This window comes from Colias eurytheme, chromosome 10 (genome assembly GCF_061535395.1).
Source record: "Colias eurytheme isolate Ceu_HAF_F1 chromosome 10, ilColEury1 Martin Lab GWU primary, whole genome shotgun sequence".
Taxonomy (NCBI): Eukaryota; Metazoa; Arthropoda; class Insecta; order Lepidoptera; family Pieridae; genus Colias; species Colias eurytheme.
In genome coordinates, this window is record NC_142989.1 from 3954347 (window position 1) to 4026435 (window position 72089).

A 72089-nucleotide genomic window follows, 5' to 3' on the forward strand; every position below is an offset into this window, starting at 1 on the left:
TTTGTTCCTATCCTGTCCTTCGGATTATGACAATGATTGAATAGTCTGATACTGTGCGTGTGTGTGTGTATTTCTATTGCGTATAAATGGACTAATAATACTTATCAAAGCGCTTGTTAAAACTGTTTCAGGAGAAAAGAAGCCATTAAAATGTCATATTATGTGAGTGTGTATGTCACAGAAGGTAATCTATAACTCTATAATCTATATACAGGGTGTAATCGTTAAGTGTGCACAGGCGATTATTCCTTAACTATTGCAGATATCAAAAAACTTTAAACTGATATCGAAAGCCCTTTACCTAATGAGTAAAATGACAATAATAATTTTTCTAAAATAAAACGGGAAATATCCAAAAAAATTACATCAAACACGCCCATACAAACTGAAGGAATAGTCGTATGCATATTTATCTATATGCATAATTGCATAGGCTATTTACCTGTTTTATTCTTTAATGACTTAAATATTGCGCGAAATATAATGTAGTAATCAATTCAGCTCTTATTTCTTAAATGCCCAAAAGGCGATCCACAACTTAAAGAGGTGATCCGGTTAAATCACTCAGAGAAAAAAATGCGGTCATAAATTATAATAAGACACTGGAAAGCCGGGTGCGTTTGACACTCCCTCACGTGGGACGCGAATAAATCAAAGGAAAAACGCTAAGGTAATGATTTATTTCAACTCTTTTTGCCTTTGCTTGGGTCCGTTTTCTATATTCTTTGATTCTGTTTACACTGACCATTTAATACATAATAAATATTATTTATTGAGATACCTTTGAGATATGGTACGGAGATATTTCCAGTCGATTTGAGCTGGCAGAATTTTACGTAATATATTACGATTCATATAGTTCAGCTAAAAAGTGAAAATTAAAGCTCTTTATAATTAAAGTACTTTAAGATAACATGATGAAAAGTGTGACCATATTTCATCAGATAAGAAGTTCGTTCACAAAACGATTCCCAAAGGGATAGTTTTCTAAAAGAACAAAATATAGATTTGGAACACGTCCAAATAATATTATTTTTCCAAATCGTGGAATACCTACTGGTTGGCTTGGTAACTGATGTGAAACCTTCGAAATCTCAACTTTTAACTGAACTCATAAAATAGATAGAATTTCATAAATCTCCTTTATAATAACCACTTGATATCATAATAATTACGAGTAAGTATATAAAAAACTTACAATTTTATTTTTTGTAGCAATAGACTGTAATATTATGAACTATCTGCGCTTCGCGGTTTCACCCGCGTGGCGCTGCTCCTGTTAGTCGATAACGATATATACCTTTAGCCTTCCTCGATAAATAGGCTATCCAGCACCGAAATAATTTTTCAAATCCGACCAGTAGTTCCTGAGATTAGCGTGTTTAAACAAACAAACAAACTCTTCACCTTTATAGTATTAGTGTAGATTAAATGTTGGACCAAATTCCACTACAGATTTCTACAAGACATCCCTTTTGATCTTACTCATATTATAAATAAATAACAATAGTATATTTGAATCAAATTATATGTATAGTTTGCAATACATAACTTTAACACGAGAAAAGATGACTAACAAAATGAAACAGTTTTGTACCTGTCACAAGGGTTGTATCGGTGTTAGGTAGGATTATTATATTAACCGTACTAAAATTCTATATAATATACTAAGTTAGAAGGGTTTCTGTTTTGATAGTTAACATTCAAAGTATGACCACAATTACGGTTCAAACATCTATTTTGAACTAGTGAATGCAACATCGCTCGCTTAATACCCGGATATTGTATTTTTTAGATATCTGTATAATTAGGCGTATAAGTGCTTAAGTTAAAAATAAATAGAAGGATAATAATAGTTATGGAATCGATCAAGGTTTTTCAAAATTATCAACATCAAGTGCTTATTATAAATATAAAAAAAAATCCTCTTGTACGGTCAGGATTTTTTTTAAATATTCATAATTTTATTAATTAAAATTATCTAAATTTCAATATATGTATTCTCAGGTACATTTACTGTGATGAGCAATGTCTCTATTCCATGTTTGGAAATAGCACAGAAATAGCCTGTGTTATAGGAGACATTCATCCTTCCTTTGTTACAAGTAACATAAAGAAGTATATTTATAACGACCACATCAATTTTATTAATACTTTCATTGATAAATTATTTTGCAGGGCGACATATTATTTATGTTTGAGTGACATTCTCACACAAAATGGAAAAAGTAACGAGCTTTCTATTATTACAAACATATTAGAAGATGTTTGATCAAAATATAAAATATAACAAGACGGATTTGATGGATAAGTTTAAATTATACGAAATTGGCAACATCCTCTCCGGGTAACAGGAAATTTGTATTAATTATGAAATGATAACTTTGTTCATGATCTTCCGGAATTTAAATTATTTTGATTTGTTTTGAAAATTATTTGTTTCTTTGTTTCGATTTGTACTACTCATTATTGTTTTCCAGAAAAATGAGTTTTCATTTTATCTATTTGGTCAAGCTTTTACGTTATTTACATTATAAATATTTTATTATATTATGTAACAACGTTTCTCTTAGTACCTTTCAGCGATTGTCATTAAACCTGTGGATCAATTCTAAATAAATATAAAATTCGCAGATGTCTCTACACAAAATATTATAAATTCCAATCTTGCACTTTAACCGAACGGCAGACGTGCAGATGAGCGAGAAATTTTGCAGCGATTTGCATTGGTTGCAAAACTTAGTTATGGTAATCTGACTATAAGTTACCAGCTCTAAGCTTTCAATTTTATTGGAAGAAGATAGCATACTTTTCCCTTAACTATCCGAGGAAAATTTAGTTAGTGCAGATATATAAATTAAGGATCTCGCTCTGAAAATTCAAATTTAGATAATATCGTCGCGAGCAGAGGCTATAATATTAAATTTAATTTCACACCGAGCAATTTGCTGTTAAAAGCGTCGTCGGCTCGTGAAGAGGAAAATAAAAGACGTAAGTACTAAAAGCATTCTGTTGCAGATTTGTATCGGAGTTCCTACATCATTCTTGCTCCGGAAATAAACTTGTCAGAGAACAGTTCGACGATTGAGAAAGCTAACATTAAATTTATTGTAACAATGTATCGCCCCTGTTGATAACATTTTCCGTTTACCCGTCTACGTTAAACCGTGTATTTTATGATGAGACGCTTGAAATATGCTCGGATAGATCCATGAGTTGGACATATTTGCATGGCAATATGTGAATAAAATAAATGTGTGCATATTATTATCACATGGAAAATTTTGCTGCATATGCTGTAATGAAAAATTTATAACCCCAATATTTCATAAAGCGGTGACAGCAGCCACTAGACGGCAGATGTGACTTGCATTCACATACACAAAATATAATCTAGCGTAGAATCATTTAGTTAACTTGAGATTCTTTTCATTTAGTCCTTAAGAATAAATATTAAATATACTTGGTTTAATTTACTTATAAAGTAAACTTGATATACACGACTAATGTAGTTAGGTAGGTAGGTCCCCTGTTCCGACGCTTAAATATTAAATCAGTGGTTTAACAAATAGCATTAAAACTTCACCGTCTAGAAAAAACCTAGCCTTAGCTTATTTAGCGAATAGAAAAAAGTCAACACCTTTGTGCATTGGACTAAAAAATCTAGGCCATGCACTTAGTATATTAGAGTGCATTTGTGCTTACTTACTTATTTTGGTACAGAGCTGAACAACAAAAACTACGATATTTAATTGGAGAAAAAGTTTATGTGTATAAAAACCACGAGCTATTTTTCCAACTTTTCAAATAGTAGGAAACTATCACTGGGTAAACCTTTATGCAACGCGGCGTGTCGAAAAATCAAAGACCAATTTATGTTTCCCATGTCACACTGTATGCCGTTTATAAAACCATCAAAGAGCACCAACAAATCTGTCCACAAATGCTTTAAACTCATGTTTTATAGTTTTTTTTTTCTAGTAAAACTTTTTAACCAACTGCGTTCAGGATTTATTCATTACAAATTGAACAATTTTGCAAAGCAAATTCCAACAAATATTGATAGAAGGTGAACGTAAACATTTTAACCACAATACACTATAAAGGGTATCACAAAGGTTAACTAAAATGGGTTTCTGACCGTAACGATTATAACATTAAGCCGTTGGATACAGATCCCCTGGCGGCCATGTGTCCTGAACGATTCCATTCGAGGTGAATCCTTCAATATTTATGGCTGTGATAGGCTGTGTTATCTTTGAGAAACTTACATAATTACTGTTAATATAGCAATTAATGTTGTTTATTTCAATGTTGGGTTGATATATCCCAAGAGTATCATTAGTATGTTATATTTATAACTAAATCATATTATAAGATATGACATCTCAGAATTTCCCGTAGGATTACGTGGAGGTGCGATGTACACTTTGTTAGTTATATTTAAGTCTCACATAGCAAGGCAGCTTTTCTCCTAGCACAATTCAAAATCCAGGATGCAACTGAGGAATTAGACATGGGAACTCCCAATAACAGAGAGCCCGTTCAGGGAAATCCGGATACTACAGTCAAGTTTTGCGATAGCTCCGCAAAAGAAGTAGTCTGATACATATAATTATATTATGTGCCCACCTATCTATCTGAATTATTTAAATATCCATGTAAGTATATTAAATATCTATTAATATTGTTTATTTTATAATATTTATTATATGCATATATGTACACAATATGTAGAATGTAGTTGTATTTATGAATTTTTATTTTTATTTTTATTGATAGGACCAGTTATAGATGTAATTTTTTATAAGTATTTATATAAATGTAGGACATACGCGGGCAGACTGAAAATCAGCGCTATTCGGGTGTTAGCCCACAGCATGGCTGAGTCTGTTCCGATTGCCTAATATGTGTTTACTTTTTAAGTTAAGATAGTCTTAGTTTTTGTTGGCAATAAAGCTTTTTTTCTTTCTTTCTTTCTTTCTTTCTTGATGGAATATTAATTTACTACTCGTCAATAGATTATTTTTCACCTTGTTTATGAAACTACTCAATATATTGAACGAGTTTATGAACCGATCTTTTAGCACGATTGAATAAAGGAGAAACATACAAAAGTCCTTCTAATATTAAGCTGATCGTAGATATTTTTATGAGAGGCAAGCTCGAGTTAGGGTAATTTATACGATGGGTGGAAACGAAGCTAAACTAATTTTGGCAGAAAGAAATATGGAAATTACTTATGAGATTAAATAGAAGGAAGAAGTAAAATATGGAATGCTAATGTCTGCGTTATCTGTGTAAAGGTTAGAATTTCTTCGGTAGTCGATTTTTTTCTTTAGAAAAAATGATGAGACTAAACACGAAAAATATACAACTGATCTTTGATTTGTGTAATTAAAAGTTAAAATTACAAACACAATGGAATCAAGCTTGTAGACAACAGTTCGCGAAAAGTTTCCGTAAATCCTGTTTAGTTCAATTATCATAGCCATCTCGGTAAGCTTGAAGGGAAAGCAGGCCGCATGCGTGAAGCACTCGACTGTACAGAGAATTCAGTGCCGAGGAAGATACCGTAGAGAAGGCACGTCGTTGTGCCAAAATAATGCTCTTTTACGCGATCGGGACATTAACTGTGCAGGCGTTACGGCACCTTAAGTGAGCGAGTGAACTTTTTGTGCGTCTAACTAGCTACCGATGTGTTTTATCGAACCAATTTGTAAAGTGACCGTATTTTAAGCGTGGAGGTTGAAACGAAAATTTGACATTTTTAACATCGTACTCATTTAAAGATGCTTACAGCTTTAGTTGATAATGAAAGTAGCAGCGTTTCCGGACGTTTCTTATTAGAAACTTTTTAAAAAATTCAAAAAATAAAAGATTTTTTTGATACTGAATATATTTTTTTTAAAGTTAAGCACAGACAGACATGAGTCTCATGCATATTTCATGTGTTCTACTTGACAAAATAAACAAGTCCCTTCGTATAACGAGATGGCAGCGAATTAATTATCTCGGTTTTTGTTGAATTTGTTTTCATTGAATGAAGCAGGAAGTTATTTCACCTCCGCCATTATGAATGACAGACATACATACATTTTAACACACGTTCGAGTTATTTGATTAATAATACGTAGATTAAATTAAGGCTTGCTTTTCAAATATGAAAGCTCGTTATATTTTCAAGCTTTTCGAATCTTCTTTGCATCAAATGCGGTCTAATTTTGTTTGTATTAGATTGAGAAAGATAATTAATTTATATTTCTTAAAAATAATAATAAAATTAATAAGAGCAAACTCTTGTCATACTCTTAAATTATTCTGTATAATATTAAGTTCACCAAGTTTCTGTTCATCTTCAAACTATGAAAAATAAATAATGTTTAAGTATTAATAAATATAATTCAGAAATATAATAATTAATATAATTTGAATATAATATTATCTATTACCAATTTCAAGGACTCTACTTATTCTCGTAGGAGGTCTGTGTCCGGACTGTTGTTGGAACAAATTTGGGTGATAACATCGTGATGATGATTAATTATTAATCAATTTACTACACTTATCAGAATACTACACATAGATACATTGACTATTGAATATCCAGACAACAATTATAAAATACAATATTAAAACTTGCGTTCACAGCATAGGGCGTTACTCTGAAAATAAAAATTAAGAGGTTTATTTTATAACGTATCTTCTCTAGAAATAAAAATAAGTTTAATATCGTATAGGGATTGCATTTAAGTTTTTTCAATCAATGTTTTAAAAATATTATAAATGCGAAAGTTGTGCACCAGTCTTGTATCACGATTTTCGACCGCACTAAACTTCGAAAGTAATTAACCGATCTTGATTAAATTTCGTAAACTTTAGTTTCATAAAGGATTTTATCTTGATTAAAAATTATACCTATCGCAAAAAATCTCATGTGGTATAAAGTTTTCCTAACTATAAAATAGTAACTAGTTGTGCCCCGCAATTTTACCCACATTCCGATCCTATTGGTAACGTGATGATATATAGCTTAATTCTTTCCTCGATAAATGGACTATCTAACATTGAAATTATTTTTTAAATCGGATCCGTAGTCTCTGATATTAGCGCATTCAATCAAACATACAAACAAATTCTTATATTGTCAGGATATTCATTAGTAAATAGTAAATACTGATACTACATTTTCTTTGGAATATCCTTGGCATTTACATAACAAACAAACAGCTTTATAATATGAGTAGGTATAGATATAAAGCTACGTCAAACTATATAACAATAACACATGAGAGTTAGGAACCGAAATAGTTAGTCTCGTTTTGCAAAAGGTCACAAAGCTTACACTTTGAGCGGCTGTCTAGTTATTCGCTGTGGCCTTGCACTTATGACGTCATTCACAATGTATTTATGTCTGCCGATATTGCACCGAAATATTGCATCACTCTTTATTGAATACTTGTTGACGCCTACATGTTGATACCGCCACTGGTTATATGAGATTTTTACGGGAACCTATTCACTATTGTTTTATAAAAGTTCCAATTGGGTAGGGTATAGGCACCCAAAAGTATCCTAAGATAATAGGTACCTACTTTTTACAACATTATAATAATTATGTTTGGCAACGAAAGCTCTATCAAAATCGTGGTCTAACAGTTGCGGAGAAAATTATACCATTTATTTATTCCGTTTTGAAAGTTCATCTTCAATTATGATATGATTATATAGGTAATATGATAGTATTACTATATTATATTTAAGCGATGGTTTGCAGATTATTATTTATTGCAATATTGTATTTTATATGTAGAGCTGAATTGTAATTTACATAACGAAAGCTAACAGTAAGTGCTTAAATATTTTTCCGGCCTTTTTTTAGTCATAAATAATACAAAGAACAAAAAGTTTTCCCCATTACTAAAACTTAAAAGTTTATCGTATTTGCATACTTTGTATCTACTTAATATGGAAATTTAAAACTTCGCACATGGTTTATTAATTTTGAATAAACCCCTCAGCGATTATCTATACATATAATAAAATCGTAGGAAAGTCAAAACTGTACATTGAATATTTTTTTAAAAGAATACATAATCCATGATCTATAATCGATATAGAAGCCAAAAACATAGTTTTTAGAATTTTTGTCTGTTTGTCTGTTTGTCTGTTTGTCTGTTTGTCTGTATGTTTGTCCAGGCTAATCTCGAAAAGTACTGCATAGATTGACTTCAAATTTTGCATGAATATTACTAACAGGTCGGGTGAGGCTTTTTTAAACATATTATCATGCTATCACCTCCGGGGGAGGAGCTGTGAACCTTTTTTTTTCTTACGTATTCCGTGTATTACGACAGCGTACAATCTAAAGACTCATGTTTAAATGTTGGTTTCGGGTAAGCCATGCTATTATCTAGCTTTACACAATAAAAACTATGTCATTTACGTAATTTGGGCAGAGAATCAGTTTAATGAATTTATTAGTATACAAATTTGAAACAGCGCCATCTATGAGATTTCGTAAAAATCAAATCAATTTACATGTTAACACTACTGAACACAATGTTAAAAATTAGTAATTTAAATATAATTATGTTATTTATTTATTTAACTCTTTAACCCATATCTTCCCTTCCCTATAAGGTGCGCTTATAATTCGTGTGAATATACTACATTTTTAAAAGTGAGGGTAGATGTTTATTATTTTAAGTCAAACTAGACACCATTTCAGTTAATCTAATATTGATTGTGTTCATTGGTTACATTTTTAAAAATCTTCGTGTTTTAAAAATTCGATAACGAGGCGGGACTCGAACCAGCATTCTTTAGTGGTCGAATTTTATCTATTCTTTATATTACAAAAAGGTTAGTTCGTTGATAATTATTATTCCTTCATCATTTACATGTTGTAAGTAAAAATATACTTTGACTGTTAATACTTTTGTTCAGTATTTACCTGTATGATTATTGCTTGGTAATTAATATATTTTCATGTCGTATACCTAATTAAAAACATAAGTTTGATGTGAAACTAGCTGGATTTATTTTTACACACTCACAGTCTTATATTTTGTGTTAATGTTAAAATAGTATTTATAGTGTAAATCATAATATTTTTTCACAATTAAAAATATTTCCTTTTTTTGATGGTGTTGGCATCGAATTAAACCGCGCTGTCGTTTCGTTCACAAAAAGTGAAGTTATGAGGACCGAATATGTAGCCGCCTCAACTTACGGAAACGAGAGTAACCTGCGTTGTCTGTTAGTTATTGTATAGTCGAATTTAACGTTACATGGAAATTGGCATCTAATTATATGAATAATACTTATATTAAATCTGTAGAGGTCAATTCTGTACATGAAATATATTTCCTAAATAACTATCACGAGGTGATTAGGCATCGACACTGACGCCAAAAATTTTTGTCCGTCTGTCTGTCTGTATAACCGTTATAGAAACAAAAACTACTCGACGGATTTAAACGAAACTTGGTACAATTATTAGTATGAAAGAAATGTTCTCCATATTATATAAAAAATATCTCCCGACATCATAATTAATGTCTATCTTTTATGGTTGAGCTTAGGAGTTCAAAGCTTTCTGATTATATTTGTCTACTAGCTGTGCCCGCGACTTCGTCCGCGTGGAATAGTGACTATGGGACCTATGACCATGGGCTCAGGGTGGGGCAACAATAATTGTTTTTATTTTCATGCTTCCACTCCCACGCCCACTCCCAGGCCCACGCCAACGCCCACGCCCACTCCCCTTCACAATTGGTACCTACCAGATCAAAGCCAGGGTAAGCGCCCCACCCAGCCCCACCGTGGCTACGCCCATGCTGAATTACTACTTAACATACAATTATTGAGTAAATACGTACTACCATAAATAATTAAAAGAATTGTTATTAAAATTTCTTACTAAACTGAGCTAAAAAACTTACGTACCAACTTATTAAAGAAAATCAAGAAATGAAATGCCTAACCTATACCAAATAGTTACTACATAATATTGTAATTAAAAATTATGATTAGTATATAATATCGAAAATCAAAAAAGAAATGCCTAACTAATTCTACGTAAAATTTCTTTTAAATTATGTCATATTATTTTTTAGGAACCAGGGGGGGAGAGGAGCAAATTCTATTTCCTTCCTTTCTTAAATGGATGTTTTTAATAATGTATGGTGTAGCCACTGATCAGCTTAATCGATACTCAATTTTTATCAAATCCAGCAACAAATCCAAATTAGATGTTTCCTGTCTCACGCACGTAACTAAAGGCTGAAGAGAGAGAGAGGGAGCATGTAACTTAACCGTTTAGACGAAGAAAAGTGTATAGAAAAAGGAATAAATAATTTCATAAACTTCCCAACGATCTTTAAAAATAAATTATTATATCATTTTTTTCATTCCCACTTTTACCCCTATGTAGGTATAATAAGTGGATGAACCGATTTCGATACAATTTATCTAAGAACCAGCGTCGGAAAATATGCTGCCTAACAAAAAAAAGCCGCATCTAATTCGGTTTACCTGTTAGCCAGCTACGGTGCCATAGACAGACACACACACACACACAGAAATACATAGCAGTCAAACACATAACACCCGTCTTTTTGCGTCGGGGGTTAAAAATATAATACGACATAATTTAAAGGACATTTTGTGTGGAAAATTTACCTATTAGAAGTGACCATAATGTTAATTTGACCCCGCCCCCCCTACTACCTCAGCTTACCCCCAAACCCTTGGGGAATTTTGATATGATCATCTGGACATGTAAAGGAATAACTGTAGCGTATAACAGATAAATTACGTTTTATCGTACACTGTACAATGTACCGCCGAATGCCTTAGCAAAAATGTTCGCCGTGATTACTTATAAATTGTCATAACTTTTTTATTTATGAACTGATTGACATGAAATAAACACTAACTGTTAAATGAAGATTACCACAATACATTAGTGAAAACCGCATCTAAATCGGATAAGCCGTTTCTGAGATTAGCGTGCACAAACATACAGACAAACAGACAAAAAAATTTTAACTACAGTTTTGGGTTCAAGATCGATTTAATAATAACACCTGCTAATTTTTTTCTACATATTTTCATTGTACAGACATCGCTTTTCCACAATTTTATTATATGTATTGATGATGATGATGATTGATGATTATAACACTCTCAGTCCGTTTTAACTTAATTTTTATTTACTCGCATCAGTGCCACCTAAAAAATCTTTATATCGAAATTCGAGCAAAGCTAAGAAAATGAGAAATAAGAGTTCTCAAGGATCGTTAGAGGTAAGAGGCTTACTATTGACCGAAAACAACATATTGTGTTATGCCGAGAACCTGAAACCGCTTCACAACGAGAATTGCGGCTCACAGCTGACCGCGAACGGCATGTACTATCCTGTGAGACCGAAACCTTCACTGAGAGGGTATAACGTCTCACAGCTGATCGCAAATGGCATATTTTATCTCGATAATCTGAAACTTTTATTCAATATGAAGACCGATTGACAAATGATAGGGTGCACCATAATATTATTCGATCTCTTGAAGATGAACATGAGCATAAGCAATGTAGAGTAGGGACGCGAATATTACCATTATTTGAGACAAGATTATTTGAGACAAGTACGATTAATAAGTTTGTTTAATGAAAGATTAAGAATTGAAACTATTTGGTCTCTTGAAACGGACGAATAGCGAGAGGCCCGTCTTACTGTAGACAGATTTCGACAGTCTTAATGACTTAAGAGGTAAACATAGAAGATCAATCTACGAATTTGGTGGTGTGGTCCGACAAATATAAAAGTGGGTTTGCTTATAACCTCACAATGGATTACAGATCATCTTCTGTATAGGCGATATTAACGTAGTATGTTCTTTTTGTAATGCTTTAAAGAGGAGTAAGGAGTCGGCTTTCGTTTGAAGATACACCAGAACCTTTGAAATCACTACTTTTAGAGGAACATGTGCAATCTAAACAGTTCTTAGACAATATTCGCTCTTATAGTAGTGCGTTTTAAATGATCCTTTGGTGCTCAACAATTATCAGAGGATCCTTTCATGCTTACTTTTAAGATACAAGGTCAAGTTTATCATTTGATAGGATCCCTTTTGCCTGAAGGCCAACCTAAGTTTCTTCAAATATATTTTGTATTCGACTACAACGAATAGTCGAATACAAGAAATCAATATTTCTCGAATTTAAAATATTACAATTTTTCCTACAGTAGGGCGACGAATGTATTTTCGCATAGTAACGGAGGGGAACTCGCGGGGGGTCAAGTGATGCGGGCCACGTACCACAAACATGCTTAGTTTGTTGTACCGAGCGCGAAAGAAAGTCATCGTGTTTTTAGTAAAATTACTATGTAAACTAACGTAATTTAATACTTAGGTACATATTATATAATGATGCGCTCAAACTGTTAATCTACATTTAATTTAGATTATTATTTGAATTACTAAGTAATGTAGAATTTAAATCAAATTCATGTTTTCCTCAGATTTTCGATGTCCTCCGATTTTAAGATTTTCTTATCAGAGTATTAAATTTTAATGTAGTTTATTTTTATAAGAGACAATTAAGAACATTCAAAAATAAAGTGTCACGTATTTTTTTTAAACGACGAATGACGAAAAACGACGTAATCGCGGACGAAGTCGCGGGCAACAGCTAGTGTTTTATAAACGTTGAACAATACTTTAATCTACAATGAATACCTATTACCTATATCAAAACAAATTAATAGAGAATGTTCTTGTCACGACAAATAGATGATTGGGCGTGGATAATATTTGAAAATTTTAGTTTCAATTTTAGTATTGGCTCTACTTTTTTAATTTCTTACAATAAAATAGTCAGCAAGATACGTTACATGAATAAATCCACGGGCCAAACTAGTTACATTAAGTATTCGTTAAAATAAAACGCATTGAGAACCTTTAGGGTGCTATTGGTATGTTCGTATATTACGTCTTTAAGCTATGACTGCTGATCTATAAGTTAAAAAGTAACAACATGTTTTAACAGACATGACCTAAAAACAACCTAGATTTTCAATTCATATCGCATTTTTATGTATGTAAATTAACAGCCACGCAGTTTCAACTGATTGACTTCATTCTTTTTTTGATGATGAAGTCCGTTTGATTCCCTTTTGAAATTAACAATGTTGGGGTTCGTATAACGAATCCTTGCCTAACTGACTATTGCTAATAGTCGCGTATTTTGTTTCTGAAATGGAAAAATTAAATTCTGTAATACCTACCTACCTATAATCTTTTTTGTTTTCAAGATTTTGAATAAAAGACAACTTACGCTTATATATAAAGATCGTTTTATAAGTTTAATAATAAAAGCATTAAGAAAATAAAATGCAGGAATACTTTTTGACAGCCCAAAATTCTCTAAGTAATCGTAAACTAATGTTCCCATACTTCCTTCTTAGTCAATGCCTTTCCGTATGTGCATTTGTTGTAAAAATAAGAATTAAAAAAATATTCAAATTTATTCACATAAACCGTAACAAAAAAACCTGCCCATACCTATTTTACATACAAAATTTCAGCATTTCTCGCGTAAAATCAAACACAATAAAAAACACTTTTTACTACCTTTGGGTCGTAATCCATCACTCAATGTTTCTAAAACAGACAAGGTCTGTGATACGTTTCAGTAATAGAGTTTGTGGTTTTGACTATCAAGTTGCGGTCGATTGATTTCAGAATACGTATTTTCATTATCGTATGTTCATCTAATTATAGGGATATCTCATTTTGTGTCTGATTGAGATATTAATGCAATTTTGCACACTACACCTTTTTAGTAGTTTTTTTAAGGAGCTTGTTATGGAAAGCAGACGTTAGTGAGTTATAATAAAATTAATTTAATTAAACTATGTAAATAACGGTGTAATAATACTTCTATTATTACAATTGCAACTGCTTCAGTTGCTTACAATGTTACTACTATAGCAGAACTTTTCATGACTCTGAATATGAAGAAGATCTTGGTCCTTTCACAAAGAACTAAAAAAGATTAAACAATATCAGATTTTTATTCCGATAGATAATGTATATTGTTGTTAAACAATACATATTAGAAGCAAACAAAGCAATTATAATTAAAATAAATTTGATATCTAATATTTACCTTAAAGGTAAAATAGCAATTGTGCGGACGATTAAATATGTTACACGTGTTCATAATTATAAAATCATAATTCATGTTTATTTCCTTCTTTATATTTTACTAGATTTCCGCCCGCGGCTTCGCCCGCGTTTTCAAAGAAAAACTCGCATAGTTCGCGTTCCCGTGGGATTTCCGCGATAAAACCTATCCTATGTGTCAATTTAAGTTACCCTCTATATGTGTGCTAAATTTCATTGTAATCAGTTCAGTAGTATTTGCGTGAAACAGTAACAAACAAACACACACACTCAAACATCCTCACAAACTTTCGCATTTATTATAAACTAGCTTTCCGCCCGCGGCTTCGCCCACATTTTCTAAGAAAAACCCGCATAATTCCCGTTCCCGTGGGATTTCCGGGATAAAACCTATCCTATGTGTTAATCCAAGTTACCTTCTATATGTGTACTAAATTTCATTGTAATCGGTTCAGTAGTTTTTACGTGAAAGAGTAACAAACATCCATACATACAAACTTTCGCCTTTATAATAGTAGTAGGATATTAGTAGGATTAACAAAAAAGATATAAGTATAAAGTTCATTCTGGACATTGTATAAAACAGAAATAACCTTTTACATTTTAAACATGCTGTCTGTCTGTTTGACCATCTGAATCTTTTGAACCGTAACATTAAATACAAAGCTATTATTCGAGCTGCAATTCAACTGCAATTCGATAGCTGTTTATTCAAGACGTGTTCGCAAGACAAGAGAGTCTTATTTTTTTTTAATATATTATAATATTCGCCTTCACCTCACACTTGGTTGTTGTTTATTTTAAAACAACGTCAAAAAAGGCTCCCAGTTTGACTGCATTTTTGGGCGTTGGTAAACCCATAACTTTCGACTGGGTGAACCGATTTTGAAGATTCTTTTTTTTTAATTTCAAGCTGGCCTGTCCTTTATTCTATCCCATTTAAATTTGGTCTAGTTCTGACCATGTAAAGTGATTTACTTTCATTGATATACTTATATGGCAACCTATTAAATATAAAGTGAGACTAATAATTTACGTCAAAAACAAAACAGAATATAAAATGTCATAAAATGATTATTCTAGTTTATTCTACTAACAATCCATTAAGAATGAAGCAATGAACATGAAACGTTTGACGATGTTAAACAAGTTAAAACAATACAACTACGTACACAGTACCTAATTTCGCGAGCAATCATATATTCTGGTCTTTGTATCTAATTGTTTCAAATGGTTCATACATTCTTCATATGAAAATAAGCTCATGTTCAATAAAAATATATTACTTACCGAAGTTATGGTACCTTTTCCTCGTTAATTAATGTATAGAAAAACTTTAAAAATTCTTTGAAACCGGAAAATCATTTAAAATTGACCCTGCCAACCAATAAAATAAAAAGGAAAAACGCTAAAAATTGCATAAATATTTTAGGAGTTATTTGAACTTTGAAGTTATTGTTTGGTCTAACTGTTATGTGTGCACCAGTCTACCATACAAAAGAGAGATTTTACCGGTTGGGTTAAAAATTGTTTTGAACTAAAAACTAAGCAAAAAACGTTATCGATTTGTTAGAATTCTCATAATGTTTACTAAATGAATATTTTCAGCAAAACTTCAAAAACGAAATTAAAGATATAAGCATAAGAAGAAAAAGTATGGATTTAAGTGCTTTAATCCGAAAAATGTGGAGATAAACAGACAGGAAATGAATATTGTAAGTAGGCAGGCGAAAGAGATTTCCTGCTAAAAGATTCTTCCTTACGCAACGATTATTAATGTCCCGTTTCAATTTGTACGATTCGCGGTATTAAAAATACCTCAGTTTGAAATATACTATGGGCAAAATACGGATAGTCACGTCGCAATATTTTCGGGTTATAATTCGTTACCCAAGGAGAATTTCGTCGATCATTTGTAACAAATTGATATTTTTCATGAGTCCTTCAGTGAAAGAACTGCCATTTATATCGCGGGGCTGCAATTTATGGCCTCCATTTATCATTTTATCGAGTCACCCACGTCATATGTAGCATGGTCGACTACTTAAGTGGAATAAATCCTAATTGAATACGACCAGTCAATTTTGGAGGCTGTTCATCAGATTATGACAGCTGTAGGTACATCGTCTAAACTGTGTGTGAATTTAATTTATTTATACACGCACAATTAAATATAAGCCACTTAGATTACATACAGTTTTCTATTATTTAAACGAACAAAATCATTGTTATGTGCATAATGCATATTATTATATTTAGAGCATAGTGCAAGGAATTAAAATGCTGTCAAATAAATAAATTATTTTAATACTTTCATTTCAAATAAATATAAGTACTAATCATTCTCGTGAAAATAAAATATAATAAATTATTAATATAATATTTCAACTACAAATATTCAATATGACATGGAGGAGAAATAAAATATAAACTATAAAGTTTTATTGAATTCCTCAATTTTTTATACTTTTTCGATTTTTCAATCTAAACTCGTAGATTAAAAGTTAGACGGATCACGGAAGTACATACTTTAACGACATTTGAAGCGGGTATTATATTATAATTTAAGTGTTCTTTAAAAATCAGAAGCTTCCAAAACATTATTTCATCAATATTCAATATGAAAATGCTATCTGTAAATAAGAATACTGAAGATATTTGGAGGAACACCTTCTTAACCGATTTGGCACGCAGATAAATTAAAACATAATATTAAAGACTTAGCACTTATTACTACGCAAACAAAGTATATTTACGTATCGTACATACCTACAATCTACATATTAATATTATGATTCAAATTAATTCATGAAATAAAATGTTGGTAATCTCTGAAAAATAAGCGTTTTATAGTTAAAGTTATGTCTGTTACATCTCAACCGCGAGTTACACTCAATTAAAACTGATCCATTTTTTTGCAATTTGGCAGTGGAAACGTAATAAAAACCATTCCATCTTAACCTTGTTAGTAATTTAACACCAACATCCTATAAGACGACCTCATTATTTATTTTTAAAACCAAATCTTTAAGTAAACCAACCCAGTTATTATGTTACAAGTCAAGAAAGAAATTCCACAATAACTTTCCAGGGTGGAATATAAATATTACGAGTATGTAAAAACGACAAGCTATTTTCATATCTGTACCGCAACGCTCATTTCCAAGTAAACTGTGTCATTTTTCCTGTTTTTCTTCCATTTTGACTCATTCTTTAGATGCTTCAGAACTTTTCATGTCCATTGTTAAAGTGCTAATGTTTGATATTCATTGTTTACGTATAGCGTCGTAATTAGAGTTGAATGAAAAGATTCATGAGCGCAACAAATCTTAAGATTTTGCGCTTCTTTTGTTGTAACAAGAAAATAGGAGGATAATGTCGGTTGCTCGTGGATATGACTATGAGAACATTGAAGTTTAGTGTAGAGTGTAAGTGGGAGTGAAGTGATATGGTGTTGAGTGTCACAGCATGACCACGTGGATGGCGCTGTTCGGGCTTGTATGGCTGCTGCGTGTGCGCGGCTCGCTCTGCGGGTGCTCGGCGTGCAAGCGCGCCAGGCTGGACACGCCTGAAGCCCAAGCCTCGCGCGCGCCCAGCCCAGACGACCGGGCGGCGTTTGACGTCATCGCTCTGCAACACTACACCCGTGACGCCACGGTACAAACAGATTTCGAGGATGAGGAAGTCGAAGATCTCGATAAGATCGAGTTACAAATCACGGAAGAATGTAAGTGTGCTATTTGTTGTAGATACAATATTGTATGACCGCGCCTATAAATAAAAATAAGTTAGTTCCTGATACGTTTGATAGGAAGGAAGTTATATCATGCGGTCATAAATAAAGAATTGAAGGTTCCAAACAATACTACCCACGATAATTGTGATAAGGCATACATGTTATTTATACACACATGGTTTATTTCCTTATGATATGACCCAGAAATGTCATGAAATCAAGTTTTTGAAATTGCGCGTGGTCGTGACGAGTCATAACTCATTGCGTGACAAGTACGTATGTGTCATTCAATTCAATCAATAAATAAATCTATAAAAATGATCTAAAACAATCAAGAAAGTAATTAAGTAAATATTGAAATGAACCCAACAAAAGGTGCTTTATATTAATATAGAGTTAGTGCTCAATATCGATCTAGACACAAAAAATAATAATGAATTGGGTTGCCTAAACCAGATCAGTCTCCTTGATACGGCTGACCTTTAGTATTTCTATTAGCGTATAGGTGATATCGTTATAATAAGTATTAATTGTTTATATAATTCAACATTTAACAATTGAATGCTTTTTATTGCCACCACTTATTATCTAATAAAATGAAACTGAAAACTCACGCTTTATTCTTTATTTATTTATATATAGATTCTAACATCAAATCTGAGCATCAAATATATACTGTGTTGAATTCGTATTGACCGAAAACAAACGAGAATTACCTTTCAATAATTACACATATGTAATTCATGGATGGATTCACCTAACCTATTGAAAATCAGTGAATCAAAAGGGTATTGTAAGTTATCTATATCTCAATCAAAACGTCCGATCTACCTCATATATAAATAGGTTTAATACGGATGTTTATTACTCAATCACGACATACCTAACACGGATTTATATAATTGTCCCTCTTATTGCTCGATAACTTGATATTTATCTTTTTTGAACGTAGTATAGTCACAGGTATTGTTCAGATCAGGCGATTAAAAGTTTTAACACCTAAAAATTATCTAATTACCTACTGGATAATAAAAATAATAAATGAGGTAATTTGTAGAAAGCAAAAATTAGCAAGAAATTTGATTTATTATAATAATTATCAATTTTATAGTGTAATTACTTTTATTAATCATTATGCTCTTTCATGAAGATATAGGATCCTTAATATAAATATTAATAAAATTTAAATTAATTGCTTAATAAAAGAACTCTAAACTATATTTCTTAAAATTATTATTATCTGCTTATAACTCGACTCGTTATGTCTAATTAATTAAGGTTTTTCATCCTCTACAAAATATAGGGCTTCTAAGGCACGTAATTGATCCCGCTAGTCGACTCTTTGATAGCAATTGTGGCCGGCAACTCGAATGTCGTCACCCTATTAAGTCCCAGGGCTGCTCTCAGCTAGTTTTAACTAGTTCGCAATACTACGATTTGTTAGTTAAGTAGTTTTTTGCAGGTAACTATAAATTATAGAGAGATTCATTATGAAAGTGTAATTTATAATAAATATAAAGTTGTAATTTAGAATATAAAGCGTGTTATAAAATTTATTTAATCAAAAGAAAGAAAGTAATATGTAGAGGCAAAACTTTATCTGCAAATGCACGTTTAATTTGACTTTACATTGATACCATTTTAATTTATAATCTTATTCTTATGGCCTATAAAAGAGCAAATCAACACATTCCCATTGAACATTAATACCTATAATCCATGCATAGCTGTTAAAATCTCGTTTCATCATATCTGTCTAGTTTAAAAATATTATTATCACTGTTACTACGGTAGGGATGAGAAATAATTAAAAATGGCGGAAGTAAAAGAAAGCTATAAAAAGTTCGACTACGATTACGCGCAATAACAGGAAAAAAAATTGCAAGAGAAGTTCCTTTATTTTCAGTTCGCGAACTGTAAAGTTAATTCCTTTTTAAACTTTTCTCTGGGAGGGAGTGTAATTATGTTGCGTCTAATCTTATTTCTTATTATGAACTATCTTGGAGACTGTTTTGTTTTGCTCAAATCATTATATTCTTAGGGATTTTAAATTCAACGAAGAAAGGTTTTATTCCTTACAAAATGATTTTATATGTCTACCTTCAACAATAAAATAATAATCGACTCAAAATGATAATTAACACAACTAAGCACAACCAAAAACGACCGTTACGTCCGAGAGCCCAAAGCAAAGTGTGTCAAATCAGCTGTTCAACTCATTTTTATAACCACCCCCTCGGTTTGGGTTGCCAGTTGGGAATTAATTTATAACAATATAATATTACTAGCTGTGCTCCACGGTTTTACCCGCAGTGCTCCCCTCCTGTTGGTCTTAGTGAGACGATATATTATAGCCTATAGCCTTCCTCGATAAATGGACTATCTAACACCGAAAGAATTTTTCAAATCGGACCACTAGTTTCCGAGATTAGCGCGTTCAAACAAAAAACTAACAAACACACAGCTTTATAATATTAGTATAGATCATAATTTATGTCTACTACTTCATCTGTTTCATTTTATATTACGTATTTGGTTTAAAAGGCTTTCAAATTTTCGTTATTAGAATATTTCTATGTATTTACTACTTGCGGTTCGCTCCGGCTTCACCCGTATTACACAATAAGTAAATAGTATTCAAGGATTACTTACCTATACAATGGTAAAAGATTTTTTTTAATCGATCAAATAGTTCCTGAGATTAGCGTGTTCAAACAAACGAACTTTCAGAGCTATAAAGAAGGATATATTTAAAACTATTCAAAACAAGTCCAACATAATATTTTGATGCCATTCTTTAAGAATGTAGGTATAACTGTTATTATAATATTATTTATTCGTACCATTATTCAAAATGTGCAATGTTCGTATCCATTGAAGTTACGTAGTCAAATCAGGTGTAGGTATGTGAATAAATTTCAGAAGCGCTACTCTCTGCAATGTTTATGAAATAAGTTCAGTTTCTAGCAATAAAATGAATGTATTGGTTTCTAAATATTATAAACAATAGTAACTTTATCTGTATAGCTCGTATAAAATCATTTTAATTGTGACATACATATTTAAATGATAAAGGGGCGTTTTTTTACGTATAATTTTTTATACTTTGCTATTCAATTTATATTATTTTCAATTTATTTGTATTGCTTGAATAAAATCTATATTTTATGGGGTGTTTAACATATCCATTCTGCTTCTTAAAAACTATCAGTAAGTTAACTTTTCCTAAATGAAATGCAAATTTGTGTAATGCATGTAAATTGTAAGTGCATACTGAGCGTTTGTCACCGTTTTATTTGACTTTAGATTTAAATTTCTAAAGAATAAGGTCTAATTTTCAAGTAGAAAACGATCACATATTTTACTGTTTTAAAAAATAAACGCCATCCCTTTGTCTTGAATAAAATTTAAATCGCGATTCTTGTTTGTAAAAAAATACTAAAAGCTGTTAGTCTTTGTTTGCTATCTACACTAATATTATAAAGAGGAAAACTTTGTTTGTTTGTTTGTTTGTTATGAATAGGCTCATAAACTACTGGACCGATTTTAAAAATTCTTTCACCATTCGAAAGCTACATTATCCACGAGTAACACAGGCTAGGTTTTATCCCGGAAATCCCACGGGAACGGGAACTATGCGGGTTTTTCTTTGAAAACGCGGGCGAAGCCGCAGGCGGAAAGCTAGTATTTTATAAACAGAATCTGATTAACGCTGCTTCTATGAATTTTCACCGTTCTCAATAATAATTATGGCCATAAAATTTAATACAAATTGTGCTAAAAATGGCTATTTCTCTGTATCCTTAATTAATCTTTTTGGTTTTAAATAGGGATGTAACGATACCGATACCGATGCCGATATATCGGCCGATATATCGGCAAGCCGATATATCGGTATCGCCGATAATAAATCAACCGATACCGATATTTTTTTATTAAATTTTTTCTTTTCTTTTATGTTTTTGCATTGTATTCAATCATATTGTTTTATTTCTGTTTCTGTAATAGTGTTAAGGAAGAGCGGAACCTCCTGACACAAGACAAATTTTATTTGCTTACTAGGAGCGTTCCAATCACAAATTTGTTTATGTAAAGGAAAGAAATAAATAATTTTGATTTTTTTAAATTTTTAACGTGATAACGTTTTTAATATCGTTTAAGTCGGGTGACATGTTCATAAACTTGTGTCACACCAAAACCTCACGAGCGCGATCGCAGGTATAACGAGAGAGAGACGGACCGATCTCCCGTTTCATCTCGAGCGCTGCCACTGCATTATGTTATCACGTAAACATCTCGATCGTAAACCTACTTTACAAACAACCAATTTTTTTAATATCAAATAATTCAAAAACCCGCGCCCAATGAACGATGCGGGAGGCCGCCCGCGCGTGCGCACTTTGTTTTCTGAAAAAACTCTACCAATAGTAAACTTTTATTAGGTACTGATTGTATGTGTATTACTTAAAGTTTAACTGACTTCGTAAAATAATAATACTAAAATAAATGGTTTTGTTGTTTTTTGATGTGGCATTTTTATTTAAAAGAATACGATTAACAGTTGTCTCTGTTAAATGTTGGTAACTTTTTATGCATAATACACTACATATTTATTTTTCTACCAAGCCATCGATATCGGTATCGGTATCGGTATCGCCGATACATTACTACAAATATCGGTATCGGTATCGTATCGGCAAAATCATGTATCGTTACATCCCTAGTTTTAAATATAAAGTTCTATAGTAAAATAATTTTAAAATTTCCAAAAATTGCTTTAATTCAATTGTAATACAATGGTACCTAATCAGAAGAATTCGTAAAATAAGGTTGTAGTAGTTATAGCTTTTCGAACTTTCCATACGTATTGAACATAATATGGGTTCATTGCCTTATATTCCCAAAGTATACAAGGACTTCTTGATGTCAAGTTTTGATAGATAAATTACTTTTGGGAGTGAACTTGTCAAAACGAATTACTTGCTTTTTGACTACAAAGGTTTGGTGTCGTAATGTTTGAGAATGTTTTTAGATTCATAAATTATTATCGGATTTGTGTTATTTATAAGACAATTTAAAAGGTCGAACTCCAGTTAAAACTAATAGTAGGTAAAATATATTAAATTGAGCTAGAAAATAGTTTATGACTCCCGACTAAAAAATACGGATACAAAGTTGAAAATGATGAGAGATGTGTAATTTATTAAATATAAAGCGGAGTGCTTTATTCATACAATTATAGATAGGTAGGTACATACTTTATCATATTGTATGCAATATAAGTACTTATCGCACATTACTTTGAAAAAAAACCAATGATAATAATATAATGTTCCTTATGACTCTACTTCTTCTACTTCTACTTACATATATCTAATATGAACTCGTTAATTGAGTTTTAATACCGTCGCGTAGACTAAATAAAATACTTACAAAAAGGTGAAATATCATACTATAGCCAAGCATAAATCAATTTCTAAATACCTTTCAATACTTCAATAAAGTCTAATAATTGGATGTAATGAAATATTTATTTCATTCCCGATATTTTTTCCTGTTCTGTACTGAATAAAATATACTATTGACACAGGCGTCAAAATAATAACACTTCTCTTCGTCGGCGGTTAATAAAATGCGGAGAATATTTTTCCATTTGCGACTTCCAATTACATTAATTGAATTTTTATTACCACGGCAATGGTCGCGATAACTTACACTTAAGTTTGCACGATTCAAGTGTTGTAAATAAAGATTATTAGGTACGCCATCATATCACTTGGCTTATTTATTATTTAATTTTATCCACGTTGAATGCTGTCATGCAAACGAAACAAAGCAGCCAGTGATAATACGATTTAAAAGTACATTTATAATGATATTTGTGTTTCATTCTACCTACCTATGCATTCTACATAATAATATAGAATAATGTTATCTTAAAGTTGCTTTAATAACGAATTGGTTCTTGGTATTAATTTAGCAGCCAAAATATTTGCTACAGCTTTATGTAGTTTCGATTTTAAACCCTCACACAATGTTCCTGGAACTGTTACGTACGTTATTGGCACCGGCTAGAACATATGGCTGGTCAAAGCACGAAGAGTTTTCAGTAGAATATTGTGTACCAGGAATAGTCTTGTTGCAAGACTTAACCAATATTCTGTAATTGTATTGTTCCCCAAAAACCTTTCAGCATAAAACCTTTGTATTTAAACGGTCGTGACTCTTGTGATTCAAAGTTAGTTTTAATACATTTGGTTCTGTAGACTTCTCTCCGTAATTCCACCGTGTGACTGCGATTCATTCGAATGAACGTTACCTTTTCCGCAATTTGTACCTTTTCACCATGAATTAAGTGGAATCTCATTCCACTTCACTGGAACCGTTTCTATTGGCAAGACAATTTGCACAACCGCCATTCTCGAGAGAAATACTCGACACTAATCCTACATCACGAGAGTGAAATTTATTCGCCAATTACACCACGTGCAAGTATTGACACAGTCCAATTTGTAAACACCTGGAGATAATTAACAAATAGTCCCCTCAAGAATTGGTGGATTTGCTTGTATATTACATGGTAAGTATCAGGGTTGGTAATTTTTTTTCTATAATAATCAGTCAGATGAATTCAGACGTTTGAAAACCGGAATCAAACATACAAAATACATACAATACAGTTGTAACAACAACTTTATCTTATATATAAAAATGAATCGCAAAATGTGTTGGTAAGCGCATAACTTGAGAACGGCTGAACCGATTTCGATAATTCTTTTTTTATTATATTCCTTGAAGTACGAGGATGGTTTTTATGTAGAGAAAACGTAAATATGTACCACGGGCGAAGCCGGGGCGGACCGCTAGTCTATAATATAAAAATGAATCCCAAAATGTGTTGGTAAGCGCATAACTTGAGAACGGCTGAACCGATTTCGTTAATTCTTTTTTTATTATATTGCTTGAAGTACGAGGATGGTTCTTACGTAAAGAAAACGTAAATATATACCACGGGCGAAGCCCTAGAGCAGCAGAGTTGTTTCCAATCAGATTGATCAGTATTATATGTGTCTTGTTGTTATTATACTCGAAAATACGAAGTAATACAGCATTTATAAGGGAAGCTTGATAAGGTACTAGCTCGATAAAATTAATATTCTAATAGTAAACTGTCAAGAGCAAGAAGCAGTAGGTAGAGCTTAATACACTTTAAGAGCTGATATCAATATCCCATCTAATTTTAAATGTACCTTGTTGTATTAAAGCTACTAGGTAATTTACTTTTATTCGATTTACAGGATTTTAAATGTGTGTTAATATTTATAATAATAGATACATATTTTATACGTAATTAAAACCCTTTACAAAAATATTGATTGTTTTTATGTGTCTTATATTAGGTACCGTCTAGTAAGGATAATAATTTCAGCAAAAATATATTTGGAAACTAAATTCGAAATGTGCAACAACATAAATTAAATACGAAAAAAATATTAAGAATTTTTACGTGTTATCATGACCTATTCAAAATGTTGCACAATATTATATTCTAAACTGCAGGTTACCCACTTCCTGCTAGCAACTGAGTCACGATCTTAATCAAACATACTATCGCTCTACTTGTTTTGTAGAAGTTTATTTAATACATAAACAGATGAAAGAAGAAGTATAAATAAGTGTAAATTCAGTGTTTACCTGAAAAAACGCAGATACAGAGCTTAAAATGTTGTTTTTGTTTCAGCAAACGCCGGCAATTGTGAGGGGGGGCGTGAACCACGCAGTCCGGAAAGTCGAGCCGCAGGAAACACACAGGTTCGATAAATTATGTTTTTATATTGATGTTGACAGTTTATTGTTCAAATTTGTGTATAGGTAGTCTTTATTATTTTATATTTCTGAAAGGGTGACCTTTTGTTTTACGTTGAACGTAGATATTTTTTGTTTTGGTCGATTAACGTAGTTAACGTTATGACGGTACAATGAATATTTTTAAAGTAAAGATCGCAATTTGCATGAGTTATTCGAAGAAAGGAGAAGAAAGGATCTTGCCCCCCAATACATATTTTGTTTATATGATAAAATAATAATTTTACTTTTTATAATATATTTTGAGATATGAAAGAATAACAAGTATTCTGAATTAAAATTTACTTACCATAAAAATTCGCATTCCAATTAAATCATAACACGGTTCATCCTATAAAATATTTTAAAACCGCATGACGATGCTCCACATAGAACTGAGTGAAATAATTATTCATTCTCAATATATTTCGATCATATTTCGTTCAACGGCTTTAAAATATAGCAAAGGAATTTATGCATGTACATTCTTAATTAGCATAGCGAAAATAATTTAGACGCGATTAATTTATTTTAATATTATTTAATCCGACGTGCGTAACACTTTACAAGTCACGACATCACGGGTCTAATAATATTATAAAAATATTATACTCCACACAACTGTCATACAAAATTTAATGATTAATTACTATTTAATAAGGGACTAGTTAAAATGTTTAAATTATGTCTTTACTCTTTACGGTCAACAACAATCTTTATGTGACCGTTAAAAAGTCTAATAATCGCGTTAAATTTAACACAAAAAAGTACTGGCATAGCGAATGTTATGAAAATGTCTCTTGTATCACAAACTGACCATCGTAATGCCAATACATCAAAGTTTTTAAATGACTAGGTGATCGCTCGCTCGCAGTAAACTAACACAGCGAATATCGAATTAAAATGAACCAAATAAGCTAACAAAACATGACAAAACTCTATCCATTTTTGTTAACATTTTCCATTCAATTCAGATAGACAAATTATTTTTTAAATATTTTTTTTCTGCCACGGAACTTTTGATATATACCTTCATTTTTAGTTACAAAATTGTTACAAATAGTGCAAGTTGCTCTAGTTATACACTTCTATGAATTATTGAAATGCATATTGTTATTAATAATTAATTATTATAAAACAAAGTCCAGCTATCTGTCTGTCTTATGTACCTATGCTAGATCTTTAAAACAACGCAACGGATTTTGATAGTATATTTTTTAAGTTTTATACAACGCGGGCGAAGTCGCGGGCGAAGTAGCAGACAGGAAGCTAGTATACAATAAATAACTTTGTCACTGTATATAGAAACCACATAGAGAAGACTTGTTTATTTCTGTCACAGTTTTCACCCAACTCAGATGATGTTTGGGAAACAGCAGAGGTGACGTTGGAGCGAGGGATGTCAGGGTTGGGACTTAGTATAGCGGGCGGGGAGAGCGGTGGAGATGTCAGCATCACGCGGATCGCACCAGCGGGGGCTGCCAAGAAGGATGGTCGACTGCATATTGGTGATATCCTTCTGCAGGTATATATTTTTACTAATGTAATACTAATATTAAATATTGATAAATTTGATAATTGAGAGATAAAGCCCATTTCTTATTAAGAGTAATTCGATAAGGATAATATATAGTCTAGTAAGGCGTAGGTAAGACGAAAATGTTGAATTGTTTTATGTAACGAATAAACACAAAAAGTCGACCGATTTCAATATTTATTTCAGCAGTAAAAAAAACAGATAATTGTGATTTAAGATATTATTACGTTTACTACACATTTCACACATCACCTTTTTTCCAAAAAACATAATAAGTATATAGAGACTGCAATAACACTGCTTAAACAATTTTGCTATAAACGAACCCTTCTTAATATAAACACATAATTATGTATTTATTTATAAACATCGAAACCGCGAAACACAATGTTCATCCTACTATTTTTACAATCGATTACACACACTTTGTAGAAAAAGTGAAGGTTTGGAAGAAACAATAATTAATTACCATGGGAATTAGAAAATTGATAATCGGAATAATATGAATTATATGAATAAAATAAAATAAATTAATATTTGAGAACATTCAAAATAATGTTATCTAAAGGCTAGGTCCAATTTTATGAAATTGTCGTCGTCGTCGTCGTCGTCGTCGTGTCAGCCGTGGAACGTCCACTGCTGGACACAGGCCTCCCTCAGGGTTTTCCACCACGCCCGGTCACCGGCGGCCTGCATCCAGCGGCTCCCTGCCACTCGGACCAGGTCGTCTGTCCATCTTGTGGGTGGACGTCCCACGCTCCGTCGTCCAGTACGTGGTCTCCATTCGAGAACCTTTCTGCCCCAACGGCCTATGTGCCTTCTGCGGGCTATGTACCCAGCCCATTGCCACTTCAGCGTGCTAATCCGGCGAGCTATGTCGGTGACACCGGTTCTCATACGGATCTCCTCATTTCTGATTCGATCTCGTAGGGAAACTCCGAGCATAGCCCTTTCCATAGCACGTTGAGCGACGCTGAGTTTGTGCACAAGGCCCAGGGTTAGAGACCACGTTTCTGTACCGTATGTCATCACCGGCAACATACATTGCTCGAAGACTTTGGTCTTCAGGCACTGAGGGATTTTGGACGAAAAGATGTTATGTAACTTCCCGAACGCTGCCCATCCGAGTCGGATTCGACGATTGACCTCTTTCCCGAAGTTAGACCTGCCTAATTGGACGGTTTGTCCGAGGTAGACATATTCGTCAACAACTTCGAGAATAGAGTTTCCAACAGAGACCGGAGTGGGCACAACATGGACATTTGACATGATTTTCGTCTTGTCCATGTTCATGAAATTGTGCCGCAGCACAATTACTGACACAGGACACTACGATACGATCGTCCTCATTCTATCTATTCTGCATTCTACTGTACGTATCAGAGTGAAACAAACATTCGGCATATCTGTATTGAAAACGATTTGTGTATCACAATACTTTATTCCACTGCGTAGTGTAGGTAAATATAATGTATACTTATTAATATTTCCAAATACACAACTACGACGTTGGGGCCTTCAAGAAAACTACTTATTTGTCCTTAAAAGGCCACCAGTAAGACTATAACTAGGTGTGTTTAAGGCAGTGGCGGGCTCACCTGACCCTTTGCTTGTTGTGACATAAAAAACACAATTCATAGCATATAATATTATTTACAAATGAAAGTCATAATAAACAGTCCCAGGAGAATATATCATTGAATTAGTAATTATTAAAGAGAAACAGTATTTTAAGGCTTATTGTTAATGTGGCCTTATTCAAAAATTTTGTATTACAAAAAAAAATGTGTGGCCTTATTATAATTTGAGCGAATCCAAAAATAAACAACCACAAACACACTTAAATAACATAACCTTATTTATGCAGAGCGATAAAAATTTAATATGAACGTAAAATAGTTACAGACTCTAGAATAAGAACGAAAAATAAAATCTTAATATAAGCCAAAATAAAATGACGTAATAAACTGAAAAATATTATCAAGTGAAGAAGATAAACTACCGTAAAGTATGTGATTCATTTTATGGAATTTTATAGACCGTCGTAAAAGGAAATGTGTGAATGTTGGGTAAATAGTCTAACGTAATATTCTAACATTTCTAAGTATTAAAGTTAGTTGAACATGACGTTTCTGTTTCCTTTGAATTGTTAGCATACTTTTCATTAAATATTCTTTACTGTAATTTTTCATTAAACATTATATAACATCCACATAATAGTAAATCTTATATATAAAAATGAATCGCAAAATGTGTTGGTAAGCGCATAACTCGAGAACGGCTGAACCGATTTCGATAATTCTTTTTTTATTATATTCCTTGAAGTACGAGGATGGTTTTTATGTAGAGAAAACGTAAATATGTACCACGGGCGAAGCCGGGGCGGACCGCTAGTTAAATATAAAACTTATAGTAAAGCATAAAATCTCTTTAAAAGAAAAAGAACATAAGCGAACTGTCTTTGGCCATTTTTGTATGTATTTTGTTGCTTTTTTTAAGACGTTTCTGCCAAGCTTCTAAACGACAAATGAATGATATTTAATATAAGTAGGTGTATGTGTATAAACAAATTCAATTGGCTCTATTACATAGATTTTGTTATAATAGCGGCTGTATTTTATTATTGAAAAATATAATAATGGTATTGGTTATTCATAAATAAGCGAATCATACAATAATTATTAATAACACGAATAAAATATTGAAAGTATTTATGTTGAATTGTTGATCATGTCCACGGATAGATGTAACATTAAATAATTTATAAAATTAAATCTCATTTCTGTGTTTAATTCAGATTTAACGGATTGGTATAAATTTTAATAGTTAATGGTTTAAAACTTTTATCAACATAATATTATTTGGACGAATAAAATAATTTATCTTTATATTGTATTATTGTGTTTCATCAATACTATAATAATATACATATAACTAGCTTCGCCCGCGGCTTTGTATGCATGTTCTTTTTTTTTTAACCAGGTTGCTCAGGCATTTGACCGCCATCTCACCTGATGGTAAGCGAAGATGCGGTCTTTCAGGTTAGCATGCCTGATCAGTAAGGTAAAGCCTATTCACTTTGGCCTTGAATAGATCCAAATTATATTTATCAGGAAACACGGATGGCGGTAGGGAGTTCCACATCTTCGCGGTTTTTATTAAAAAACTGTTTTCGAAGCGCTTGGTGCGCACATGGGGAATCTCGACCACGAAAGGGTGGAAACCAGTATTTCGTCGCGAAGTCCTGTATTGGAAAGGAGAAGATGTTCAAAGAAAGTCGCATGGGAATAAAATTTTTCGCCGCTATAAAAAGTAATTTAGAGAGTGCTGTAACCATCAAACTATTTCCAGTCACAAAAATCACTCCATTGCGAAGTAAAAGACAGACAAACAAATAAAAAATCAAACACTGTCGCATTTACGATAATATAGTAGGAACAGAAGGTATAGTGTTGTATGTTTTGTTTTATAATATGTTTCATAATCTATTCATATGTTAGATTATATTAATGAATCATCTGTGCAAAATAAGGAAATCGAAATCTGAAACAATGCCTCATTAAAACCTATATCTGTTCTATTCCTGATTATCTCTATGATGCGTTATACAACTAATATTTCGCTAAGCAGCTTTTCGTTTAACATTAAATTTAAACAGTAACATACTATTTCAATTCAATTAACTATATTTTTTATTCAAATTCATATAAGACATTTACCTTTTTAGAAAAAATCTTAATACAATAACACACAAAAAGTATATTTATTTTTTGTATCGACTTGACTCTATTGTGCCGTTTGGCATCTGAGGTGGAACTTTATCTTGCTTTTGACAATTCTGTGCCTCCAGTGAATAAGGGAGTAAGACGAGTTATTCCCTTTGGTTTTTATTGCACCATTGGATTCAGCTCGTCAAAATACACAACATATCAAAAGGTCATATCTGTGGGAATAGGATAAAATATTAAGATGTATTTCATAATTAGCTTTATTTTTAGTCTGTGTTTTTCTATTATTTACTCTGTGGATATGTTGTCTGTAGATTGATGTTTATCTATGACTTGACTTTGTGTCGGGATACGAAAAGAAATGGAGGATTGATAAAATGTATTTTTGTTCGGTGTCTGGGAAATAAACTGATTGGGCTAATTTGGCGTTTTTATTTACACCATCCCCACATAATTTGGGGGCTCGTCCGGGATGGTGGAATAAAGAAAAACAGCGGAAGATTATGATTGCGGTGATTAAACCAGATTAAGACTTTACGAATTATGAACTAAGAAGACTAAGATTTAAAGAAGCTTAAGATTATACGATTACGACTTGAAGACTATATAAAACTTATTATTTACATTATTCAACATGCCGCCGAAACGACTATTAAAGGATGATGATGATTATGGTGAACCATCGCCGCGTATTTCCTTTACTGATTTAGAAAAATCAATGACGCCATTTTCGGGTGATGATGCTTACGGCGTCGAGGCTTTCATAAGAGAATTTGAAGACGTTTCCTCTCTAATGCAATGGGGCGAATTAGAAAAACTCATATTTTCGAAGCGGCTCCTCACGGGGACCGCCAAGCTATTTTTACGTTCACTAAGTGGGACCACCACGTGGGATACACTTAAGTCTGAGCTCCGCGAGGAATTTGGTAAGAAGTTGAACAGTGCAACTGTTCACAAGAGACTTTCAACACGCCGGATGAAGATGAATGAGACTCATCAGCAATATTTTTTACATATGAAGGAACTTGCAGTACTTGGGAATGTTGAAGATGAAGCCTTGATGGAATATGTCATCGACGGTATTAAAGATAGTGAGTCCAACAAAAATATTTTATATGGCGCTTGTAACATTAAAGAATTCAGAAAGAAGTTAGACATTTATTCAGAAATTAAGAAAAAATCATATTATTCACCTAATAAGATTCAAAGTAATTCAGTATCAAAGTCCATTGGCATGAAAATTCAAAAAACATTAAGAGTAAAGAGATGTTTCAATTGTGGAGATTTAGATCATGAGTCGCCTAATTGTACTAAAGGCATTAAATGTTTTAAATGCAACTTGTTTGGCCATAAATCAACTGAATGTTCTAAAAGTATAAAGAAGAGTTTGGAAATTATGTCAACTAAGTATAATATTGATGTGAGACCTTTTAAGAAGCTGAAAATAAACAATATTGATGTAGAAGCCCTGATTGATACCGGAAGCGATGCTAATTTAATAATTATGTCTTATTTTAGGAAGATTCAAGGTGAAAAATTGTTATCTTATAGTTCAGGAACCACAGAGACTTTAACTGGAATAGCTGAAAAGGAAATTTATACAAAAGGATCTTTCACAGCAAAAATTGAAATTGATGATTGTTATTTTGAAACTTTATTTTATGTTGTTGATGATGGCGCTATCCCTGTCAACATTATATTAGGAAATCCTGTACTGAAAGAAGTAGAAATCAATTTTAAGGCTGGAACTATCACTGCAACAAGAATATTACACCTTACAATGCTAGAGAATGAAAATGAAGATATCACAAATATTGAAAACAAAGAATATAAGAATAAAATACAGAATATTATAAAAGAATATAACCCCAAAAGATGTACTAAAGAATCAAATGTAAAACTTAAAATATTATTAACCGATGATGTACCAGTTTATCAGAATCCACGACGATTGTCACCTTTGGAGCTTAACATTGTTGACAAACAGATTAAAGAATGGCTTGATGAAGGAATAATAAAAACAAGTAAGTCTGATTATGCTAGTCCAATTGTGCTTGCAAAAAAGAAGAATGGAAACTATAGATTGTGCGTTGATTACAGGAAATTGAATAAGAAAATTATAAAAGAAAGATATCCACTACCACTCATTGAAGATCAATTAGACAGATTAACTTATGCTAAAATGTTTACCTCGCTTGATTTAAAAAATGGATTTTTACATGTGAATGTTCATATTAATAGTCAGAAGTATACATCATTTGTGACACCACGAGGTCAATATGAATTTATTAAGATGCCTTTTGGCTTATGCACTGCTCCTTCTGTTTTTCAGAGATTTATTAATGACATTTTTCAGGATCTTATTATGGATGGTATTGTTCTATCATATCTTGACGATCTCATTTTACCATTTCAATCTGCAGAGGAAGGATTTGTTAATTTACAAAAAGTATTTGACAGAGCTGAAGAGTATGGTTTATTATTTAACTGGGATAAATGTTATTTTATGCAAAAAAGTATTAATTACTTGGGTTATATTGTTTCAGAAGGTGAAATTAAACCTTCAGTGGAGAAAATTGCCGCTGTAGAACATTTTCAGACTCCTAACAATATAAAGTCACTTCAAAGTTTCCTCGGACTAACAGGTTATTTTAGAAAATTTATAAAGGATTATTCATTAATAGCAAAACCTCTGACTGATCTACTAAAGAAAGGTACTGTTTTTAATTTTAACTTAGACTGTGAAAAAGCATTTCAGAAATTAAAGTTTATTTTATGTCAATCTCCAGTCTTGAAGATTTATGATCCGAATTTAGAAACAGAACTACACACAGATGCAAGTGCTGAAGGATATGGTGCTGTATTATTGCAAAGGAGTTTAACAGATAATAAGATGCATCCCGTTTACTACATGAGCAAGAAGACATCCGCTACTGAAAAAAAGTATCACAGTTATTATTTAGAAATATTAGCTATTGTTGAAGCTGTTAAAAAGTTCAGAGTATACTTACTAGGTATTAAATTTAAAATTGTTACAGACTGCTCCGCCTTGACTATGACATTGCAGAAAAAGGACTTACCTCCTAGAGTAGCTCGCTGGGCACTCTTACTTGAAGAATATGACTACACGATTGAACATCGGCCTGCAGCAAGGATGAAACATGCAGATGCTCTCAGCCGACAGCCTATAAAGAATATAATTGTACTTACCGATACCGCAGCACGTTTGCGAAGAGCTCAAGACGATGATCTGCAAATAAAACTAATAAAGAAAGTATTAGAAAAGGAATCTTATGATGACTATGTTTTAGAGAATGGAATGTTATGGAAGATTAAGGATGGAAATAAATTAATGGTTGTACCTAAGAAAATGCAAAATGAAATTATAAGAAAACATCATGAAAACGGACATTTTGGTTGTGTTAAAACTGAGGAATTAATAAATAGAAATTATTATATAGAGAATTTAAAGGAAAAGATTAAAACAAACATTGATAATTGCGTGGAATGTATACTTAATGCAAATAAAAGAGGAAAGAAGGAGGGATTTCTACATGTAATAGATAAAGGTGATTTACCATTGTCTACTTACCATATTGATCATCTAGGACCGTTGACATCCACCAATAAAAATTATAAATACATTCTTACCGTTGTAGATGGATTCACAAAGTTTACATGGATTTATCCGACAAAGACGCTATCCACCAATGAAGTAATAGATAAATTAAACATTCAAAAACAGACGTTTGGCTCGCCGCAACGAATCATAAGCGACCGCAACACTTCATTTACATCCAACATGTTTAAAGAATACTGTGAAGAAGAAGGAATTATGCATCATACGATCACAACTGGTCAACCAAGAGGAAATGGTCAAGTTGAGAGAATACATAGAATTATTATTGAAGTTTTAAGCAAATTATCATCAGACGACCCTACGAAATGGTATAAACATATTAGTAAATTGCAAAGATGTTTGAATAACACATATCAGAGAAGTATAAAGATGTCACCTTTCCAACTGTTAACAGGAATCAAAATGAATGATAAAGATGATGATATTTACAATAAAATACAGGAAGAGTTTCAGCAACATTTTTACAACGACCGTGAAGAATTAAGAAGGATGGCGAAAGCAAATATTCAGAATATACAAGATGAAAATATTAAAAATTATAATAAAAAGAGGAAAAAGTCGAATAATTACGAAGTAGGTGATTTAGTAGCGATTAAAAGGACACAATTTGTACAAGGTTATAAACTTTATCCAAAATACCTCGGCCCGTATGAAGTTATTGAGAAGAAGAGAAATGAACGATATAATTTAAGGAAGATAGGTCAGGGTGAAGGACCTCTGAGAACCTCAAGCTCAGCTGATATGATGAAGCCATGGGTAGCGACTGTTGACTCATCTGGGACAGATGATTCTGCAGGATGACCGTGTGGGAATAGGATAAAATATTAAGATGTATTTCATAATTAGCTTTATTTTTAGTCTGTGTTTTTCTATTATTTACTCTGTGGATATGTTGTCTGTAGATTGATGTTTATCTATGACTTGACTTTGTGTCGGGATACGAAAAGAAATGGAGGATTGATAAAATGTATTTTTGTTCGGTGTCTGGGAAATAAACTGATTGGGCTAATTTGGCGTTTTTATTTACACCATCCCCACATATCTCTAGCTGCGTCCTAACCCATTTTTTCGAATGACCCAAACGGTATAAGTAGGGTGTGATTAACGGTATAAGTTACCTTATCCATCATTTTAGGCAATCGCAAAGGAACTATTCGTCTCGAGTCAAAAGTACCCACGAACACAAAGACGTATGTGTAGTTATACTTTTTGAATAAAGACTTAATTCATTTTGTTCCATCAGTCCTAACACTATTTTAGTATAAACGCATTTGTGTCATTTTTCTAACATGAGCATAAAGGAACAACTCTTTTAGTGTCATTGGTTCAAGTGACGACATGAGACAGTTTGGCATTAATGCCGTGTTGCTATTGGTCTATTAATTGAATACTGCACGGAAACAACACACACTATTCCTTATTATTTTTAAATCGTTTTTTTTTTTTTAATAAATCTGCAACAACAAATCTTTATATTTTTTAAAAAAGGTATTTATCAGTTAACTTGGGATACTAATATATTTCTATGGAAATTAACTATTTTTTGCAATAGATATTAAAAATACAGTTAACACATTAAGTGCATTTAATGATATTAGACTCCTTGTTTATATAAATACAGAACGATAATTGAATCATCTAAAAAAAGCCAACAAAAATGTTGAACTTATATTTTCTTCTTATAATTGGGTAAGTTTTTAAAAAATAACTCGTTTTTAATCTTTTTTCAAAAAAATTATCTAACTACAATAATCAAGACAATAATACTATAGTCTATAATAGTCGCATAAAAAAAAGTATTTATAACCAGTCTTGACAATTTATGTATATTGTTTTCTCCGCATATAGCGTTTTAGCCACTGTGCTTTGGTAATTTGCCTTTTTTATAGGAAAAAAATCCGCAATATCGATACTTCTTTGGTCCTGCATTTTCGTAAACATTTTATGGATACTCTGGTACCACATATTTTGAAAAAATTGGGCTATTGTCACGTAGAGTCTCTTCAAAGTGCATGCCACAAGTCGTATTTGCATCCAAGGCACCTTCAAATCTGTGCTTAATTTTTTCATAAAATCTTTGCGGCTCATTGTATTTTCTTTATTTTTTTTTTTCTATCGTGTGATAGGGAAGCGCTTGACCACGATCTCGCCTGATGGTAAGCTGAGATGTGGCCTTATGATGGAGCGCGCTTCCCTAGAAGGAAGCATTAGCATTTATCTACATTATTTTGATATTATATGATATAGAAATTGTTAAAATTTTATATCATGCCGTAAAATATCGCCACTGACCACCTATAACTTTTCCTGTATTAACTGAACATACAGGAATATGGTTTTCGGGCTTCTCTTATCTCTTTATAGTGCTTGTATCCTCAATGTATACCACCATGACATTGTGGCGTTGCCACTCTTATTATCTATATTTTATTATCTGTGGCGTTCCGAAACGGAACGCACTTGATCGAATTTTAAATTGATTCGACGATAGTGAAAATGATTTACTAGGACAATAGTTAATACGCAAAACGCAATACGCAGTTGATACGTATTTAATACCAATACTCAATGATTGTCTCCTGCTAACCTGTACAGACTAGACAATGTTTCACCAGTCACCACAATGGTGACTGGTGAAACATTGTATTATAGCATTAACAACATAGTACTGTATTATTGAAAGATCGATTAAAGGTTTATTTTACAATCTACGACTTTCATTATACATGGGTAACAAAACCCCATAACATATTCGGTTTTACTCCGGACAACATCTTCAGCCACCCAATCCCTTTGCTTGAAGTCCAAATCCAGCGGAGGACAATAATCGTCATTTACTAAAATTGAAGGTTTTTCGTCCTAGTATAAAAGTTGTCTGGATCCCATTTTATACTCAATCTATAGTATAATACTATAGATATCATGTGAAACGTGACTTGGAAAAAAATTATTCAAATAAATCACAAAATAAAAATTTGAAACAATTTTAAAAGTTACGAAAAGCCCAATTATACGTCAAAATGACGCACAACATCCTCTTTACAACCAAATGGCGGAATTTACATGGATGAGCCAACTATGTACTGCTAGGTCTCGACGGCTAATAAGTTGGTTCTGGATTTTGCAGCGATTCGATGGTAAATATAGAAGAGTTCATACGTCAAATTTACGTAGATTGGACTTCTAGGGTTAAATGCATAAATACCTAAATGATGTTTTGTTTTTATTATCTAATAACGATAAAAAAACCCGTTGATTTCATTCGTTTTTCAAGCTACGTGCATAGTTTTTCCACTAAAAAGCCTCAATTGAGTCATAAAGTACACAAATTTCAAGCATAATAAGTCACATCATTTCTATAAAACCAAAACTGGCAATAATATAAGTCGTGTTGTGCAATTATGAACATAGTGCATAAGGGCATAAGTCGTTATATTGCAAAGAGTAAAAAAAAAATTATGTGAATACATTGAGTTATTCCATGAAGTACTCGTTCATAAGGCCACAACTACAAAAAAACACGAAAAAAGTATATTTCTGGGGTGGTTACAATATGTGTTCATATGTAAAAATATAGTCTAACATCATATCTTACACATACAAGCTTAAAATTTTGAATTAATAAAGATTTAGTATTGATATATAGTTTTTTGTCTCTCCTGAAAAGTGCTGTTTTTGAGTTATTCCCTTATTCACTGGAGGCACAGAATTAATCTGTAAACTCTGTTCTAATACAATTACATTTACATCGAAGTTGACATTGTTACCGACTTCCATAGCTGCAACCTCGGCTGCAACACCTCGTTATAAACTCCTTTAGGTTACACTAATTTATAATTTCCGTGTTCCTGTAATAAGATACATAAATATTTTAAGTGTTTAAAGCACTTTGAATTTACTACGAGTAAAGGGATCGCATATTAATGAAAAGAGGCTCCATTATATCCTTATGTTTATTCAGTGAAACTGTAGAAACAAGACTGAAAGCCAAAATTGAAATCGTAAAGAGAAAGCCCAATATTATAGCGAGCCAATTATAATTATTAATGTTTGTTTGGTTTTGATCAAATACAACTGAATGTTGTGTTTTGATTTGAAGCCTATACAATTAAATGAGAGTTCCTAGGTATTCTAACTCCTAATGATATATTTGCCTCGTTATATTAATGTATCCACGTGAAATACGACTAATTGTAACGTCGTTTAAACCAATGTGTGGGTTAGTTTCATGCCGCATTGATTTTTTAAAGGATGGTAAAATATGAATTCCAAAAGCGATGGAAATAAATTTTTAAAGATGTTTTTATTTCAACTTATATTTGATAATATTACCGTTTTATAAATTTTACATAGACACTGTACCAATTAAAAACATATGTTAGAACCAATGACCATTTAAATAGTTATTCAACCAAATATAATGCCAATATTGGTATTATATAATTATATAAATATTTACAGAATATAAGTATTCTGTAAAATTTAAATCAACGGATAAAACAAAATCATTATCGCTGTTTGTCCATCCCTATGTATGCCTATCTATTAGGGTTAGGGTTGGATTTTTTTTTCTATTTTCAATGCTAAAATAGACGTCTAAAATATTACTGTTTAGTTCTATACAAATATAATCTTTCATTTGATAAGATAGCACTTAAGTTCTAAATTAATATAGAGTATGAATCTAAAATATTTAGGTTTATAGATGAAAATTTCCTGAATTTTATATTATTAATACCTATCACTAACTAATGATGGCTACAACTTAAATATAAACTATTAATTTTCAATTTTAACTTCATCTTCTACACTCAAAGTGATATCATAGTATAATCAAGCATATGTGACTGCCAAATGCCAACATAAAACGGAATAATGCACAAAGCCGCATGAGATACAATCTTCTTTATTCTAGTGGTTTTACTTATTCATAGGTTAACGATGTCTCGGTTGAGAATGCGCCGCACTCGGCAGCGGTAGACGCCCTACAAAATGCAGGAAACATTGTGAAACTGGTAAGTATCTGTACGTAAGTGGCTCTCTTTACTCCCGTAATAGGTACGTACTGGAAAAACGAACGGAATGACGCCATTATATGAACTGTCAGATTACTTTGTCAAGCGTGGTGTTTGCGATGTTTGCTGTTTACTGCGTTGCTGTTTTTTATTGAAGAACTTATAATAGCTTTATTAAAATTGTGTTATGTAGAATCTGAATTCTAGATCATCTGATCATCATACAGTATTTTCGCAAATTGTAAAAGAATCTTGTCTTTCTTAGGCAATAATATTATATCATTAACATTACATCATTCTGACAGAATTAAAAAAAAGAAAACGTCTTAAATTTTACATTAATACGATATTTAAATTCCCTTTACACTCAAAGAATGACCTATGAACCTAATTACCGCTGAAAATTATTAAAACAGACGCGTTCAAAAATTATTTATGTGGCAGCGAGTGCGGAGGGCCCGGCGACCAAGGGTGGTGACACTGTGGAGAGGCGTCCGCGGTTTGGGGCTAGGCATCGCTGGCGGGGCGGACGACGCGGCGGGCGGCGGAGGCGTGTTTATATCGCATATAGCGGTTGGAGGCGCCGCGCATCACGATGGCAGGCTCAAACTGGGCGATAAGATACTGGCTGTGAGAGATGAAGACGTAAGTTTAGTGCTGGTTTATTTGGATAGTTTGGTTGTGTAGATAAATGTGTGCTTAGTCTGCTGTTACGACGATTTATGAGTTTTTATTGAATTAAGTTTTGAATGAATTAAATATGAAAACACTGCTATATTGCTAAATGTTGTATCTGGATAAAACAAATAGTAAGTAAGCATAAACATTAATTGTCTATTATCCATAGGGGATAGAGACTTCACTAATCGGCGCAACTCACGCGAAAGCAGTAGCGGCATTACGAAGCACTGGAGACCACGTGACTCTCGTGGTTTTACCCGCGGCTTCTATCCCACCGGTCGCAAGAACCGCTCCGCTCTACTCCAGTAAGCACACCCTATATACCACTTTATAAGAAACTTGAACGCAAATTGAATAAAGCCCTTTAAAGGACTTGTAGACGATCGCGCTAATTACAAAAAGCAAACTGTTTTATTTGCTTTCTGCTTTAAGATACATACAGAGATCGTTAGCTCGTTTTGATTGTTAATTTCCTTGAAATCTCGATTGTTTTGTGTTTCTATGTTTAATTGTATAACAAACGCATACAATTTGGTACAACTTTACTGTTGAATGTATTACAAAATACCATAAAAAGATGCTATTACTGACAGTTTATGTACAATAAAAGAAGGCTAGACAATATGAAAAGTCCATTACGGTATCCTATGTGAAATGTGCAATATAATTTTTATGTAGGTACTTTTAAGCACAACACATATTCACATATAAGACTGATAGGCTGTGATTTTAACGTACCTACTCGGTAGCATTATGTAAATATATAACCACTTTGTCGATTTCCTGTGTAGTTGCGGTAAGTACTCCGGTCGGTGTAATCCGATTCGTTCCAATGATCCACTCCTATATAAATATTTATTCACTCTCATCACTGTCTCGGTATATTGATTAGTACTGCAGATCCATTCCAGTCGAGTCGAGTGAAGTATTTTTTGCTATGAAATAAAAATATATTTAGTTTCCCTTTTTTATTTCCGCTGTATCAGATTTTTCCACCGTAATCTGATAGTGTTCCAAGAAATTAAAACCAAAATATTACCATAGGTATATCCTGTATGCAAATCAGATTCCCATGGCCGTTATGTCGCAAATTTTTTTTTATTTCATGTGCAGTTTTATAGGAATCATATAGATTTTAAATAAAAATTCTAATGTTTTATTGATAGCCCGAACACAAGCCACGTCATGTTCCACGCTCCATGAACTCTCTGAAGAGGATCCTAGTAAAATACCCAGGTTAGTGTTGTTTGAATTGACTATTGTTATAAGAACCAGTAGCGTAAATATTTATTTTATTATTATTTAAAATGTCATCTACATCAACAATTATTGATTTTTTTTAATATTTATAACTTAATTATAAAATTATTACTATACATGCTTCCTCTGTATATATCATAAACATTTCATAATATAAAATTATATAATTTAACTCAAATAATAATGTAAGACGCATATAACATACCACGACTCTATAATTTCGAGACTACAAACATTATCAGTTTATGATACCAGTAATGCTTTCAGATGTGTACGTATGGTGCGATTAGTTCGAACTGGTTCCCGACTAGGAATGGACATCGTAGGAGGTTTGGGCGACGCTGAAGACGGTAGCGAGGGTGACGCGTATGGAGTATTCGTATCTGGTATAGCAGTTGGTGGAGCGGCGTATGGCATGTTACATAGAGGAGATAGGATCTTGAGCGTGGATGGACATGATCTGACTAGAGCTACTCATGAACAGGCGGCTGCTGCGCTAAAAGTAAGTGCATAGATCGATATGTAGGTGTAGGCGTGAATGGAATTGATTGTTTAAAAAGTAAATTAACGCCTAATTGGCTTAGAAATGATTTGATACTGAATATAATGACACTATTTATTTAAACGCACATATAAATAAATTAAGTTGAAATTAAACAAGCAATGAATAAATTAGCCTTTTTCCATGCAATTGTAAGAGTGTGTGTTAAGAGGAGTGTACTTATAGTAATGAGGAAACGAATTAAACACACGAGTATCACAAGTCAACTGAATTTATTACATTAAATCATAGAATTCAATGCAATAACACATGTATAAAGTGCACACGCTACACATATGCAGCGTGTGCAATTTATACATGTGTCCCCACATATTCTTGTAAGTACATACATACAATGATAAAGGTACATTTTTGTTTTGATATAGTATTCTGGAGGCGCAGTCACAGTAGCAGCTCAGTATCAACCCGAGCAGTACGAACGGCTGCGCGCGCGCATCCGTGCGATCAACGCGGCCGCCATGTCGCCACACACACACGCGCACCACACACATGTTCCTGTACAACCCGAATTGCACATTATGTATCCTAGGTGAGATTGTTAATGTTATACTTTATCAACCTTGCCCTCTTGGGGTATTTTCTTAAGTAGTCTGAGACAAGAGTTTTACATGGTTTTACTTTGTGTGGTGGTTGAATTGATAAATTTTCAAGATAAAGCGGCACATTGATATTGATTAGACCTCATTGCATCAACCTTTGCTTTTGCTATCGGCAAAGCCACACTAAATTTAAAATAAAAAGAATTCCTACCCTAAATGTGTAATATACCCAGTTATTTAAACTGCACTTTTTAAACGTACATATACAACATATTGCTTGTAGCTATACTTTTATCCTTCCTTTACCAATTTATATAAAAATAAACAACAAAAATAATGAAAATAAACATCGGAAAATGCGCTAAAGAGAAAAACATTGCATAGGGCTGCTGGAATAACAGGATTAAAACCACAATACGTTCCGATTCTAACTCACACCAAATAAAGCCCACCGCGTGATTTGCATACTGTATAGCGTATTCTATGATACTCTGCGATACAAAAACCATTTAGAGCTTCATAGAAACATTCGAAATAATTGTGTGTGGAAAAGTTTTTGTCGATTTGTAAATACATATTAGTTTTGCTTTTGCTTCAGTGCACACAGTTTGGTTGGATTACAACACAGAGTTAGTAAATATTAACGATTTAAAAAATAAACGCATCTTCAATTATTCCGCGATTCAATCAAGAAATCAAGCAGCAATCAAAAAGTATTAAAAGAATCGAGCAATTTTATCGCTACAAGTCGGGAATTTATTTAAAATTATTATAATACGATGCAGCGGAAGAAATGCTTGAGAAATCCTATCTGCAATCTGTTTATTTAATGCTATCCATTTAAGATAGTAACTAGAAGCGTTAATTAACCAACTTGATTAGACGTGTCAGAGAGGTATACGGTAGTTTCCCGTGGGTTTTTCATAACACGAATGAAATGTTACTCGCAAATTGAGTGGGTATATTTATAACAGCTAAACAAGTTTTGTAGCTGTTTATAATAAAATAGCTACTTATATTTTTAAAGTATCGACTAAAGAGAGAGAGGCTCAAAAGATTCGGCAGCTTGCGGTAGAGCTATATTTGATAGGAAGTTTTTAAATTAGAATTTATTTCGGGTTTAATTATAAAGAGCTTAACTTGGAGAAAAGTAACTGTAACATTTTTAGTATGTCGTAAATTGTTCAAATTCACAATTCTATTTCAGATGGCTTGACGTGTGGGTGGATAGCAATAAATGTTTTAAAGTCGACGTTAAAATCTTCGTTTTAGAATTCTACATAATATTTTATGGTCCTCTTCACAATGGACAGCGTTGGCCCAACAAATGATCGCCAATGTTGGTCGCTATTACGGTGATTATGAATAAACACCTACAATGACTGGTGTTCATAGACATTTAGGCCCTCTAAACTAATATCGTGATTGTCTCTACTCGCCCAACGCTGCCCATTGTGAAGAGGGTCCATAAACAGTTCTTTAAATAATTTGTCAATGATAATCCAAGCAGTTATTTCGCTTCACAGATAGCAGTTCACAGTCTGCGATATTGAGCATCGAAAGGACTGATCACAGGTTACCTAAACGGGAACCCGCTTTCAAGGCACCAAGACTACTAAATAAACTATAAATACTTATCAATGTATGAACATTTAAATTTCTGTCATGTTTAGTACGTGTTTGATACGGAATTTGTGGCTATTTACAAGTTAGTATTAATCATAAAAATGTGTTTTTAATTTTATAAAATAGTCATAAGTGCTGTAAAGATGAACAAGTTTCCCGAATTATGGTATGGACGATAAGATTTCATGAACTGCAGTATAATTGTTTCCGCTAATAAACGACACAATTGGTTTGGTACCAGAAATAACATGAGATATTTGATATATTTTAAACTTCATTCCACTACATTAAATCACCTTTTCAATTGCATTTACATTTAGTTAATCATTAGGTACCTAACGAAGATGAAAAAAATGTATGATCAAAAGTCCCTCGTTCCCCGTTTGCTCGGCATCGGGAAGGTGGACGAAATAAATGTTTATAAAGGCATGAAATAAATTGGGTATTGTTTGTAATATTTATTGATAATTATTCCATTGAGAGTTCACCCATATCCTTTTCATTGTTTTTTTAACATTGCGCAACTTCGCAAAACATTCTAACTATAAATTAAACATGTAAATTATAAAAAATGGATACTATTTGGTTAGGCAACAATTATTTTGTAAGTGTAACGAACCATGTGCAAGCTCTTTACACACATCTTATTTAATCCATGTTTTAAAGGGTTTGTTTTATTTTAAATTAATTATATAATTCATAGTTTTAATCAATATCTTGATGTAAATATTAATCGTTGTTATGTAAAATTGTAAAGTTTCGAAACTGTGATACTAAATTAAAAAAAATATTACTGGATAATATTTGACGTCATTCTGTTGTTTTATTTCATCCTTAAACCATTTTTTCTGACTTAAGAAAAGGCAACAGAGCAAGCATCCTAGCGGAGCAATCAAAGCAATTGCTGCTCGGTCAGTGTGGACGTGGTTCGGTTGAGGAAAATAATAGTGTAGTCATATTATAATTAGATGGTGCTCTAATATACATAATTACAAATATAACGATGCATGATAAAAAAAAATAAGGATCGTTTGAAAGAACAGGTTTTGCAGTTCAGTTTTTTTTCAGTGATTTTGCACATTCAATTTATTACTATAGTACCTGACTCTATCTATTTTTACTTCTATATGTAATAATAAGTAAAAAATATCAAATTATGGTAAACGTAACGTATTCAGTTGCAATATTCCGTTTCCGTTACATTTTAAATTATAATTGTAGGTTAAAAACTCTACACCTCTGTTAAAAATAGTGACTTCGCCCTTATGTGACCCTTGTTTGACGTAAGGCGAAACATTTACTCATTTATTACAATGGTCCTCGTAGTAAAGAAAGCCAAGTCACATATTTAAGGTGTAGAGCTTTGTTTTAGTTAGAGCTTTTTAAGTTAACACACCAAGAGTTAAAAGCTTGGCTCTACATAAGAATTTATAAATTTTTCAGAGTGCAAGTCTTTCGAAAAGCCCTTAGTTAAGTCTTAGCAAAATTTTACATGAAAATGTTTTTGGTGGGGTTATATAATACATACATCATTATTTGTCTATACAAGTTATTCACAGGGCGGAAAAGTCTTTACGAAAATTTTCATGATATAATTTGAAGGCAATTAAAAGGGGTTTGAAGTCAAAATCGGTTTCACGGCTTCTTTGTTTTTTGTACATTATAAACTTTTTAAGCCTTCAAAGTACCTAACCATACTTTTTTTTATAACACACCTATACAATAAAAACAAACCAAATATCTTTAATGGAAGATTAAATAAAAATAGTATCTAATTACATTTATGAAAGTTCATTCACGTATATAAATCTTAATTAAACATTCATTGCATCATTAAAACTTATAAATTAATGGCGGCGGTTCAAAGGTCTAGTTAATTAAGTTAGCAACGATTATGCAAGCTGAGCGGGATGATTTCTTTGTGAAAACCCTTTATGCCGTCACTGTAAATAAATGATCAAGCAAAAATTACTGAACACGGTTTCTTTATACATAAAGGAGGTTTTATGACTACCTGAAGCATTATCTGTGCTGAAGCTTATTTGAGAAAAAAAATATAATAATTAGTCATATTATAATATTTTTTGAGTAGGTAACATACAAATAATATAATTTGTGGGAACTTTGGTCTTCATTATATGTTTTTGAAGTGTAACTTCTTTATCGGGGTTTGAAAAAAATTTAGTGAAACAGTGACATTTTTCTTATCCCTACCACGCGTGATTCGACGTATTTCTGTAAAGTTGCATAATATAGTAAATTATTTTTTGAAAAATAAGGTCATAACGAAGTTTCACTTCTTACGTGTGTACACTAGTACACGCACACATTTTTTTAAATTATAGTTGTCAGTTGTAATAAGGAAGTCGGCACCGTCTAAACATCATAACATAATTAAAAATAACATACCTATCTCTGAATACGGAAAGGCTTAGCGTACACAAGTCAATTAAGCTTCAGTCAACGTCAATGCACAAAAACTTTAGATATACAATATACATACCTTAAAGTAGTACCTACTGCTTCTGCTTAATAATATTATGCCGAGGAAATTGTTGCTATCAAACATAGGTATTAAATGTTTCCTTGAATTCGTTTAAATTTTAATGAAATAAAGGTAAAGGCTTGGTCAGAGTAAATTAAGCTTTTTAAGTCATAAGTATTAACATCAAAGTCGTTTTTGTTAACGAGGAGGAAAAAGCTGAGAATGTGGGATTTTTACCCACTAAAACCTCCTCGGTGGCCAAACCCAAGGCAGTTTTAGCAGGGACCCCGATCTCATATAGAACGCATCAATATCCAACTTTAAAAGCTAGTAACTAGCTAGTACGCTTGGCTATTATCTGAATATCGTAACATTTCTAATAATGGGCCCACTTTTCTTAGGCAAAGTAGTTCTAGAGTCAAGTGTCTATACTTACTAATTTATTTTACTATGATATGATGATATGGCATAATAAATCACAGGCGTAAACCATGCGAATCGTGTCACGGTGTCAACTTTCAGGCTACGATTAATAAATTGATAATCTGTGGTTGCCTGTCACAATAATATGTTAACAACGCCTATTAGTTATTAGTTTATTAATTACCAATGATTACCTACTTTTTGAGATAAACTAAAGCCGGCTACTCACATACCTGCAGCAGGGGTAATATTGGAATTACACCCTTAATTGGCTTCTCAATTGTGATGTGTATAGGCAAGCAGCCAAGCAGGGGCAATTTAGAGAAAAGCTGAAATTGCTCCAACCGCCGTGCAACCGAGATTTTTCCAATATTGCCCCTGTGGCAGGTACGAGTAGCCGGCCTAAGAGCTAAAAAAATAATAGACACACGTTCTCTAAAATATTGATTTCATGTGTTAAATAACTGAAAATAAAATTGTAAGTGAAAATACTGTAACAAGATTAAATATCCAATTAACTGAAAGACGTTTGTAGAAAGATAATCTCTCAATCTTAATTACACATAAAATTTGATAACAAAGGTAATAATCGTATCTCCATTGTTGGCTTTCAGTAACGAACACAAAATAAAGAAATATATTGTGTAAAATTTTGAACTTTTTTTGTCGTCGAATCGGCGAGTATTGGATTCGGTCCATTTTTTGTTGACAACCAAATGGAAATCCGTAGTGACAAAAAGATGACACTGAATGATTTGGGAAAAGTCGAAGATAAAATGTAAAACAAAATATTACATGCATAAATCTGGAATGCATACAAAATATTGAAATTTTCAGTACGTTTTGAATTTTATTAATCGTAATAGAATTGCTACTGCAACACATTTTTAATTGTATTGATGATATACAAATGTTTGTTTAAACTATAGACGAAGCAAATATTTTTGATAGAACTTGAAAATGAAATTGTAATACTGATAATTCGGAAAATTTAAATGAATTGATATCTAGATCGTTTTTAAAGATCTAATTGAGATCTGTGATTTAACGATTAGTTTACTAGTATTCCCGGATATATCTGCAAATGATTGTCAATTAGGAATTAATTGTTATGTACATGAATCAATTATAGATTAATAATTACAACATGGTATTAATTTACTCTGTCACGGCCTGGTATGGAAGCTTTGACTTGATGCTACTACATAATATAATAATATGTGATATCGGCTATCTAAAAGGTATCGTAACATTTTCATGTTCATTAATATTGGCGAATGGTAATAGAATTTATATTTTTTCAATTGTTATGAAACATAAAAAAACATATTGCAATATTAAAAAGTAAATGATTGACGAACCTTTTATTTAATTACTTTTATGTTTAAAATATTTAATATTTGACGTGTAATGCAAATAATATTTCATAGAAATTAAAAATACAAAAATGAAAATAACTATTGAATTTATCCTTATATATACTCTTTTAAGTAATCAAGTAACATTGTACATATTTATATAGAATACAATATTATATCAGACTAGCTGTGCTCCGCGGTTTTACCCGCAGTGCTCCGCTCCTGCTGGTGATATAATATAGCCTACTAATAAATGGGATATCTAACACCGAAAGATTTTTTTCAAATTGGACCCAATACCTTGTTCCTAAGATGAGCTCGTTCAAACAGACAAACAAACTCTTCAGCTTTAAATTAATATTAGTATAGATTAGTATAGATAAAACTAATTGTAAAGTCTACATAATGATAACAATCTACAAATCTGTTAATAATTATTTTTCGTTTTACTATTATAGAATCTTATGAAATCAACTGAAGAGATTTCGTCATATTATAAAGTTGAAGTTTTTTTACATAACTATTGCAATGACCACTAATTATTTGAACAAAAAACAACAAAGCAAATACAATACCTTACATATTATTATAATACAGTAAAAAATGTTAGCTAATGTAAGGACATTTCTTTGATTAAATTAACTTTTAAAACTACTCATAAATAAATAAATTTTCCAGTATAGTTTGAGCAACTAGTTATAATTGAGAAAGTCCATAAGGGCTCATCCCTTTCCCCAGATCCCAAGGGCATTCAAAACACCCCGTTTCAAACTTAAACAAAATTGGTATACTGTAACAATAACTCATTTATTATTAAGAGTTAAAATTCTCTAACCTTCAATTTATAGTTTTAGAAATTAGTTTCGAATGAACGTTCAAAGGACATTGTTCTGCGACCGTGACCGTTTAAGAATAAGCATTGCTGAAAAATAACCTTTAAAAAAATAATTTGAAAAAACACAGACACAGTCTCCTGCAAAGGGCTTAACATTTCCTACTAAAGTAGGTAACAACTTAATCTTTCTCCGTTTATGACCCAATTAATCTATATTAAACAAACTACTCATAGAAAGTAGTTTCAAACTACTTTCACTTAATTCCAATATTCTTAGAATATAGAACTTCCACGGTTCTGACCTATTTAAAGCCTGGATACTACTTTTCAATCTTGCTAAATGGTTTGTTTTAGTTAGATCGTAAACTCTGCTTGTTTTTACCTTTCACCATTATAATATAATAGTGTTCTTTATTACTTGAAAGTGTCATCAATATTTTATAATGTAATGTGTATATGTGGTAGGTATTTTTTGTGCTTGATTTTACGCGAGAATAATAAATTAACCGTGACCACGCTCGCTGCAAAGTGCGAAACGTCGGTATAATAACATAACATAATTAATAAATCGCGTTTAAAATCTGTTAAAATCTTTAATTTCTAAATGCGTTTGTGTTGTTGGCTTTGAAGCAACTAAAACTATTATTCTTGTTAATCTAGTATTACTTGAATGCGCAGAGATATATGTATTTTCTCCCTGAATAATGCATAATGTCAAACCAACGACGCGAATGTAAACAAACAACAGATTGACTAATGCAGAACCTCAAAGCTAAATCACATTCCCTTACTATATTATTACAGGTGCAGATTTCAAAGTGTACGCAAAGGCTTTAACTGCATGTAGAATCACATTCGCTGTGCAAATATTAACGTCATGAGCATTCCTGAGAATTCCTGTATCAACATTTGGAGCTGTCATTTATTGCCTGGAATTTGAGAAATGAAATTGTTTATCACGTCAGATTGCTTTGGAAAGGTTGAGCCAACATGCATCGGGTATATAACATGCAGAAGATTTATTTTTGCTTATAAAATATTACCTTTACTTGGTGTTTAATATTGTTATTCGTTGGTGCGTTTAAAATAAGTTTCTGTAGAAACTAGAAAGTGGTAATAGTTTATAAATGTCTTAAAGCCATTTATCTTGTTAATTAATTTTAGGACGTGCAGTTTGACTTTGCTAAGATACAATGCTAATTATTTATTTTATTCTGTTTAGGTATTTATTATGATCTAGATATAATAAAAATGGTTGTTATTTAAGTTGTTATGTAATATAACATTAAATAGGCTTAATTTAATTTTAATCAAAAACAGTTTTTATTAAAATACGTACATACATCAAATTTTCCCACCCATGATTGCTCCACTCTATATAAGATAAAAGCATAAAAATGAATAAATATTCAATGTATGTGCGATGGTTCGGGAGAGGGTTCAATAATCTACTGATAAAATATTCTGTAATGAAGTTGGTGGTTTTCCGGCGTCTGCTGTTTATTACATCTATGCATGTTTACCATAGTATTTCATCGTTCAACGGTTTGTTTATGTAACTACTAAAGTCGATACATATTTTATAGGTAGGTATATGAACATAATATTATTATTATGTTTAGCTCATATCTAATAATAATTTAACTATTGTAGCAACGAGGAAGAAGTGGTTGTATTTTTATAAAATACACTGCTTTAATAGGTACATAAATATATTTTACTAGCTGCGCATCCGTGGCTTCGTCCGTGGTACCCTGACAAAGATTGGTCGTATCAACACAGAAAACTTCGTAGGCTCATACACAATTCTTTGCTAAAAAGATCATCAGATAATCAAATGCATAGGTTACGATTTTACAAAGGAAATACAGATAAACATTCATTTCTATAAATAAGTACCTATCCTAAAAATGTGCTAATTATAAAGCTAATTAGTATAAAAAAGGGGAATATCGACTTGCAATGTAATTGGCCTTTCCTATAACGAAATCTGCAATGATTCACAAATTGCACAGTATTGGGTAGGTTAAATCTGATAGTGAAAATAGCCACTAAATTGCGAACGCAATTATGTTCCGAGAATTTCCGACTGAACCTTTTGTAGTACTTACCTCCTGGACCAACTCTTTAGTATGGTGATTAGCGCAGTGTAGTATCGTAATAATATCCAAACTTCTAACTGCCGAATTTAGTCTATTCTTTGACCGAATTTAGAACTTTCTTGTTTAATAGCATACATGTAATATTATATAATATTATCACTAGCTTTCCACCCGCGGCTTCGCCCGCGCAGTCAAAGAAAAACCCGTACAGTTCCCGTTCCCGTGGGATTTCCGGGATAAAATCTATCCTATGTACCGGGGTAAAAAGTAGCCTATGTCCTTTCTCGGGTATCAAAATATCTCTATACTAAATTTCATGCAAATTGGTTCAGTAGTTAAGGCGTGATTGAGTAACAGACAGACAGACAGAGTTACTTTCGCATTTATAATATTAGTATGGATTAATTTATAATATTTTCTATGAAATTCTTAATTCAAAGCTAAATGGTCATTTTGGAATAAAAAAGTTTAACAACGCAGCGTTAGTAGTCGAAAATTCAGTGCGTATATTATTTTAGCTATGAGATTCTCGAATCGATAGTACCTATGCATATTATTGTTTGCAGTGAACATATTTTCCTGCATACATTTCACAAACTCTAATTAATTTGGTGGTTGTAATTATTCGATTCTATGTAGAGCGCATTTTCTTGTAGGTAAGTTTTGGGATTGGAACTTATTTATAGTAGTAGTAGTAGCAGGAAAAAGTTCCTTAAATACTACGATTGTTAAAGAACTTGAAAATAAACGTTATACCAGTTATACCTAATAAATAATAGTTTAAAAAAACTAAAAAACACGCTTTTATAGTTTTTTTGAAAAATAGAATAATTTTATCAAATTAGTGTATTGTCATCGGTCCTCAATAAATCTACAAAGTTTGAACGAAATCTGGCCGTTTAAAGTGGGTCAAAATCGCGCCCGAAGAAGTCGGTTACAAACAAACATACAGGTGAAGCTAATAAAAAGCGTGTAAAAATAGTAGTAGTTACAAGGTCTACTTACTAGATATTTTTATTAAATCAGAGTTCAAATAAGACATAAGATAAATCTAAATTATCACAAATTATATTCCATGAAATAACTCCCAAGTGGAGAGAATAAATAATTTATAATAATAACGCTCAAACACAGACCGTCTAGAGGTCTTCGTTTCTCAAGGATACGGTCCAATGCTGTAGTACTTAAAAATACTTTTGGATATTTCAAAGGCTTTTTCATATATTTCATTAGCATTTCATTAGTATTAAAACGACATTTTTTTATAAAGTACATGTATTTTTCAGAACTCTAAAGTTAGCGTGGTTAATCACTTATAAATACCACAAGAGCTTCAAAATTATCGGGTATTTTCCGATAGGTTCGTTGCAAACAAATGAAGGAGTCAAGTTTTTAGTCAAGGTTAAAAAATCACGAGCGCGAAGCGCGAGTGATTTTTCCTGAAAAACTTGACGACTTTATTTGTTTGCAGGGAACCTTGAGGGAAATGCCAGATAATTTTGAAGCTCGTGTGGTATTCGGGAGATTATTTTTCCGTCCCAAATGTCGGCCAATAATTTCACAATTGAATTTAACCTGTCAGTTTGACGTCAACGACCAGAGAAAATTTTCATAAAATTATCAGTATAATACCATGTAGGTTGTACCACGTGACGTCGAATGGTGCAATTCTATTGGTCGATATTTGGGTCGGAAAAATAATCACCATAATTCCGTGGTCATTCATGTTAAAAAAAATGCGACAAGTAAAAGTGTACAGATTTTTCTTGTTTTCATCTTTAAAAAAATACAAATAAAAAAATAGTTTTTATATTTTTGACTATTCCACTTTCATATATTTTCCACTTTAACGTGTAATCCTACAGAACTATTTGTAAACCTCGCTAACAAGGCAAATTGATAACAATGTGTTTACAGGTAGAGTTTAAAATTGAATATCAAATAACATAATGATATATTATGTAGAACTCGCACGTCCAAGTTTTAGAACTGCACATTGTGAGCGAAGCCTCGCAGAAACAGGTGGGAGTAACTTTTCAATTTTCTAACTGAAATTTTGACTGGAATAAAATATTCCGTCTAAATGTTTGTGCGAGCTTTAAAATGTTATCCTATAATCTTTTTTGAATTTAAATTTTAACACCACTCTTTTTATACAATATGAATTTAGAATGGTGAATAGAAACATTATGACAGTTTAAATTATTATTATGATTGTATGTGATACCATGTGTACTGTGTGTACCCTCATAAAAGGTCTGTGTCACTGCAGTTGGCAGATGAAGAATGGATGAGAAATTTGTACGATAAAAAATTGTTTTGTTTTATATTTTCATTGATAACAATTTTCCTGATATAATTTTTACAGTTGTAAAATTAATTTATTTTACTAGTATAATCTGAAACGTGCACAAGGAACAAACAAATTTAATCACTCAATACCCCGGAAAAAAAAAACCTATCCACACTCTCAGATTAGCATAAATTAAAAAAAAAGTTCGATATAACCATACAATGATACAAGGGCTGTAACTGGTCGTGTCGTCCATACATCGATAATGAGAACGTGCTCAAAACACGTCTGCTCCAGTGCTAACAAAGAAATGGCCACTTAACACATAAAGCATCCGTTTTGTTACTTTCTTAGTGTTTTACTCTTAGTTTACTCACTTATCGCGACGTTTTCCTTGACACGCTAAAGCCTTGGAGTTTTATCTAGTTTTGACTATGAGAACATATTTTTTAAAGAGCTCCTTTCTGGTTTATGCGAGGATTTTAATCAAACAGTAGATGAAATTTTTTTAATTATGCTATGTATCTCCAAATAGTTGTTAATAAATGTCAAAAATATTTGAATGAAGAATAGAATCGATTATAAACTAAAAAGGAATAAGTTCTTAGTAGTTAGTACCAACTTATTTTTAACATAATAATGATTATTATTACATTATTTAAAGATCGTATTGAATTATGAATACTTGCCCTGCTTGCAGAATACGTTACCTACATAATTAAAATCTTATTTTGATTGCAACATGCATTGTTTCTTTGTATCAAAGTTTCCGTGCGTTTTGATTCATATCAATTTACTTTCAAATAGGACTATTTTTCAGTTAGATCGCCCAAGGAAAACAATATCGTGATTGTTAGATCGAAGTTCTTTCTACCAAACAAAGGCGATTTGTAGAGTACGATAGGAAGTATTACATTTTTTTTATTTATAAAGGTCGATAACCAAAACTTGATAACAAACAGTCTACTACCTAGGTGAAATAAAATAATTCCTGTTTTCAACATTAGCGTTTGTAACAATTAAAAAGCTAATTTTCTAAGGTTAAAACTTACATAAAGTCTAGTTTGTATCTTAATACTGTATAATATCATGTTCAGATTATTATTTAATTTCAAAGCATTTATGAGCTTCTTATTATTCTAAGTAATCTTAAAGTGATTATACCGTGTAATAATTATATGGAAACCCTTCATTTAATATTAATCTACTATTATAATAAATTTGACTTTAGAACACAATATTCAACCTGTAATTAATCGTAAAGCGTCTGTCTCGTAAAATCAAAACCAATTAATCATTTTTGCTTTATTTGTTTTTTTATTTCTATTTTATTTGGGAATTAAACGTACTTCAAACAAGAATTGGATATAATATTATTTGAACTATAATTTTTGGGAGATTTTTTGTTTTCCATCTGTAGCATTCGAATTCCAGACGTTTATTGTTACTTATAAATGACTCATTTTATTTGAGATTTGAGCTTATTTCAACCGTTACACGATCTTATAACAACTCATTTAATCTTTCAAATATATAAAATGTTCTCGTTTAAATAAGTAATTTGGATTACGCAAGATGAATGAAGAACAAAGCTTTTTAATCTGCCTTTTATTCACAGATCTTCCGCTGAAATTTTACGTTCATTTTCTAATTATTATTTCATTATTCCAACTTAAAATGTTGATGTATTTATCATTCGTCTAATTACGCACACAATTAAAAATAAATAATTAAATAGAAGAAAAGAAACAGAAGTGAAACATTGTTCAAATATTTACAGTTAAGTTTCAGATACTCTTGTATGTGATCTACACAATTTGTTGTGTACGAAAGTCAAAAGAACTTTAGTTCATACGTGTTATGATTGATTTGGGGAGTTACAAATTGGTACAATATTCTATTTCTCGAAGAAAATGTGTTGCCAAGTTTGTTCGGTAAGAGCGAAACTTCCTCAACTATTTATGAACCTTAAAAGATAACGGTAAAATCCCGGCAAAGTAGTACTTATCTAGTTTACCCTTTGTGCCTTGTGCCGGTTATAGGCTGTGAGCTTAATACGATAATGACTATTCGAGTGGATAGATAAACTTTTTGTTTTTGCTTGTGTATTTTATGCGTGGCTATTAGAATTTACAGTGTGCATGTTCAAGTCCAATATTTCTTAATACCTCATACATTATTTAAAATATAATTTGATACCAGATATTAAATTCTATTCGGAAAATTAATTTATAAATGTTTGTTTGTTTAATAAGGTGAAATCGAGGATTTAAGTATACACGGATGTTTAAAACTAATCCATGCTTTATATTTTATTGCCATATTAATCCATTTAAATTTTGCTAAAATAATGGGTTTAGTGAAAAATAATATTGGCTTATCCTTTCATGTTTTGGAACAAAAAGGTTTGTACAAAGGGTGGATACATTCCAACGAAGATATTAATATAGTGCACAAAATGCAATAGGAATTTATTTAATATGACTGTGAAATTCCATTTATTTCATTTTATACGAGTAGGCAATATTCATACAGTTGTGGCGTCGAAAGAATCATGGGTATTTAAAAGTCTGGTTCAGTTAAACAATTTATGAAATTTATATGAATAATTACATGAATTTACTTTAAGCTGTATTAATGCGATGAATCTGTATAGAAATAAAATATAAATTAATCCAAATAAAATACACACATAATTAAATACAAAATTGTCTTTATTATGGAATATAAAGGTACAACAATTTTGAAATACCAACTAAAAGCCTTAATTTTCGGGATTTTCATAATGGACAATCCTTGTCATAAACATGACGTAAAAATGGTGACCTTATGATACAGGTTCTGTTGCGTCAAACCTTTGTCACATATTAAAGGGCGCTTCATATTAAGTCCACTTTATAATATTTTGAGATAATGTGACTGAGCTGAATGATGTTTCTGAATTATACAAAAGATATTACGGTAAGTAGGGATTAGATCAATAAAAAAATAATTTGGAAAATGATTGAAACGTTCGTGATGTTTTCTTGATATTATTTTAATTATAAAAATTAAAACACAATAGTAAACAATATATCTTACAAACAACGACCAGCAAACTACCAGATATATAAAAATGAAACCCGTTTTCCTTGGTCACGACATCACGCGTGAACGGGTGGACCGATTTCGATAATTATTTTTTTATAATATTCCTTTAAGTACGAGGATGGTTCTTATGGAAAGAAAACAAACATGTACCACGGGCGAAGCCGGGGCGGACCGCTAGTACTAAATAAAATACTATGTAAGTTGACGACGGTGACAGAAGAAAAGATAAATATAATAGATTATTAGTTTTTATGATATTGAGATGATTTATAAGCAGTTCTTAAAATCCTCTTGCTAATCGTTCTATACAACTGCAAAAGACACTAAAAAAATCTCGCTACCAATATTTTCATGCTATGCACAGAATAACTAATAGTACGTTACTTTTTATCTGGTAACACGTGCTCTCGACCGAACCTTCGTGTAATGGACGGCGTCAGTCAATATTGCATTTAATTGAGAGGTATAGAGGTATAACATAAGCTATATTGTTATAGATGATATTGGTAACAATATGCGTCTGAGATCAGGTACTGGACTGACAGCTTATCTTCACGTTAAGGCATAATATTGGTAATATTCAGGATTCAGCCAATCTCATTATTCAGCCGTAGGTCACCTTGAGAAACAAAATGATTGACACTTATGAAGTAGTGAATATTTTTCTTAAACAATACTATTCCAATACTTAACGTTATATTTGCTGAGACCCGTAACAAGTGATGAATTTTTTCAAAACGAAGGCCTATATTTTCTATCATTCACACGCAACAGCATACATGCAACAAATAACTACATGAAAGTACATAAAAAGCTACATTGGAAGAATTCATTCGAAAAGATTTTGCCACCTACAATCTCTTATATTTCTAGTTAAATGAATTTTACTGTTTTACTTTCCTATAACTTTTAAACAATTTTTAGGGTTCCGTAGCCAAAATGGCAAAAACGGAACCCTTATAGTTTCGTCATGTCCGTCTGTCCGTCTGTCCGTCTGTCCGTCTGTCACAGCCGATTTACTCGGAAACTATAAGTACTACAGTGATGAAATTTGATGGGAATATGTGTTGTATGAACCGCTACAAAAATATGACACTAAATAGTAAAAAAAAGAATTGGGGGTGGGGCCCCCCATACATGTAACTGAGGGATGAAATTTTTTTTTTCGATGTACATACCCGTGTGGGGTATCAATGGAAAGGTCTTTTAAAATGATATAAAGTTTTCTAAAAAACATTTTTCTTAAAGTGAACGGTTTTTGAGATATCAGCTCTCAAAGTCGTAAAAAGTATGTCCCCCCCCCTCTATTTTTATAACTACGGGGTATAAAATTCTAAAAAAAATAGAGGTGATGCATGCTAATTAACTCTTTCAACGATTTTTGGTTTGATCAAAGTATCTCTTATAGTTTTTGAGATAGGTTGATTTAACTGTAATTTATTATATTTGCTGCTACGGAACCCTTTGTGCGCGAGCCCGACTCGCACTTGGCCGGTTTTTTATTTTAAAATAATTGACTTCTAATTACTAACAAATTGGTTAATTATTCTAGAACTGCGTTTAAACTTGCTATCAAACAAATGAATCCGTTGAATTACCCAATTTCGGAATCCCGCGTCACAGATATTATCAACTTATATGGAAAAGTTTTGATTGAATATGAACGACGAGATTTGTGACATCAAAAAGTTAGGAACATGTTAGGATATTATCTCAAATTTTATTTGTTTCGGGATAATGGGATCTCTTGTTATGTGCTAATTAAAGGATTGAGTTCATTGTTTTATCAAATTATCTTTTACGTACATAGTGTTTAAGATATTTTTTCGAAGAATTTATTCAGAATTTTTTTTTTTCATTTTTGTTTGTTTTACGGACAAAAGCCTTTTATCGAGATGGGTTAATTGAAGTTTGAGCTTCTCATTCCTGTTTCCGAGGATATACAATAAGATAAGTAAATAAACAAAATCAATTTGTTTCATTTAAATAATTAATGACCCAATGTTTGAAACTGTTTACTTATTTCTATCAATGATTGAATTAGCTACGTTACGTAATTATTTATAATTTCCAAATGTATTTTGGCATACAAAACTCCAGATAATTATAACCTAACTATCTATCCATACAGAAATTTCAGAATTATTCACAACGTAGTCCATACGCAAAACGAAAAGCCATTGCTAAATGAACGGCAATAAACAAATGATTGTACTCGTTCCGCAGCAACAGAATGATAACTGGCATGGCTCCAAACTCGCTAATTGATTCTTAAATTGTTGTTTGCGAAGGGACAATGCCACCCTGCAGTCAGGAAGAATAAACAAAGAACGCCAAATTGTCCCCGAATACAATAACAAAAATGTTTTCATGAAAAATTTGCCCATTTCGCACTCAAGGTATTTGTGAATAAATAATATTATGCAAATATTTGAACTTTTAACTCTGTAACATTCAACTTTTGGCCATAATTCAAAGTAATGTTTTTTGAAACCCGCTTTATGAAATTGTTAAGTTTTGGGTATTTCACGAGTCTTATGAACAAGTATAACTGTCATTTAATTTTATGACGTTTCAACGTTTTAAACAGACTAATTTCTTTCATTATTAACCTTTATAAATGACAACTACGACGCTACGGCGTAGCGATAGATGTAGGCTCGAATGAACGCTTCATTTTATATTACTCTACATTCTTTTGTTGATTAAAAATTCTCGTAGCTGCTTTTAATGATGAGACAAAAGGAAAGACAAACTGTCACTGAATACTTACCATGGGAGATCCTTTTCATTTCATAAGCTTCGACCATGAAACTACACAAGTAAAACATTTAATAAACTACCCTTATTTATTTTAAGCTAAACTTACGTGATATTTTTAATTTTATGTTATTTTATATAGGTTGTATAGGATGTAAGAATTGTACTAGTTGATTTCTAATACCTAACAAGCAAACAGCAGTTTCGGACATACACAATACACATATCTTACTCTAGAACCGAACACATTATTGGCAGGTTAGTTATGTAAGACGCGGTTCATTTCAGTTCACCGAACGCAGTGTCAGTCAATTCTGGCCATTTTAATCAATAATTCGTTACACAAATCGTTTTTACTGTTTGGTATTGTTCGTTTTTATTATTCTCACTTGTGTTCTAGTCAAATAAAAAGTAAAAATGCTACGTGACTTCAATAGAACAATTATCTAGAACGAAACGCAAATTTAATTTTGCGGTGAAAATTCTTATTACATGTCTTTAGTGACGTCGAGTAAAGCCGCTTTCAGAATACGCTTGGCATTAACAAGCGTCAGCATTCAGCGATTTAGGATGTGGGATTTAATATTATTCCGCATACTTAGCGCCAATAAACAAGCATGTTTTATCTTCTTTTTATTCTTAGTTTTTATTTAGTATTTTGAGGAAAGATTAAACCTTGCATAATAGAACTTCATTCTTTAGTATGGTCAAAATATATATTAGGTAACAACTAATTTATGAAGTTATTGTCTCTACAGGCAAGTAGAAATTTATTATATACCTAAGTATTTTAATTCAAATCTTATATTTTACTTTAGTTTATGGAAATTCAATATTTTAAAATACGAGGAATATAATACACCAATATATAAAATGTAGATACTTTTTCATATTTTATTCGTGCAAATGTTTAATATAATATTTTATGGCAATCTGAAAAAATAGTGGAATATTATTGCAGATTGCTTCAATATTCCCTTAACAATTATATTACAATACATATTATTATTATACATAATAAATAAGTCTGTAAAAACAACAACATAAAAATAATTTATTGTGGACCAAGAATCATTTTATCGCAGCGATCTGGTATAGGGTGCGGTAGTAAATTTAATTTGGGCAATACCCGGGTCAATATTGATTTCTGATGGATATTTCTCCGGGGAATTTCAAATATTCACGGCAAACTGCACCTAGTTTTGCAAGAAGTTTTCAAATCCACTTGGAAATAAGAAGTGCAATGTAAATTTGAAATATGACCAAATCTTTTAAATTAATTGGTAGTTTATTGAATTAATAGGATTGAATGCGACTTTAGGCTAATAATAAAGGAGTGGTAATTAGTGAAGTCTTAAAAATAATTGTTTGTAACTGCTGTATTCAAAAGCATAACTAATAAACTGTGCAGGATGTTGCAATTTCGGTCTCACGTTATTTGACGATCAGGTTGAACCGATTAAAAACTTTAATAGGAAAACAAAAGTAATCTACTAGCTATGCTACTATCAAAACGTAAATCATGTACCCGAGGGGAGTTTTATTGTGACCTTATTAGTTTAGTTAAGTTCAGGAGTACTCCAGTGAACTGTCATTTAAGAATTTACGGCACTATTATTCTCTGGGGCGATGGAGTGAAGACAAGTGACAAGTTGAAACGGGAATGTTTTATGCTTTTGTGCAGATGTTACCTGCGTATTGAAGTACGATTAGACTTTCTTTTGAATCGAATTCTCTGGAAATTTTCACCCATATCTTTATTGAAAGGTTTTAGTAGTGTCGATCTTTGTGTAGGTGGTAAGATTTACAAATAACTAGTCACGTATCCTTACTTACGTGTCGCATAATTTTGTTAATAAGATGTAATCAGCAAGCATAAATACTTTATAGCATGTTTTCCTTTGTTTAAGAGTATGGTATAAAAAAAGAAAATAAAAAGAAAATGTAATATTAAAGAAGTCTACAAGAAATAGTCAATCCGTTTACAAGATAAATCAAATGCTATCAAATCATTCGCATTTTAAATTCAACCTCAAATACTCATTAAACTAGGTTTCTTATCAAACAACTTTCAAAGTCATTTCTCGGTTCAGGACGAAGTTTGTACTCGTAACTAGGTAAGAAATAGGTGTTTTTATACTATATTTAAATTATACAACGTTTAATTTACATCATCCGTTGCCTTAATATTTAATAATTTATGACTTGCGCTTGTACATTTCATACGAACTGTAAAATGTTAGGGTTATCCGATTACCCTGTTTCCAAAGCTTCTTCATGTCATCGCCCTCTTCCTACATTGTAGAGGCAATTCATATTTACAAAGTATTATACCTATATCTTGTTTTCGATCACAATATGATAAAATTTCTTTATTTCCTGTGTAAATAAAGGATGAAACATACATAATATAATAATAACTGAATACATGTGGCGTGAGATTTGTCAAGGATTAGAAATTAATAAAAGTAATAAAATTTAATTAGGTTTTAATAATATTTTGAACCATTTAGCTTCTCTACGTTCTTAGTATGTATTTTTTCGTCCGCAAACCCAATTTGAATTAGCACGATAATCTTAATATTTTTCTAAGAATTGATAAAATCACTAAAAATAATAAAGATGATAATTTCACATTCTTACTTTACTTTATGTACAGCATTCTCTGTAAAAACTTTTTAAATCTGTTAATAATAGTTTTTGAAACTATAAATAGTAAAGTTTTGTATACGAAAGTCCTCTACTCGGTCCGTAGTTTCATCTTAGTGCAGCCGACTGTAAGGAGAGATAACCGAGATCTCGAATAAAACATACTTCGTAGCGTTGATAGGTGCAACGAGTCGAATAAAGAGACTCATGGATAGAACTAACATAGAATGCATAACTGTATGATAGGATGTGATGTTTTGAAAATGTAATGATAATCTTGTTCAAATTATTTAGGTTATGCTAGTCGTCCTGGATCCGCTCAGGCTGACTCGGGATAGAAACGAAAGAAAATATAACCTATAATATAACTCAGAAAAATGTAACTTCCTGCTTTTGAGATAATTTTTAAAATTGGTCAATAGTTTTGGGTGAAAACATTACATAAATGTAAATTATTTCAAGAAGAATCAAATCAAATCCAATGTTCTAATTTAAGTACTTTGCATTTCGTATCAAATAAACCTCTGGGACTGGGATTAAAAATACGAAATCACTCTTAAGATTTTTCACGCGCTAAAAAAATTACTCATACTTAGGTATATTATGATACATAACATTTCCGTCGAAATATTGCTCATCTTTAATATTATTAGGGAAACGGATGATAGAAATAAAAAGAGAATAGGGAAGGAAAGGCGATAAAACATGATTAATATTCTATCACTTTGGCGTTAAGTAAGTTATACTGCCCTGCTACTAACCCGATTCGTGTATCAATATGCTTTTCACAGAAAAAGAGAGTATCAAAGGAACTCTAATCAAAATTCTTCATTTCCAACAAAAATGCGTGTCCATAAATTTCCGTCAAGTTCTCGCTATTTCGTCACATTATCATCCTCGCAATTAAAGCGCTAATGTTATTTTTTTCACTCAATCTAATAATTGCGCAATTTCTTAGTCCCCGGAACAAATTATCCAAACTCCAGAAAGTAATGGGAAAGATTATCAAGCTCTTTAAAACGTCGCCGAGATAGGCTTCAAGAAGGGTTATTAAAGAGAGTATTATCTTTATATCACTGGGATGAATACAAAACATTGGATTTATAGATATTTGTGATAGCTGAATGAACATTGAGTTTGAAATCCGATTGCCTGAAGCTACAAAGATATTATAAGAAAACTTTGTGGTTCAATACGACTACCGGCAGAGGATCATATCTAAGCAGATTGCTACCTTTTACGCGTTAACTGAGTTTATTAAAAATAATAGAAAAATATTTACCTATTGTTTTTTGAAATAACGAAAAAATATGAATTGAAATGGATTTTTAATAATATATGTCAACATATTTTGTTAAATCTCTATAATAATTACATTTTAGGATATAAAACATTGAGCATCAAAGACAATTTTAAATCATTTTAAAACCAAATTTTAAACAAAATTCGGCCTTTTAAATTCGACACGATATGTATTTTTAATGAGCATCCCTTTGTAGTATTCTCCATAATCCCGAATATAAAATGTAACTTCGGAATATTTAAAATGATATTTCTTGAAAAGAATCCAAAAGTTGCGGTAAATAAATTTTCGAACGCGGTGTTATTCTTACCCTAATGTAGTCTACATTATGTAAATCTGTCGAAAACTTTATGTGGGTAGAATAAAAACATGCATTGCGTTGAACAATCCACTCAAATAAACAGAACCGGTCAATTGAAAGTCGATTGCTCACTGAGATCGTCGTACGATTAGGTTTTAGAATGCTACATCGGTATTCTGCACCTAATTTGGGGCTTCCACGCGGTTCTTTCGAAAATGAGCCATCCGTATTGCATTATGTCGCAGATCGTAATGTAAAAAATTCCATTGATATTGGTATATTTTCAATTTCAATGTTTTGAAAAGTGAATTACAACTCTATAAATCTAAATAATACCTAGTAGGTGCCTACCTAATATTTTTTATGCTTATATCAAAGATTACTAAATAGTGACTATGGTTTTATCATTAAAACCAATTAAGTATAAAAATATATGACACCGTAGTATATGAATTTAAAATTATCAGACGGTAATACCCCCTAGAGTGTTAGTGAAAGGTAAAATGAAGTTTCACATAGAACCTCATGAATTTTACTTTATTATAATAATATAACTCAACTCAAACTCAAACATTCATTTATTCAATTAGACTACTATTTAGTAGCACTTTCGAATCGTCATTACATAGTATTTTTAACATTTACCACCGATTCGGAAAGCAGTATCTATGGAGAAGAATCGGCAAGAAACTCCATAGTTGCTCTTTTAAAATAATGTCAATAAATTTACATAATATGTAAAGCTATATATATAAAGCTAATATAAATATATAAAGTTAATATATACAACTGATGTTAATTTCATACCTTTTTATTAGGTTTTATTTTTCTAAAAGTTAAAATTATATAGAGAACGGTCAAATTTAATTTGGATGGTCGCTCTATGTGAACCTGTTTATACTTAAACATTTTTTTTGTTTTCAGCGAGTTTACATAATAATTTAATATGAATGAAATGAAATTATAAATATATTTAAAATAAAAAAGGAAGCATAATAATAATCAGCAGTTTTAAAATCAAATGGCAAAATATTTATTTCTATCTAATATTAATCTTTTCTCGACGTACTACGTGTGGACAAACAAAATGTAATATCATTTACGAACGTTACAAAGTTTATTTTTAAATTTCCACAAAACTCATTAGAAATTTAAAAGTTTTCCGGCTCCTAGCCACTTGAGAGCTTACAACACAGGATTAGACGACATTTATTTACAAAACTATAACTTGCTTTGTCGACAGCCACGACGACAGCTGCATTTGTTATTTATTAGATCACGTCTTTATTCTTTGTTTTCAGTTTTAGGACTTCGGACATTCGTGAGATGTTTTCCTGCTATGTACTGACTAATGTATATTGTTTATTTTAATGTATGTTGTGCTATTTTGGAATTTTTGATCGTTCGCAGAATTCCATTTAAAACAAAACGGAGTTATGAAAGTCATGAATTTCTTTTATAATTCAATAAATGAACAAAATATTTAAAATAGAAGTTATATGAAAACTTGATATAATAATTACATTTTTCAATCTTCTTATATATAAAATTCTCGTGTCACAATGTTAGTCTGCATACTCCTCCGAAACGGGTGGACCGATTGTCATGAAATTTTCTGTGCATATCGGGTAAGTCTGAGAATCGGCCAACATCTATTTTTCATATGTACCACGGGCGAAGCCGGGGCGGACCACTAGTCTTATATATAAAATTCTCTTGTCACAAATCACAATGTTAGTCTGCATACTCCTCCGAAATGGGTGGACCGATTCTCATGAAATTTTCTGTGCATATCGGGTAAGTCTGAGAATCGGCCAACATCTATTTTTCATATGTACCACGGGCGAAGCCGGGGCGGGCCGCTAGTAATAATATAATATATCGCTCCAATGAACCTCAACGTGACAGCAAGGACTTGACTCGATACGACAAAGTTGAGAAACGTTTGACGAGCCTGACATATTCCAATTTCCATCAAGGCATTTTACCCCGAAATTTTATATTTCCTTCAACTGATCGAAAACTCGATGAACTTCAAATTGAAACTAGAGGGTTTAATTTAAATTCTTAGTATTTTTAGGTTCCTCTTTGAAGTCTATATTTATAGACTATGCGACTGTGTACCTAAAACTTTACTATAGTATAATCGTTTTTTTTATATAAATTTGATAGTATTACATATAGATAAGTAACTGCTCTTATTAATACTTTTCCGTCTATATTTACAACTAGCAGACCGCCCCGGCTTCACCCGTGGTACATGTTTACGTTGTCTCTCCATAGAACCTCATTTTTAGGGTTCCGTAGCCAAAATGGCAAAAACGGAACCCTTATAGTTTCGTCATGTCCGTCTGTCCGTCTGTCCGTCTGTCCGTCTGTCACAGCCGATTTACTCGGAAACTATAAGTACTACAGTGATGAAATTTGATGGGAATATGTGTTGTATGAACCGCTACAAAAATATGACACTAAATAGTAAAAAAAAGAATTGGGGGTGGGGCCCCCCATACATGTAACTGAGGGATGAAATTTTTTTTTTCGATGTACATACCCGTGTGGGGTATCAATGGAAAGGTCTTTTAAAATGATATAAAGTTTTCTAAAAAACATTTTTCTTAAAGTGAACGGTTTTTGAGATATCAGCTCTCAAAGTCGTAAAAAGTATGTCCCCCCCCCTCTATTTTTATAACTACGGGGTATAAAATTCTAAAAAAAATAGAGGTGATGCATGCTAATTAACTCTTTCAACGATTTTTGGTTTGATCAAAGTATCTCTTATAGTTTTTGAGATAGGTTGATTTAACTGTAATTTATTATATTTGCTGCTACGGAACCCTTTGTGCGCGAGCCCGACTCGCACTTGGCCGGTTTTATTATATATAGAGATTTATCATACTGAACTAACTAGTACTATAAGTGTTTGTTTTTCTATATTTCTCTTTTTTATTTGAATTGGATTATTTTTAGATTACATAAACACGAATAACACACAATAGATTATTGTCAAATATAATAAAAGTTGTGTTACAATAGAATAACAACATTATATTAATATGACAATACAAATAAAATAGAATAAGATATAAATATATTTCTTATATAGAAAGTCGAAAATACGTTACCACAAATACTTTTTCAACATTCTGGAAGTTTCTAAATGCCAAATGGAAAAGGATCCAAAGGTTTTTTAATTTAGAATGATTGCATGAAATTCATCACGTCGGTCTTTGTTGAATTTGTTATACATATAAGGTAGTGTTAAATTAAGAAAATCTTATTATATATGGCGGCGTGTGTCGCTAAAAGCCTGGGCGTAGACCGTGGGGCCTAATGAACGTGTTCAAAATTTATAACACTTTCACACCATCCACACTTTCGTAAGAATTTTTTACTTATTCGTGAAATCTTCGCAATTTGTATGAATGTAATAATATGATAATTTATATCTACGTTTATTTAATATTGTAAGGAATGATTTGATTTATTCTTTTGGAAATGATAAATCAAAAAAGTACTTCATCGATTTAAAAAATCTTTCACTCGGTAGAAATCTACATTATCCCTGAGCAAGGGCGTGCACAGAGTTATTCGACAGGGTAGGCAGAAATATTGGAATGATCTTATCAATTAGTCATAATAATTAATATTGCAGTGTTTATTTCAAATTGCTGTACCCATATTTGATTGCAAATATTTTTATGTTATTTTTTATTTTTGTAGCGCTATTAATATGAAAGGAAGCTCTTTTCAAGATTTCTGAATTGTCATAATATTATTGAGAACTTAAGGGCGTTTGTCCACTACAAGGAATTTTACGGTCCGGCATTCCGATTTTTTACGGTCCGGTATGGCACGCCATTAATCTATATACTAGCTTGTGCACTATACGTAATTTTACTGTCCGACAATTTACTTTTCCCTATTCCGGATGGTTTTTTGTGGCTACGAGTCGCTGTAGGTATTTAATTGTTTTCGAATGCCCACTTGCTTGGATTTTACTGTTTTTACTGCATATGCCAATTGAAAGCAAGCTCTTGTTTTACTTTCTTTTAGTTGGCAATGAGATTTGAGAAGTCGGTATTGTTATTTTATATACATTGACCAAGCATTGACCTATAATTATTATCTAAGTAAGTGTTGGTAAGTTAAAGTTCAAGTGGGAATAGCTTTAGCTCCTCGTCACCGATTAAAATAAATAAGTGAAACAGGCATTTTAAATCTCTTACGGAACTTTACTTTTTATTATAACGAAATAATATAATATTTCACCTTCTATATTTTTTACTCGTTTCTTGTAAAATACAAAAACAATCATTTATGATAGCATTATACCGCCAAACTTCCTTGAACTGTACTGCACTGATCCGAGTAAAGACGGACAGGTGCACAAGCAATTCATCGGTTTTTTCATGCCACACCGGACCGTAAAAAATCGGAATGCCGGACAGTAAAATTCCTTGTAGTGCACAAGCGCCCTAAGGCGTAAGTTTGGGCAAGTCACTCCGACAAATTACTCCGGTAAAGTGTGGCTTTATTTTGGCATAATGAAGATGCTAACATCTTGTGATAAATATAAGAATATTAGGTTGTTTTTTACAACTACAAAATAGACCTTAAAGCTATCTGTAGTGCTGATGGCAAAAAATATTTTCAACAAACATATTTGAAACAATGCCTTCCTATGCTTTTGATTACTATGAAAAACATAGGAATGCCTCCCTAAAGACTCATATTGTAATAAGTGTAATTTAATATAGGTAAATAAAATATATCAACACTATCAATCTCAGTAAGATTCGGACTCATCTCTAGACTCTAGAGTCTAGAGGCTCCGGCTAGTTCATCAAATAACTTTCTCTTTACTGCATAAATATTATTATTTCGTATATATGTATAATATCTAATATTATGTGTCCTTGTTAAAAAATTAAGATAACTTTTCACTTTCAATGATAAATCATACAAAACCTTTTACATAATTATATTCGTTGAATATTTTATTTCCTCTCGTATTAAATAAGAATATCACAAACAGTCACTAGTCATTATAATATTATGTTACTGAAATTTATTATTAGAGTTTCCGTAAAGCAATTACTCTGAGATATTCTGCAGAAACTTATCTAATTTTACTAAAATGCTAAAGTGTCTCGTTCATTTAAGAATACTTTTTCTCTGTAAAACTAATATTAGAATAAATGGGATTATATTTTACTTTACCAGTACACAAAAAAAAAACTAAATATAAAATTTCAATTCACTCACGTATTACATAGTTACTTTAATAATTGTCATTAACGCTTTTTTAAACTATATTCATACGATATCGTTAATTGATGATAAATTGATAATATTTCAACTAAATATGATAAATATGATAATAATAATATTTCAACTAAATATCACGAAATCTTTCAATTAATCTTTCTTCCACACCATTCGACACCATTCCACATCGAACAAAAAAAGAATCACGTAAATCGGTCAAGAAACCTAGGAGTAATCGGTGTACATACATACAAAAATCAAAGACAGCTAATCATTCCACCTTTATCACCAACTGAAAATAACATATTCCTTAAGGAGATATCGTTAAACATCTTATATACATTTCAGTAAGACAGAATACCGGGAAGAGAAGCTCAACTCGCAGATTTAGTTATCTATTCACTATACACAAATATCGATGTGAGTGATGTGCTGAACAACAGATTATAATTATTAAACTAGCTGTGCCGCACAGTTTCACTCGCGGACGAACACGCGGAAAATATCAAACATTTTTATAAACACCCCTATAGCTCATGTGATATTATTCTGGTGTATAAACCTTATAGTACCGTAAAATTTTATTCAAATCAGTCGAGCAGTTTTTTCGTGAAACAGTAACAAACACATTACATATATCCACACAGACTTTCGCATTTAAAAATTATAATAGATACATAATTATTATATTGTGTAGGATAGCATAGTAGGATAACATTTCGCATTTCCCGAAATTTCCAAGGATTCAGTGAAATGACATCGTTATTCGCAACTCAATAAATTGCACTAACACTTTAAAATACCATTCCTGATTCCTAGAACTTCATAATAGCTTTTGTGCACTACATGTGAAGTTTAATAATTATGCCCTAATGTAGCAAAATTATATCTAATGGTGGGTTCAGACGCTTGCGTTCAAAGTGACATTCAACGAGCACAAGTACGAGCGCAAGCATGTAAATAATATGTTGTTTGTGCATGCGCCCGTGTTTGTTTGTTTGTGCCGTAAGCGCACGGGCTGCTTGCCAGGCTGCTTCCCACACGTCTGAACGTACCATAAGTAATTTTTTTTTCAGGACGATTTTCACACACGGCACAATCTGATCTCTCTGAATCTGAAACCAGATGGCTGATAAACATACATATATAATTTTAAAATAAATACTTAATACATAATTTAACATTTTTATTTTTATTTTTATTTTTTTTTTTATTTACATAATTTAACACCCAGATACAGAGCAAACATCTATGTTCATCACACAAATATTTACCCCGGGAATCGAACCGACCTCTGGCTTGGAAGTTGGAAGGCAGGGCCACTACCAACTAAGCCAATCGGTCATCCAAAAAAAATTCATTCAATTGTCGTGATGTTCGCTAGTGAATGAAGCAAGGAAACAATCGGTTTAAAACGATAAGACGTGATTTATTATTGAATAAGAATAATGGATTGTTGACTGCGAGATCAATATCTGTGGTGATCTAATAGATTAGACCGAGTAAGTGCATTATTAATTTATGTAGGGGCAGAATTAAAAAAAATTGTTCATGTTATTTACAAATAACAGGCTATAAACCTCTTGTTTTTTTAGGTGGTTTATAATGTACTTTAGTGGAAGTATAAAATTGGTTTTATAATATTATTGGCCTTTAAGAACTAGCCGCTGCTTTAAAATTATAACTTAAAAAATTAAAATGTTTTTATATGAACTACAAATGTTCGAAAAGGTTCGTTGTAGATTCCTTTTCAAATTGTTTATTATTCGTTTCGTATATTTATTGCCTCACGTTTGACTAAAATTTACGATTGAAATATATATCAAACAATTATAATATTTTCACATAAATTGTAACACGGTGTTACAATGTAAAATCCGTGCCAAGTTTAGCGGCCCGAAACGGGCACACCGCAAATATCAAGACGATTTTATCTGCAATCTTAATACGTTGCATTTTCTTGTTAAGTAATAATATTGTTACAAATTTGTTTCTTAGAATGAAGATAATATTATAATTCCTAAGTAATTAAAATTCTCAATTCAAATTAATTATATATTATAAGAAAGAAATAATAAAATGACGTCTCGCATCTTGTGAAAAGTATGGGCCTGGTACCTCTTCGTTAAAATCAACTAATCCTCTCAAATACGCATGCATTTGTACAAGTCAATATAAATTAATTATTCTTATACTCTATAAATATTGCACATTTCCAGTACTTTATGTCTTTTTATTCCTCCCATCGGTATCGAGCACCAGGTAACCTGGAGAGAATATTTTAACTCAAGATTACCCTAAAGAAATCAAGCACATAACGAGAGATAAACAGTAAATCTTTAAGGATACCTGTGATAAAATCTTTTATATGTAAATTATCTGGATTTATGTGGAAATTGTTGCGAAGGTCTTTTTCGACCCGACTCTACTGAAATGAATTTGTTTTCTTTAGAGAATGTTACTTCCGATTCAATTAGATGGCGTCCTTTATCAATTAGATCTGAAGGGCAGAATTATACGAAACTCGGCTTTATTCCTGCGAATTCAAACCCATAAAAATGTGTTGCGCAAAGCAATCGTAGGATATGTTTAACTATTATAATCTTTGATACATCTGTAACTTGTTGCATAATTATTACGATTTTCATCAGATCTACTTACTCATTTGTCACTATACAAAGGACTAAAAAATATGCAGTTGCTTTCTATAATCCATACTATAATATTATAAATGCGAAAGTAACTCTGACTGTCTGTCTGTTACTCAATCACGCCTTAACTACTGAACCAATTTGCATGAAATTTGGTATAGAGATATTTTGATACCCGAGAAAGGACATAGGCTACTTTTTATCCCG

General features: G+C 31.9%; 1 protein-coding gene across 4 annotated transcripts; it reads left to right on the forward strand.

The window, feature by feature from the left end:
- Positions 1 to 5569: 5569 nt before the first annotated feature.
- On the forward strand, positions 5570 to 45158 carry LOC149905111 (disks large homolog 1-like). Of its 4 annotated transcripts, none has more exons than XM_090106625.1 (11): positions 5570 to 5747; positions 17479 to 17922; positions 25673 to 25743; positions 27119 to 27301; positions 39616 to 39696; positions 40141 to 40341; positions 40544 to 40682; positions 41544 to 41613; positions 41905 to 42139; positions 42565 to 42728; positions 44265 to 45158. In XM_090106625.1, the coding sequence occupies exons 2-11, from the start codon at positions 17664 to 17666 to the stop codon at positions 44266 to 44268; spliced, it is 1407 nt and encodes a 468-aa protein (XP_089962751.1). In that variant the 5' UTR covers positions 5570 to 5747; positions 17479 to 17663; the 3' UTR covers positions 44269 to 45158. The 4 variants fall into 4 exon arrangements, with proteins under 4 accessions (XP_089962751.1, XP_089962752.1, XP_089962754.1 ...); XM_090106626.1 differs by having other exon boundaries at positions 17557 to 17922; XM_090106627.1 differs by having other exon boundaries at positions 5577 to 5658.
- Positions 45159 to 72089: the final 26931 nt, after the last annotated feature.

What these genes read in the sequence shown, in the direction of transcription:
- LOC149905111 (XM_090106625.1), top strand. Translation starts at nt 17,664, where the DNA reads ATGACCACGTGGATGGCGCTGTTCGGGCTTGTATGGCTGCTGCGTGTG. An exon ending in CAGGAAACATTGTGAAACTG is followed by an intron (nt 39,697 to 40,140) that starts GTAAGTATCTGT and finishes TTTATGTGGCAG; the next exon opens with CGAGTGCGGAGGGCCCGGCG. An exon ending in AGGCGGCTGCTGCGCTAAAA is followed by an intron (nt 42,140 to 42,564) that starts GTAAGTGCATAG and finishes GTTTTGATATAG; the next exon opens with TATTCTGGAGGCGCAGTCAC.